Consider the following 72,089-nt stretch of genomic DNA (forward strand, 5'->3'; position numbering starts at 1 on the left):
TCAGTACTCAACAATGAGGCCACACAAATTGGTGGACCTGGCCAAATACAAGAAACTGGCATAAGAACGGTTACAAATCCCATGTTCGAAGCCATACCTGGTACTAGGGGGTATAATAATCCTTTATTCGAATTCATACCCGGGGGGTTGGAAGGTTTTCCCACAAATGGAAGGGATACAACATCTGTTCCAACACCTTTTGCAGGTCCTTTCACAGGACAGGCTCAAAGGGGTTACCCACACCCCCAACAGCAACCTGCACCACAGGGGCACCCAGTCCCAAATATGCAACCTTATGGACCAAGAGGACAACAGGCACAAGTTTGCCCACCAAACCCTGTGTTTGTCCCTCCAGTAGTGGTTCAGCAAGCACAAAATTTGGTTCCTAGAGACCAGATTGCTGATATTGTTAGGGAGATATGTGGACCAATGGCTCAGGGGGTCCAGACTCCTATATACAGAAAACCATACCCAGAATGGGTAGATAGGGTACATGAATACCCAAGAGGATTCAGAATACCAGATTTTACTCTATTTTATGGAACTGGAAATCAGTCAACTGTAGAGCATATTGCTAGATTTGCTGCTCAATGCGGTGAATTCACTAATCATGATTATATGAAACTGAGATTATTTCCAAATTCTCTGACTGGAGGAGCATTCGTATGGTACATCAACCTTACACCTGGGTCCATTCAAAATTGGCAACAGATGGAAGAGGCATTCCATGCCCAATTCTTCCAATCGGAGCCAGAAGTTTCCATGGCAGACTTGGCTAGATTGAGTCAAAGGCCTGAGGAAAAGGCTACTCAGTTTATTGCCAGATTTAAAAGGGCTCGGAATAAATGTAGAGTCATTCTCCCAGAGCCAGAGTTTGTAAGATTGGCTCAAAACGGTTTAGAGTTCAGGCTTCGAAAGAAGTTTGATTCAACTGAGTTCAGGGATTTGGTCGAATTAACCTATAAGGTGTCTAGATATGAAGCATTATTAGAAGAAGAACAAGATCGAAATAATGCCTCGTATAAGACATATTATAGAGATCCCAATTATGAAATCGATGCAGCAGAGATTGTGGGCAAAGAACCTGTAATTTGTGAAGCATTGATTCATAAAGACACCACCATCGACCAGCAGTTTAAAAAGAAAGATTTCCACAGAAAGTATTCTTTCGATCTGGCAAAAGCAGATGACATTTTTGACCATCTGCTTGCAGCCAATTTCCTTAAGTTACCAAAGGGAGTAAAATTGCCATCTCCAGATGAATTTAAAGGAAAAATATATTGTAAATGGCATAACTCTTGGTCTCACTCGACTAAAAACTGCATTGTTTTTCGAGACAGGATCCAGGAGCAGATTCGGAAAGGAAGTCTGAAATTCCCAACCAAAACAGAAAAGATCATGGGGATTGATAGTAACCCGTTTCCAGAAGTTGGAGAAGGCACAGTTAATGTGGTTGTACCAAACTTCCAGAATCTATCTCTGCAGGAGTTGGAAGAGGTCAACGTGCAAATGCATACTGCCAACCAGACAACTGCTAAGAAGGAGACTAGAAACCCACCAGCTATTGGACAAGGTTTCTCACATCAGAAGGAGCAATCTGACGAAGAAGCACTAGATGACAATTCCTTGGAAGCAGCTGTAATGCAGAGGATGTGTCCCAGGTGCAGACTGAGTCATAAATGGTTGAGGGGACTTCCAATTGATGGAAAGCAATACTACAGAGATGTTCAAAGACATTCTAAGCCAACCAATGCTTACAACAAAAGGCCGTATCCGGGTAGTGATAGGCAGCGACCATCAATGGTTGAACCTACAGTGGACAGAATGCATGCTAAAGGCAAGAGGTCCTTGTATGAGTCTAGACCACCTAACTACTACAGAGTAGAAAGCAACCATTCTGAGAGAAGATTGGGGAAGAGTTCAGGTTACGGGATTAAAGCCAGGGATTGGCCTCCTAGACTAACCTCACGCAGAACTGAAAGTGGCCACTTTCATCAAAGGCCAGAAACAGACTCGAGACATGAAGTCAGGAACAAGCATCTACCTTCACAGCCAGTTTCGAAGGCGGTTTCGAAGGTAGAAAGAAACAGTTCCACATCTGGCTCAGTAGGTTCGTGGGTGCCTGGAGTCCCAGACTGGTTTGTAATGCAAAACAAACCTAGGGAAGTGCTTGCTTATGGAGATGTTGTAAACCAAGGCATGATGATCAAGCCTCCTATGGTGGCTCCGAATAACTGGGTGCTGCTTAAAAACCCAAAGACGAGGGAACCAGACATGGTCCCAGTCATCTCAAGATCACAGAGGAGAAAAATTCAGCGCAGGTACACCCAGTACCAGAAAGATCTGAAGGAAAGTGGAGAAAATTCTTCACCAGTCAAAACGGAAGGAAGGAAGAACCCAAAGTCAGACCATGCTCCAAAGCCGGTTCCACAGAGCAAAGTGGTTTGCAGCCGAGAACAATTGGCTAAGGTTCATGCCGAACTAACAGCCAGAGAGAAGGCTAGTTTAGCTGGATTGGAGAAGGCTCTGATGGAGAGTGATAGTGAGACAGAAGAAGAGATTGGCACAAGCCAAAAGAAAGAAGTGATGGAAGAAGAGATGTTCGAAGCCTTCATGGCTGAACAAACGTTTCTGACTAAAGAGCCAGTTGAGAAAGATCCTTCGAAGGGATCAGTTAGCAATGAAATACCAGAATGCATCATGCAGGATGTTTCCGAGGAAGTCGATCAAAGTGACCAAGAGGGGAAACAGGTACAGCCAGCCATCCAGTTTGGCTCGTTTCCCCCAGTATCAGTGAACATGGTAAACATACTACCACAGGAATTCCAAGCTGGAGATGAGAATCAAGAGGGGCAGGAAGCTGATCCAGTTCAGATCTCTAGTGAAGACTCACAAGCAAGTATGGTGCAAGATAATTTCGAAATGGTTACCCCGATGGAAGATGAATATGAGAGCGAGGAAGTGGTAAGCATCAACCTATCGTATCCATTCGAGTATCCCTCGAATTCCATGACACAACATGTTAAGCCTTTGTACATCAAGGCTTTCTTCGATGGGATACAACTGAATCGAGTCCTAATAGACAATGGGGCAGCAGTAAACTTGTTGCCAAAATCTTCTTTGAAGAAACTAGGGAAAAGGAATCCCAGGTTGATCCCAACCAGCACAACCATCGCTGGTTTTGCTGGAGATAAGGAAATGGCTCAGGGGATTCTACCCATTAATTTAAGTGTGGGAACCAGGGATTGCATGACAGTATTCTTCGTAATCGACAGTAATGCTAAATATAATGCTTTACTTGGAAGGGATTGGATCCACACTAACAAATGTGTGCCTTCTTCTCTGCATCAGAAAATCATGATGGCTTTAGGCAATGGAGAGACAGAGGAAATCGATGCAGATCCTCAACCCTTCATAGCCTGTGCAGACTTTGCGGAGGCTAAATTGTATATTGAGGGAGTGACACCGCTCAGTATACTGATGAAAGATGATGGTTCAGCCGAAGTGACGGCTGATGAGGAAGTGACACACTTGAAGCACTTAGTCCAAGAAAGTGCTGGTGAAGAGGTCGTTCTAAAGGATGACAATGATGCCTGGTTATAGGCAAAGAAGTGAAAAGCAAGAAGCCACATCCTTGGCTCTGATTAAATTCTCAACATTGGATGTAGAAGCTATAGTCCAGAGAGTACAGGAGCAAGAAAGGGAGGCCATGATACTCGGCTGCAAGCAGAAACAATAACAGGTCAGAATTTTGACCCTTGAGAAATATTGTGCATTGGACATTGAGACAAAAGTCCAGGAGATACAGGAGGAGGATGCCTTATGGACAGATTTTGTCTATGAGGAGGAGGGCAAGGATGTTGAACTAAAGAACCTAGGAGCAGAACAAAGCAAGAAGGCTACTTCGAAGGTTGAAGAAATCAAGGAAGAAGATTTGGTAAGTCCTCAGGCACAAGACCCTTTAGAAGAAGTAAATCTAGGGGAAGGTTCTGTACAACAGCCCACTTATATAAGTGCTTGTTTGAATGCTCTGGACAGAAACCAGCTATTGGTTGTTCTGAAGAAATACAAAGATTGCTTTGCATGGTCTTATAATGAACTACCAGGATTGGATAGGTCATTAGTGGAACATAGGCTCCCCATAAAGCCTAATTTCAAGCCTTACAAGCAGAAACCAAGGAGGATGAGTCCAGAAGTAATTTAGAAGGTCAAGGAAGAGATCCTTAGACTCCTCAAGGCAGGTTTTATTAGAACAGCCAGGTATGTCGAGTGGCTATCTAATATTGTGCCTGTAGTCAAGAAGAATGGCAAAATGAGGGTATGTATCGATTTCAGAAACTTAAATCTGGCAACTCCCAAAGATGAGTACCCCTATGCCTATAGTGGACTTGCTGGTAGACAGTTCAGCAGGTCACCAAGTCTTGTCAATGATGGATGGGCATTCCGGCTATAACCAAATCTGCATTACAGAGGAAGATATCCACAAGACAGCATTCAGATGTCCTGGGAATATTGGCACCTTTGAATGGGTTAAAATGCCATTTGGTCTAAAGAATGCTGGAGCTACATATCAAAGAGCCATGAACACTATCTTTCATGACCTCATTAGAGGGTATTTAGAATGTTATATTGATGACATTGTGGTTAAATCCCAATCCATGGAAGAGCACCTGTTTCACTTAGAAGCAGCCTTTGAAAGAATGAGAAGGTTCAAATTAAAGCTCAACCCTCTTAAATGTGCCTTTGGCGTATCATCTGGAAACTTCTTGGGTTATGTGGTACACAAGAAAGGAATACAGATTGACCAGAACAAAGCCAAAGCCATCATTGCAGCCAAGCCTCCATCAAGTAAGAAAGAATTGCAGAAGTTCCTTGGACAGGTTAACTTTCTTCGAAGGTTTATTTCTAACACTGCAGGGAAAACTAAAGTATTTTCTTCCTTGTTAAGGCTGAAAGCTGAAGAAGAATTCGTGTGGTCAGCAGAGCATCAAATTGTTTTTGAAGGTATCAAAGCCTACTTGGCTAACCCTCCGGTGCTGATGCCACCAAAGGGGAACAAGCCCTTGAAGTTGTACATAGCTGCAGCAGAGGATTCATTGGGAGCTTTCTTGGCCCAAGACAACGAAGAAGGCAAGGAGCAAGCTATTTATTACCTTAGTAGGTTTTTAAATTCTTGTGAATGTAAATATTCAGCTGTTGAAAAGCTATGTCTTGCTTTGTATTTTGCTGCAATAAAATTAAGATATTATCTTTTGCCTACAACTGTTTTGGTAATTGCAACCACAGATTTTGTTAAATACATGTTATCTAGACCAATGTTGAGGGGAAGAATTGGCAAGTGGATACTTGCCTTATCAGAATTTCATCTAGAATATGTCCCTCAAAGGGCAGTAAAAGGGCAGGTTTTAGCCAATTTCTTGGCAGATCATCCATCTCAAACAGAGAACCAGGAGATAATGGAGCTTGGTATGGCTAATGTTGAGCCATGGCAGATGTGGTTTGATGGGTCGAAAGCCAATGGTTTAATTGGAATTGGTGTTGTAATAAGATCTCCACAAGGGGTAGAAACCACACATGGTTTCAGAGTAGATGAAGCCACTTGTTCTAATAATCAGGCTGAGTATGAAGCCTTAATAGTAGGATTAGAAATCCTTATTGGGCTACAAGTACATGCAGTTGACATATTTGGAGACTCTCAATTGGTGGTTAATCAAGTGAAAGGGATTTTCAAGTGTCAAAGCATAAGTATTTTGCCATATTATGTTGCTGCATTACATTTGCTTTCTCAGTTTCAAATAGCAAATGTAACCCATGTTCCAAGATTCTTGAACATTAGAGCTAATGATGTGGCTCAAAAGGCTTCGAACTTCAAGAGAAAGGATAATTCTCAAAGGGACATAAGTCAGACAACATACCAGAAATTGATACAACCTTTGAATAAAAGGAATATGGTCTTGGAAGCCAACCATAATGACTTACAAGAACAAGATTGGAGGCATCCAATAATGCAATATTTAGCTGGTCCATCTTCGAAGGCCAGCAGGAAGGTCAAATTGCAGTCCATGCAATATATGATATATGGTAATGCTCTTTACAAAAGAGGGGGAGATGGCTTATTGCTGGAGTGTTTGGGCCCAAAAGAAGCATTAACAGCCATGGCTGAGGTTCATGAAGGCATCTGTGGCGCTCATCAGCCTGGTGTAAAGATGAGATGGTTGCTTCGAAGGCATTCCTATTATTGGCCAACCATTCTTAAGGACTGCATCGAATATGCAAGAGGTTGCCAGGCATGCCAAAAACATGGCGCAATAAGGCATGTGCCCATAACTGACTTACATGCAGTAGTGAAGCCTTGGCCATTCAGAGGATGGGCCGTGGATATGATTGGCAAAATACACCCACCTTCTTCGAAACATCATTGTTTCATTTTGGTGGCCACTGATTACTTCACTAAGTGGGTTGAAGCCAAGCCATATAAGGCTGTAGATCAAACAGAGGTCATTGGATTCATTAAAGACTTGATCCATAGATTTGGCATCCCACAAACCATAACTATAGACAATGGGACTGTGTTTGATGGGAAGATGGTGAGATCTTTTGTGGCAGAATTTGGAATTAGTCTTATTAATTCCACACCTTATTATGCACAAGCCAATGGTCAAGCTGAATCATCCAATAAATCCTTAAAAAAAGGTATACAAAAGGTTGTGGAAGATAATCCTAGGGATTGGCACAACCTTCTGTTGGATGTTTTGTGGGCTTACAGAACTTCTCCAAGATCAAGCACAGGAATTACTCCTTATGCCTTAGTATATGGGCATGATGCAGTGTTACCTGTGGAAATTAATATTAAATCTTTGAGGGTAAAATGCCAAGATCAGTTAGATCCCGAGCAATACCATCAAAGCATGTGCCTGGAGTTAGAAGGCATAGATGAAGCCAGAATCCTGGCTTTGAATAGCATTCTTTTACAAAAGAAGAAAGCAGCCAAGAATTACAACAAGAAAGTTAAACACATTGGCTTTGATGAAGGTGATTTCGTATGGAAAACAATACTCCCAATAGGAATTAAAAGTCATAAGTTTGGCAAATGGTCACCTAACTGGGAAGGGCCATATCAAATTCATAGAGTTTTGCCTTTTGGAGCATATCATTTAAGGAATTTAAATGGTTATGTACATCCCAAAAAGATTAATGGCAGGTATCTGAAACCTTATTTTCCAACCATTTGGGAAACACAAGGAATAGGATAATACAAAAACACAAGGCTATTCGAATGATGCACAAGATTTGTTCTTTTATAAAGAATTAAATACGTTGTGCCATAGATTGGCCCAAAAATCATTACAATGTCTTAATTGTTTTTGTACAGTAGACTTTCTATTGCTAAGTAACGGAAATAATTGGATAGCTGCAGCCATGTCTCCTTTTCGATCAGTCAACTCTTGATTGGTGATGTGCAATTTGGTATCGGTTCGAACCAAGGCCCGGTTTACTGCAGCTAGCTCCTCTTCAAGCTGGGCTTTCTTCTCCAGCAGCTGAATTCGAAATTGAGAAGCAGAAGAGTGCTGTTCCTTGAGATCTGATAGTTCAGTATGCACTCGAGAAACAAAACTCTGATCCTTAGCCAGTTTCTCGTCTGCAGCCTTAGCAGCATGACAAATGTTGAGGTAGAAGTCAACAGTAGCTGCTGCCTGAGATAGATAACTTGAAACTTTCATACCGGACTGCTCAGTGATTTTGCAACATTGAAGGAACCCATCTCTGATTATTGGCCTTTGCAGAGCCTTGAAGGGAATTCTTGAGAAAGAAATTAGCAGTTCTAGGCATGTGCCCATATCTATCAAAGGTGCAGAAGGCTTGCTGCTAGAGGAAGAACTCTCAAAAATTTCCAGCAAGGAGTCAGCCAAGACTAATGGCTCAGCTTCGGCATTAAATGATGGAGAGGTAGAGGGTGTGTCGGAGAAACTAGCCAGTTTGGCTTCGAAAATGTCTACCTCATCCATAGACATGAGGGGTGTAGAAAGTGTTGTGGTGAAAAGCACAGAGGACTGCATGGGAACAGGAGAAATAAGTGGAGCATTTCTGGCAGCCTCTATGGTCTTAACCACCAATGAATCAAGTGAAGAGGGGCTAGAAGGGGGTAAAGATGATGAACCAAGAGTTGGCGAACTATCAGCACCCTCTGAAGGAGAATCAACTGCCATGTGAGATGAAGTAGCAGTAGGAGGAAGGGCGAGGATCGAAGAAGCAAACTGAGGCAGATCAAGAGTCAAGAAAGGGAGGTATGGTTCTAAGCCAAGGAAAAGAGATGCAGGGATACTTGGACTCTGAAAATATGTATTGAATACAGGCTTAGGAAGTGGGAGCATGATTTGAATGGTTTTCACGCGTTGCATCTGGTCAACTTCAACTGAAATTGGGGAAGGTCTCGCTGGAAAGATGAATGCAGTGGTTGTTGCTGCAAAAAGAAGAAAATGTGAGGTAATGTCAAGTCTCAGTCTTGAAGATTCGACAAGAAAGAATAAAGGCATGAAGAAAATTACTTGTTCCAGTGTATAGTTCAATAGTCTGTTGTTCTATTGCCATTTCCTTTGGTAATGCATCAACGGCAACGACCTTCTCTCTTAGGAATTGTTGCTGCTGCCTCCCCTCAGCCCTTTCAAGGACAACTATGGCTTTGGAATATTCTTGTTCTACAGCCTTATGGTTGGGGTCTTCAAACGAGCCGGTAGTTAAAGCAGTAATCTTCCTCCTCTTTTCTATGACTTGGGCAATTGTCTCGGAATCAGAATCTTCAGTAAAGTCGGAAGGAGAAACAGTAATTTTTCTTCTCCTTTTCCTTTGAATTGATATCATTCGCTCCTCCATTGTCTTCTCGACCTCTTTAGATTGGGATCCAGACTCTTCAAAAATGAGCTCCTCCTCTACCTTCTTAGCGGCCGTCTCCTCTTGAGCCAATTGGGGTATTCTTTTGCTTCTTTTCAAGGGAGACTCCTGTTCTTGATCTTCTTCTTCTTCTTCTGTCTCTGGAAGCTCAGTTTTTTCCTTTTCTAGCTCAAGGAGTCTCTTCTTCTTTTGTTGTTGACCACCTTCATAGAAGAAGGATTAGAGATAAGATAGCAAGCATTATGTGGGGAGGTTAGAGAAAAGGAAAAAGGGGTACATACTTCGGGTGACTCTGGGAGGAATTGAAGCAGCCGAAGTAAACTGAGTTGTAGCAGGTATTGTAATTGAAACAGTGGAAGAAATGACAGTCTCAGCTCCCTTGGGCTTGGGCACATCCAGCACCTCCAATAGGTTCTGAGGGGGTATAGCCAAATAAACCTCCATGTTGCTCACCCACCAATTTTGATATCTCTTCAATTCAGAACCTTGAGGAGAGAAAGGGGTGAACTCAAAACTGGCCAAATCATCCATAAACTTGAAGGTTGCCTCTTCTAACCTTGATTTTCGAACCTTCAAATCCCTCTTAGTAAGGCTCAGATTGGTGTTGCTACAGAGAGGGATTGGAACCCCTTGTGTGAGACCAAATTGTCTAGCAAATTGGGCAGGACAATAGGGCTCAGCTATACATTTATAAGCTCTAGGATTGGTGGTCCCGATGAATATCTCTCGAGGAATTAGAAGAGAAGCCCATATCTCCTTATGAACAGGTAAGGTGCAGAGCCTGTCACTTAGGAAATTATTCAACCAAGTTGGGCCAATATTGGATTCGAAGGGACGGAAGTAATGAAGAGGAGGGGTGGCTGGTAGCTGATGAAAGAAAGAAAAATAAAAGGAAAAAGTAGAGGGATAGAGTGAAGCATTGGCCAATCTTATGCCATGAGTAAAAGAAAACGGCCCAGAAAATTTGAGGCATTTGGATTGCAAGTCGGTGAAGTAGGCGAAAAGCCAAAGCTGAAGGATCCAGAATGGCCCCCCTTGGTTAGCATCTAAGGGTTTTTCACATAAGAGAGAGCAAGCCCTATATGTATGGCCTAAGATATATGGGGCCAAGGCTACTCGTTTCCGCAAGACGAAGGCTTTGGCAAGAGGAGCAAATTCTGACATTATTCTTTGGGAAGAAGTACAGAAGAGAAATTTGCAAAGCCAGTATAACAAGAAGGAAAAGAATTCCCTATCAGTTACCGGGCCCTCTTTTTTATTCTCAGCTCTAACAAAATCACTATAAGAGGAAGTAAAAGAAGGGAGAAGGAAAGGGACCGTTAAATCAGGGAAATCTGGGGTAATGGGAGTACCAATAGGGGATACTCCTAAAAGATGGCAAATGTCAAGGACAGTGGGAGCCATCATCCCACACCTAAACTGAAAGAAGTTGAAAATAGGGTTCCAAAAACATAAAGCAGCAGGAATTAGAAAAGGGTCTTCTGAGATAGTTACTCTAGATAGTCAAAGAGCATCGAGAAGGCAGAGTTCTTGAAGGTCCAGTGTCCTAGCAGGGACAACCCGGTCGTACCATTCTTGCCACTCTGGTCTCATCGTGGGCCAGCATCGGTGAGGACGATTGACTTTCCAGCCTTTCCAGTCGAAACCACCCTCATACAGAAGACATTGATTCTCCAAACGAGGATACAGGGCAGGAAGCTCAGAAGGGATCTCCTTGAAAATGGGCCCAAGCACGTACTCTTGCTGCACATGGCGACGAGGGATAAAGATACGCCCATCGATGACACTTTTCTCATCACGCTTGTATTTCTCACATTCAGCATCAATAAGCCATTTCAAAGCCACAGATGAGCTTACGCGCTCTATGGTCGGAACTTTTGATGAGGAAGAAGCCATTGATAGTGAGTTTTTTCGGAAAATATAGAAGGGAGTAGAGAGAAATGGAAATCTAAAGGGGGTTTGAATGCGTAAGCAATTCCGGAGCACAGAGTAAAAAGGTTTTAAATAACTTTTGTGTTCGGGAATATATCTCGTAAGTCGTTAAGTACTAAAACGTGCGAATACAAGGAATCTCTTTCAACATCGATAATTTCTGGAGGGAAAAGCACATTGATGCCAGCTTCGAAGCCAAATTTTGGCGCTAAAATTTCAAACAACAACGGCTTCGAAATGCAGAAGCCGACTTCGAAGCATACTACATGCTTAAAAATGCTTGAATGCTCAAAGTATTGGTCTACTTCAAAAAGTCCAAAAACCTGTTTGAAGGTTATCAGTCAAAGTGACAACATTCTAAGCAAACCCTAGGACTCTTTAAAGAAGAGGGGCACTGTTCGAAACATCTAAAACCAATCATTGGTTTCTATATGTACAAGAAGGAATTGCCATAGGTTGCCCTTCGAAGCCAAAGAAATCAGCTTAAAATTGATTGGCTATATCAACCATGACCATATATTGGTTACAGTTAGTGTTGAAGAGTAAAATTGTTGAAAACGAAGCACTAAGATAATATCTGCCAGAATTGTCAATTTTACTCCATGAATTGGAAAAAGTCATGATTGGTTCCTTCTAGTGTTTCATTATTAAAAGAAAATGATTGAATATATAATTCGAAGGATGATGTTATCCAATTCGAAGCTCTAAATTAGCTATAAAATATAAAAGGAAGCAGAGTCGAGCAATGACGAGTGCAAAAGAACTTTGTTTGTATTAAAGATAAAGAGATTACATTGAATAACCCCATTTGGGTACAAACTCAAGTTCATAAAAATAAGGAATAGAATAGATAACAAGATCATGAAATTTAGTCCAACAATGGTCAATGAATTTCTGCTCTTTCTTTATTATATCTTTTATTTCTTCAAGAGTTGGCTGCATGAGCTGATATGCTCTCACTTCATAATAGAGCTCTTCAGCATTTATTTCAAAAGCCTCTTCCCTCAATCTTTGTTCCAATTCATCTACGATCAAATCATCCCAATATGCAGAATCTTTATTCTTGAAGTCGTCGAATTCTTCGGTGAAGTTTTCTGCTTCATACTGGGCCTGAATTCACAGAGACGAAAGTTGGTCTAAAGATTGCATAGTGACCATGGAATTCCGATGCCAATAAAGGAGCACTGGAAGTTGGTCCAAAAACAAATGAAGCTCTGCTTGGGCAAGAGGGTTGAGGACATAACCCCTAGTCAGGACATCACAAGCCCATCGAAAGTTTTCAAGAGGAATGTCATCCTCAAGAACATTGAAGGGCAGGTGGGAGAAAGCCGCGAGCAAAAGTTGAGCTTGCTTTCGCTCGGCTGGAGAAGGGGGTGACGGAGGTTGGTAAGGTGGAAAAACTTTGTCCATTGGAAGGGCAAGCCTTAGTTTCTCCATCCAGGACAAAGTAGGAGGAGGAGACGGAGTGGATGGTTCTGCTTCAAACAGTGAAGAAGAAGATGTAGATGCTTCAGCTTCAAAGGATGGAGAAGAAGGTGTGGATGCTTCCATTATAGGAGATGGCGCGGGAGCGGAAGGAACAAAGGCATTAATATAAGCAAGCCAGTCCGAAGAGCAGATCTTCGCCTTCTTGGCTAAGAATGATGGGGTGTACCCTTGTGCTTCTTCTGAGCGCCGAATAGCAGGCATTATCTTCGTAGGTATAGAAGATGTATACCAAGCCACAAGCAAGTTCTCCTCCAAGCTACGTCGTTGGTCAATGGGCACATAAGGATAGACCACTGAGCTTCGAGCGTAGGAAGGAAATTCCAAAGGGTTAGTGAATTCAACGAAATGGTGATTGATTCGCTCCCTCAAATCACAAGTCTCAGGTGTTGACCAGTTGGTCCAGCCAGAGACCCCAGGAGATGAAGAAGTTGTAGCCTCTCAAGGAGAAACATAAGGCACCAAAGGGGAAAGGATTAGAAGGCAATAACATAGTCAATATCAAAGGTTTTATTGACAATCAGACGCTTCCGTTTAACCGTTCATCGATGGATTCGGGTAAGTTTTAGTTTTGTTTTCTTGATGATATACATGGTAGATGATCCGAAACATGAAGTTTCATGTTCTGAAATTTATGTTTACATATACAACCTACAATTTCAGGCCGATGAATAAAAAAATAATAAGCATAAAGAGGATTTCTTACAAATTATGCCAATGATAAGTTTTTGGAAAATTATGTATATGCCAATGGCCCCAGGTCAGACGCTTGTAGCAACAGGGCCCCACGCATTTACCTTTGCCAAGTTTTCACATCTATTTGTTTTAGGTTGCAAGCAGCAATGTCCAGTCATACAAAGCATTAGTATTATTACGTATGTATCTATTGTGTACCACAAATACACAGACAATGATCCAAGCGTGAACCCAGGAACAAATAATAATAAATATCTATATAAATAAGCAACCTACAAATCCAAAGCCTTTAGTTCCATGAAAAAATAAAATTCAATATTTGCTCAAAACCCTAAACTAGCTCCAGAAATAAAGGTCGGGAACAGATCTGAAGAAAAACAAAACCAAACAAAACAAAACAAAAAACTCTACATTGAGGCTTGAGATTAAAATGATTACAAAAAGTAAGTAGAAAAAAATATAAGAGAAGAAAATAAATGAAAGAAGGAGAGAAAATGAGTAAAGATAATAGAGTAGAACCACAAAACCATATCAATAATCCTTGTTAATTCCCGTCATAGCATAGAGCCAAAGTAGACTGGCTTGAGGTAGATTTGGAATCTGATACAGCAATATAGTATATATACTATAGTTAGAACATCTCCAACGGTTACTCAAATTTTTCATCAAATTTGAGTAAAAAATGGCTCATTTTCCCAATTTGATATCAGCTGCTCCAACGGTGAACTTTCATCAAATCTGCGCCGGGACAACCGGTTGGTCGACTGGCCGGTCGACCGGCTGGTCGACCAGTAAGGGCAAATTTTTTTTTTTTTTTGAATTGTTTGAACTTTTTTTTTTGAACTGTTTGAACTTTTTAGTGGTCGACCGGTTACCGGTAAGGCAAATTTTTTTTTTAATTGTTTGAACCTATAAATTTTGAACTGTTTGAACGTTTTAGTTGTCGACCGGATGGTCTCCCCCAACGGTAACAAACAGTGATTTACTGAAATCAGTATTCTGTCCTCACTTTGATTAATTGTTTGGTGAATTCTCAATTTGATATCGATTTGGTGCAACCGTTGGAGCACCAAAGAATAACTTTTTCACTAAAATTTAAATTTGATGTCAGGTTTGGTGAAGCGTTGAAGAAGGTCTTAGTAACAAATAAAATTAGGGAAAATTACAACAACAATAACCAAAAAAATAAAAAATAAAAAAAACCGAAGTTTGATCCTAGTAGTAACAAATCAAACCCTGAGGTTTTAATTTGTTAAATTTGAACCATACATTTTTTATTGGATCACAATTCAGATCATCTGTCAATCTCAGTTATATTGCCTAACGAAAAAAAAGAACAAAAATAACACATGGCACTACTTTATTTGTTCCCTAACTTGGAATAAACTTCAACTTTGAACTCAATCACACTAAATCTAAAACTCATCTGATCAATGATTCATATAACACCAAAACCACACATCATAAAACTTACCATACCCCTTATCACATATGAATATGCCCCTTTTGCTTTCCATCTGCTTCTCTCTCTGCTGGAGAAGATGGATCTACGCAGAGCAAGGGGGCCACCAAAAATGATGGGTCTAGGGGGAGGAGGTTTCGCTGGAAAATATGGATATGGGAAACGGGGTGATGGAGGAGGATAGTGATGGCGCGGTGGGGATATTGCTTTACCAGTTAGGTTTCCAATTCCACAAACATCGCTTATACATATATGTGGACATATCACATTGCCATCTTCATCTTATTAACAATCTGCTTGAAAGACTCATTGGTTCGGTCAGTTGTGTAATTTTTTTTTTCTAGCGAGTCAATTGTGTGCTCGATACAGCTCAATTTCTGCTTGGGCTTGGTGTTAGTTGAGAACATGGCATATGATGGTAGCTGTTAGCTATATATTTTGTAAAAGCCAGTTACAGTCTGACACGTGGCAGAATAAGGGTATTATTGGAAAATAATTTAAGTCTCCAATCCTGATCGTACACGTGGTGATGATAATTGGTTCTCACATGGTCTGAGCAACATTGGATCAGTAAAGAAATGCAAGGTGACGTGGCTTCAACGGTTACTCATATTCAAATTCAAATACAGGAGGGAAGCCTAACTGCAAATGGTGGCATAATGGAGCTACTTCTAAGGCAACATGATCAGCGATCATGGAGGGGCAGTTCGACGGTTCGAAGAGCAGTTCGAAGGTCATCTTTGACAAGTATAAATAGCAGAGAGACCCCCAGGAAAAGGGACGGAACTCAGATCATAGATACCAGTCTTTATTTCATATTTTTACTTTCCAGTTTTACATTCCTGTACTTTCAATACCTGCACTTTACATATCTGCACTGCACTTCAATTCATAGGAGTAGTCTCAAGTAGATTCAAGTGGACTGTTGCTGTAAACCTCTTCGAGGCTGAGTTTGGACTATTGTAAGTTTTTCATTTTTATGAAATACTTCCATTGTTCTTCATATTAATTGTTATTTCTCTTAATTTCTCCTAAGTCGAGCCACCAGTAAAAGTCCTCTTCATTGAGGCTGAAAGAACTAAAACACAATCGTCTGGTAATTGGTTGGCAATCACAATTTCTGTAAGGACTGATTGATCCTTGCTGGCACGCTCACATTCACAAAAATACCCTTCGAAAAGCCAAAAAGCCAACAGTAGCAATGTTGGAGATGAAAGAGTTGCAGAGTGGGCTGCCGCTGGCAACCGATGACTAGTGATGAGTGGTGGTGCCCAACAGTAGGAGGTTGTAGCTAGGTTTGTTTTTGAAATATTAAAGTTTCAAAGAAATGTTAATTTTGTTAAAATTGTAATAATTATCTTCATAAAATGTTGGGTATAATGACAAAAAATGTCCATTTTCCGTCAGTTAAGTTTAACAGAAATAGTCGTGTGGTTGAGATTGTGATCAAATAAAAACTTCAAGGATCAAATTGAACAAATTAAAACCTCAAGGTTTGATTTGTTATTAAGATCAAACTACGGGGGTTTTTTTTTTTTTTTGTAATTTTCCCATAAAATTGTAGAAAATAGTCACAATGACAAAATATCTAACCTTCAGGTTCATTCCGCATCCAGTCTTGTGCACACATTAGGGCTTGCACAGTATCTGATCTCAGTGAACTCCGGTAATGATTTTTGCATTCGATCTCCAGTGCTGAATGCAAACTCCGATGAAACTTTTGACATGGGAATTCCCGAAATGTTGCGGGCCATCATAGATAGAATGGGATACCTTGGTGTGTGAACTTTCCACCAATTTAAATTGTTGAAATCCATATTGCGAGGAAAAAGTGGTTCCTCCAAGTATTTGTCCAAATCTGATTTTGTGTTTTGGCTCTGTGAAGTTTCATGGGGGAACCTGTCAAAGCCCGTCAGTCTATCCCTAGATTCATTACCACCCCCACCACCACCGCCTACTTGACAAGACAAGCCTTGACCATGAGAATCTAATGGGGAGCAAATGGCATGCCCATTGTAAAGTGTTTTCATACAATTAGAAACAATATTGATACAATCAGAAGCACTCGTGCCATAAATTTGAGGATAATAATACTCTACCAACTTCATCTTGAACCGAGGATCTAATATTGCTGCAACTGCAAAACCCAAGCTGCACTTCTTCCAATATTCATCGAATTTGCTTTTCATCTTCAAGGCTAAAGAACTAAGATAAGTATCCGAGTTCTGGCACCATTCAATCAACTGCAAATGCCCATCACAAATCTCGTGAAAATATATATTTGCTGTTGGATACTTGGTCCCTGTGAAAACATTACAAACCTCAACAAACAGCTTCAAATAGCCGGTAATGGCACTTGCTCTGCTCCACTCTATATCAGATGGATACATTGTGTAAATGGGATCATGTTCTTGCAGAACAGAAAACGCATCTTTATACACTAAAGCAGCTTCAAGCATGAAATATGTTGATTTCCATCGTGTTGAATTATCAACACACAAGCACTTCTGACTATCAATGCTCACAAGATGAACCATCCCGTTGAACTTTTCCTGCATTGCTTGTGAACTTCTAACATACCTAAAGCTATCTCGAATCTTATGGGTTACCTTTGACAGTGCTTCCAAGGCATCTTGAACCATCAATTTAATAATATTTGGTGCACAGCACACATCAAATAATTGACCATTACACAAAAGAAACCTGTTATGGGAGAGTCGGTCTCTAATTCTACAGACGATATTGTCGTTGGTAGAACTACTGTCAAATGTCATTGAAAATAATTTTCGATTGATATCCCAATCGATTAGACTTGCCATGATAACTTCTGAAAGCATGTATTCTGTATGAGAAGGGTCAACCATTACAAAATACAAAACTTTCTTCTTTAATTGCCAATCATCATCAATAAAGTGTGTTGTCAAAGATAAGTGTGGGTGTTGATTTCCGACCACACAACCAAAGGGGAAATTCAGCTAGAGGGCATTGGCATAATAGATTAAGCCCGAACAACCTGCCACAAAAAGATAAGAATCCGGTGGTGGTTCGTCCACCCGGGGGCACTCCGACGATCAAGTCAGTAATCAATGCCTCTCAAAGATAACAAATAGTGCTTAACTCACTACACAGAACATAAAAAGAATACCTTAGACCCATGGGGGTGCCTCACTTTTATAGTGGTCAGTGTCCAACTTCCCCTAGAAGTCTTACTTCATGGGACTCTATCCTTTACAAGGATAACATCTATCACAACTCACACTATTCAGATTAAGATGAACTTTCTCAAGAGTCTCATCTCTATCCAAATAGGTAGTTTGATGTCATCTAGGACTCTAGTTCTCTATCCAAATATCTCAAATTACGGTATTGTTGCACCATATCTCGGCATCATGGTCCGCCTACGTGGTACCTCGGCTAACAACCTCGGCCACGTGGACTACCCAAAAATATGTCCCTACAACTGCCCCCTAGGTTCTATTACCTTGATGTGATGGAGCATATACATGTACTCCTCCGACCGAGATCGTAACTTGTCGGCGCCAAGAAATAAGGACTCATATGTCCACTCGTCAAGAATCAAGAATCAAGAACTGTCACGACCCAAACCCGGCCCTATGGGTTTAGCACCGGTACCGGCCAGTAATCCGAGATTACCGAAGGCCTGCTTAACAGTAATACAGTAAAACAGAGTACAGGGCCTGGCGGAAGCCAAAACAGTAATTAAACAATGTCCAATGAGCTGTGACAATCTGTATGCAAAAAGACTTTTTATACATATATACATAAACAGTACAGAACAGTATGAACAATATTTACATTCATTTCGATCGGGGACTCAATCCCTATTTACAGTACAGTATAGTGCAGTACAGTGCTATTAGTCTATACAGTTTACAAAACAGGTACAGAGACAGAAGGGGGAATAAAAGACCCCTAAGCCATAGCATGGCAGGCTCGGAACCTCGCAGTGAGGCACATAGGTTGGCTTGACAAAACTGGAGCTTACCCTGACGCTTCTAGCCACGGTCTGGTGCCTGTACACCTACATATATATATGAGCAGTGAGCTAAAGCCCAGTGAATAACACAATGCGTAAAGGGGTTAAGAATGAATGTCCTTACAGTAATGAAAACAGTTCATTGTTTCAATATATCAGTCATTCAGTCATATGTGGTACATCCCTTAGCATAGCAGTACAGTAAACAGTAGGTCTTAAAAAGACCGAACAGTAAATGATGGCCATCAGTCAGTAAACAGTAGTGGTTCCAACGAGGGAACCGACAGAGATCTCTGTAACAGTAACAGTAAACAGTAGGTGCTAAGGATGCCACAATACAGTTCAGAATATAGGACATACATTCAATCAGTTAACAGTAATCAGTTCAGAAAGCAGTACAGTTCAATTGTTCAAAAGATAATCATTTTTGAACATATCTTTACACAGATGTTACTCACAGAGTTCTAGGCTACAGTAAGCTAGAGCATCTCCTCGGAAAGCCAACCCTACACAGTTAACAGATTGAACACACACTAAGTTACACAGTTGGGAAAGATAATAACTTAATCCCTAATTTGTCTCGGTGTGTTCTACATCTATATCCTCAATAAGATGTCTTAAACTAGGCCTAAGAATGCCTAGAATGGGATGAGGATGCAAAGATGTGATCAGAAAATAGTTTTAGAATTTTCAGAAAAACAGAGTCCCGCTCGAGCTCAGGTTTCCCCGCTCGAGCGGACATGCAACAAAGGTACACGCTCGAGCATAAAATCCACCACTCGAGCGTACTGTAAAAGTACTGGATGGGTGAAATCTCCGCTCGACGGACGCTCGACGCCCGCTCGAGCGTGAGACACATGCCTCCGCTCGAGCGTCCAATCCTCCGCTCGAGCAGACTGTAAAGCAGTGCAAAGATACAGGATGCTCGGATTCCCCGCTCGAGCGCCACTTTCCCCGCTCGAGCGAGAGTGCAAAATCTGGAAAACCCAGATTGCACCTTCAAGCCAAAAACCAAGTTTAAATACGTCAAAACCGATCCTCTTGGGCTGAATTTCCAGAAAATGCTTGTAAACATGTAGAATGACATGATTCAAAACTCAATTTGAGAAATCAAAGCCCAAGGGTGTTTAATTCAAACTCACTTTCAAACCAATTTTCATGAACATGGAGAACATGCAAACATGCATGAATTCAAACCAATTTCAAAGCTTCAAAACATGCTCTAGAGAGCTCATTCTTTTCAAAACAAGATGAAAACATGGTCTACTCTCAAAACATGGACATGCATGTGACAATTTGCCATGAAAACAACTTAAAATCCAACAATACCAACATGCATGCATGAATTAAGCTATAATTCAACATTTTTGGACCAAATCATGACTTAGTTCTACAATGAAGCATGAATCATGCAAGAACCAACTTAAATACAACAATGAGAAGATGAGTTTCCTACCTTAGTCTTGTATTCAAGGTTTAGGAGCTCAATTATGAAATCAATCTTCAATTCTTCAAGCAATTCTACAAGTGAACTCAATTCTCTCACTTCCCCTCTCTCTATGGCCGGTTGTGTGCAAGAAATGGGAGAAGAAATGTTTTGTTTCAATGTGTACACAAGGTCAAGCCTAAAACAAGGTTTGGTGTAGTGGCCCACTCAAGGACAAAGTTGTAGTTAAGTCAAACTATGCAATTAACCCAATATTTAATCTAATATAATCATACCTAATCAGTTTTCAGATAAATATACCATAAAATCACATAAATTACGATGATCATAAAACACTAATCGGTTTCCGGTTCGGCCGCCGATAAGGCCTTCAATTTGCAATTTCACCATAAAAAATGAACAGATAATCAAACAGTCAAACAGATAAAATTATAATTAAACAGATATACTCAGTCAATTCGGTTTCAATTTTAGTCAGTCAGTTCAGTAGTTTATTCAATTCAATTATCAGTCATAATCAGTTTCAGTTTAACGGTAATAAGTGGTCAATCGGTAAACAGTGACGAGGGTTATTACAAGAACCAACATGTTCTATCTCATCCAAGTCCAACATCTCAACAAAGATCACATTACTAGCAGAGATCATGACTTGCTAGTTCAAGAACATCAAGATCCTAGTATCATCTCATCAGAAACCAAAAATAAACAAGTTCTGCCCCCATCCAATTTCAACATCTCAACCGAGATCAATATCTCAACTAAGATCGCACTTCTCAATCAAGATCATTATCAGATTGGAGCATACCAATCACGTCCCATTGTGTTGCGTCAGTTCTACCCCCCGCTGCTTGATGTCAGTGCGGGCACGTCGGGAATCGAAATCATAACTTTTTGCCATCTTTTTCCAATTCTAGCAAAACCTTTTCATTTTCTCATTTTGTGTCTACTTGTGCCTTTAGACTTTCTTTCTCTTGGCCTCTGCAAACCATCATCGCTGTTCTTGAAGCATTCATTCCTATTACAACTCTGGTCATCACTTCTGGCGTGCACTCAGCAGTTCTGTTCCAATCATAACGCTGTTTGACTCCGGCGAATCCCTTTCCGGCATTTACTTCCTCGGCTTCACTTTGTAAGTCCTTAATTTCTTTTATTTTAACTTCAGTTCTCCACTATTTTCAAATATATTCCTTCTGTGGATTGTTACACATCACACACGGTATCTGTATCTGCATCTACATTGCCATCTTGTATTCATATTCGAATCTCATTGTTCTACATGCCTTCGCTTGCTTTGACTCATATTTTGTCCTTCATGTTCTTGAGCCCATCTTCACATTTTTTCTATATTTGACACATATCTTCTAGCACACTGTCATCGAATTTTATCAATTTTGTTCATTTCCTGAATCTATCAATGCTCTATTTTTCTCGTGTTCTTGAGTCTTTGATCACTGTTTCACGTTTTTTAGACCTGTTTCTTCTGTCTGTTCTTGCTTGTTAGTAGATTATTGCCTCTGAATCCAGTACATTTGCATAGACGTAGGTTTGGGATTTGCTAAAATCCACACTTAGGAAAACTAAAACAAATTTTGCCCCCAAACCTTCCTCAAAACCTTAAAACTGATAACCCAACAGTCCTTAGGGTTTTGCTGAGGTCTTTAACCCACATAGTCCAACTTTCCTTGCCAAATTCACCCTAGCCGAGGTCATGGGGATGTTCAAATGGAGGGTAAACTTCTCCAATAAACTAGAACACTTCCGTCAGGAATTCTTCATTCCAGCCGACGTTCATCTAAGGTTGGCTGGGGAGGAGGATTCCATGATGCCTGGAGAGACATATATGCCCTTTCCCTATAGTATCTATCATTTGAGGGTGGAGTCAGATTCCATCTTGATATCTTGTTTTGCTTTGGGCCGAGGTGCCTTCTTTTGTATCTGAACAAGTTGTCTTTTTTAATGTAAGTCCTCTTTTTGACTAAGTGTTCAATCTCTGTTTTTACTGTCTTGTATGATTCCATACTTTGAATATTTTTGTACTTCTCCCTAGTATACTTTAACTGTGTAATCACTTCGGGTTAGAACACATCTGACACGTACCACCTCGGATCCACTTTATCTTGGGTACACCCTTAGTTGGCCACCTCGGACCAACTTACCTCGGAGTTCACCTTTTACTGTGATCTCGGCCAACGTACATTTTATAAAAATTCTTTAAACAACATTCAACAAGTATTGTTTCCTTACTTGTACTTACTACCTTTCAATATTTCCAAGTTTGACGAACTGGTTGGTGATCTCAGATAACCAACAACTCGAGTGTCCCCTCATTTGGATACCTCGGCTGACTCCAACTTGTAAAAAATTTCAACAAGTGTTAAACCTATTCTTTATTCCTGCTTCCTGCCCCTAATGTGAACCCAAGTGTCACTTATGTTCACGTTAAGCATGCATCTTCAATTTCGCCGCAGTCTGATTTAAACAAAGACTAGCCGAGGTGTTCAACCTTGGCTTCTCTAAAGCAAACTTAGTTCCATTTTGAGTTTAACTCTGCCGACATGGCAAGTCTAGGTGAATTCAACATAGTTCAACTCTATTATATGCAAGTATAATTCAACTGCCATATAAAAAGTCTAAGTTACTTGTCATGTTTCATTCAGAAATATTGTCAACTTGGTTCAACTCTATTATATAGAAGTATAATTCAACTCTATTATATAATAAGTCTAAGTTTCTCGTCATGTTTCATTCAGAAATATCGCCAACTTAGTTCAACTATATTATATGCAAGTATAATTCAACTCTGTCATATAATAAGTCTAAGTTTCTCGTCATGTTTCATTTAGAAAAATCGCCAACTTAGTTCAACTCTATTATATGCAAGTATAATTCAACTCTATTATATAATAAGTCTAAGTTTTTCGGCATGTTTCATTCAGAAACATCGCTAACTTAGTTCAACTATATTATGGCCCCATTTGGTGTAGCTGTTAAAACAACTTATAGGTTATAGCTTAACAGATTATAGATTATGACTTTAATCAGAAGTTGTTAATCTGTTTGGTGTAGCTGTTGGATTATAGATTTAAGTTGTTGAATAGTATTTGTTAAATAAGCCGTGAAATATCTTTTTCAATTAATTTTTATTTTTTGTTATTTACTACTTGTCTACATTTCTCATAAAAAAAAATAATAATCTATAGTCCATTTGGGTCTTTTTTTATTTTTTAAAAAATAAAAAATAGAAAAATCTAAGAGTATAACCATAAATTAACATGTCCACAGCAGAAGCTGATAATCAGAAGTAAGGGGTGAGCAATTTCTCAGAATCAGCTTTTTTGAGTTAAAATAAGCTGTTAGAATCAGAAGCTATTTGAAATAAGTTTAACCAAACAGTTTAAAATAACTTTTTCAAAGCTAAAAGCTATAAGTTAGCTTTGAAAAGCTGAAACAAACACCCCCTATATGCAAGTATAATTCAACTCTGCCATATAATAAGTCTAAGTTTCTCGTCATGTTTCATTTAGAAACATCGCCAACTTAGTTCAACTCTATTATATGCAAGTATAATTCAACTCTGCCATATAATAAGTCTAAGTTTCTCGTCATGTTTAATTCAAAAACATCGCCAACTTAGTTTAACTCTATTATATGCAAGTATAATTCAACTCTGCCATATAATAAGTCTAAGTTTCTCGTCATGTTTCATTTTGAAACATCGCCAACTTAGTTCAACTCTATTATATGCAAGTATAATTCAACTCTACCATATAATAAGTCTAAGTTTTCTCGTCATGTTTCATTTAGAAACATCGGCAACTTAGTTCGACTCTATTATATGCAATTATAATTCAACTCTATTATATAATAAGTCTAAGTTTCTCGTCATATTTCATTCAGAAACATCGCCAACTTAGTTCAACTATATTATATGCAAATATAATTCAACTTTGCCATATTATAAGTCTAAGTTTCTTGTCATGTTTCATTTAGAAACATCGCTAACTTAGTTCAACTTTATTATATGCAAGTATAATTCAACTCTGCCATACAATAAGTCTAAGTTTTCTCGTTATGTTTCATTCAGAAACATCGCCAACTTAGTTCAACTCTATTATATGCAAGTATAATTCAACTCTTCCATATAATAAATCTAAGTTACTCGTCATGTTTCATTTAGAAACATCGCCAACTTAGTTCAACTCTATTATATGCAAGTATAATTCAACTCTGTCATATAATAAGTCTAAATTATTCGTCATGTTTCATTCAGACACATTGTCATGGGACTGGTCGGTCCTATCGCACAAATTTCAAATTCACAAAAATCAAACTAGCACTTTATTTTTACTTCACCCGATATGCCCCATTGCCAGCAACCGAGATGATTTTATTCGGGCCAAGTTTAGCCTCCCTATGATCCTTCTTATTGCCGACAACCTTTCTCAGGATGAGGTCCCTAACCTTGAACTCTCTTGGGCTGACCTTCTTATTGTAAGTCCTAGCAAGTTGTTACTGGTATGCCCCCAGCTGAATTTTTGTTCTCTCGCACGTTACAGGTGAATTTCAATAACATTTTCACATTTTTTTTACATAGGCTTCAACTTCTTTTTGCATGTAAGGACAAAATAATCCCTGCGATATTGCTCTATAGGCAAGGGTTCTGCCCCCTGCATGGCTTCCAAATACTCCTTTATGGATTTTATAGAAAAAGTCTTTAACCTGGGAAGGATGTACATATTGTAATAGAGGTCTAGTTAAAACCCTTCTGTATAGATGGCCTTCTGCCGACAAGCAAAACCTGGATGACTTCAGTCTGAACTTGTGTGCTTTCTTTTTATCTTCAAGGATCTGAGATCTGCTTACTTAGGCTGAGCTCTTCTCTTCTCGGACTTAATCATCTAGTCCGAGATCTTGTTTTTTGGAATCTGGGATCTGCTCACTTTAGGCTGAGCTCTTCTCTTCTCGGACCTAATCATCTAGGCTGAGATCTTGTCTTCTGGAATCTTGGATCTACTCACTCAGGCTGAGTTTTTCTTTTCTCGGACCTAATCATCTAAACCGAGATCTTGTCTTCTAAGATCTGGGATCTGGGATCTGGGATCTGGAATCCGGGATCTGCTCACTTGAGCTGAGCTCTTGTCTTATCGAACCTAATCATCTAGGCCGAGATCATGTCTTCTAGGATCTGGGATCCGGGATCTGAGCTCTTGTCTTCTCGGACCTAATCATCTAGGTCGAGATCGTGTTTTCTAGGATCTGGGATTTGGCATCTGAAATCTGGGATCTGAGCTCTTGTCTTCTCAGACCTAATCATCTAGGCCGAGATCTTGTCTTCTAGGATCTGGGATTCGGGATCTGCTCACTTCGACTGAGCTTTTGTCTTCTCGGACCTAATCATCTAGGCCGAGATCGTGTCTTTTAGGATCTGGGATCTGGGATCTGGAATCTGGGATCTGAGCTCTTGTCTTCTCGGACCTAATCATCTAGGCCGAGATCATGTCTTCTAGGATCTGGGATCTGGAATCCGGGATCTGAGCTCTTGTCTTCTCGGACCTAATCATCTAGGCCGAGATCATGTCTTCTAGGATCTGGGATCCGGGATCTGGAATCTGGGATCTGAGCTCTTGTCTTCTTGGACCTAATCATCTAGGTCGAGATCATGTCTTCTAGGATCTGGGATCCAGGATCTGAGCTCTTGTCTTCTCGGACCTAATCATCTAGGTCGAGATCTTGTCTTCTAGGCTCTGGGATCCGGGATTTGGAATCCGAGATCCACTCACTTAGGTTGAGCTCTTGTCTTCTGGGCACCAGTTTTGGCTATTGGTGTCGGCGTGTCCTGTAATGAGGATGCTGGCCGCATCACTTTGTTTTACATCATGAAGTTGATCACTGTCTATAAATCTGTCAACTTATTCGCCATGTCTTTTAGTTCTTCGTCTCTTCTCTGGCATCTGTCCCTCCGTGCCTCAAGGTCGCTTTCATGGTAGTACTCATCTCGGCTACCCTTTTTGTTCCCTTCTCGGCCTTTGGCGACGTTATTTGCCTCAAGATTCACTTATTATATTCTTCCGTTGCGGTCCCCTCATTCAATGTTAGGATCCACATGCTCCTCCTCCTCGCTATGGATGTCGTCCCTAATTCTCACTTCATGTTTGTTGTTGGCCATCTGTCCTTACTAAGTTCCCACAGGCGGCGCCAAATTGTGGGTGTTGATTTCCAACCACACACAATCAAAGGCGGAACTCAGCTAGAGAGCACCAGCATAATAGATTAAGCCCGAACAACCTGTCACAGAAAGATAGGAATCCGGCAGTGGTTCATCCACCCAGGGGCACTCCGACGATCAAGTCAGTAATCAATATCTCTCAAAGATAACAAATAGTGTTTAACTCACTAGACAGAACATAAAAAGAATACCTTAGACCCATGGGGGTGCCTTACTTTCATAGTGGTCAGTGTCCAACTTCCCCTAAAAGTCTTACTTCATGGGACTCTATCCTTTACAAGGATAACATCTATTACAACTCACACTATTTAGATTAAGATGAACTTTCTCAAGAGTCTCATCTCTATCCAAATAGGTAGTTTGATGTCATCTAGGACTCTAGGACTCTAGTCCTCTATCCAAATATCTCAGATTACGATATTATTGCACCATATCTCGGTGTCATGGTCTGCCCACGTGGTACCTCGGCTAACAACCTCGGCCACGTGGACTATCCAAAAATATGTCCCCACGATATCCCAATCCATTAGACTTGCCATGATGACTTCTGAAAGCATGTCTTCTGTATGAGAAGGATCGACCATTATAAAAATCAAAACTTTCTTCTTTAATTGCCAATCATCATCAATAAAGTGTGCAGTTAAAGATAAGTAATCAACATCTTCCTTAGCAGCCCACATATCAGCAGTAATGCTGATTTTACCAGGTAACTTATCTAGCACCTCATACACCTTCTGTTTCTCTTTATGATAAATTTCAATACAGTCGGTCTCAACCCTATTAAATGTCACTAACTCAAACAAAGGCTGAAGATTTCTAACAAATAGTTGGAATCCAACATGCTCAACCATAGACAAAGGATAACCATGCAAAATAATCATGCAAGCGAGATCGAATCGGCTACGCTTATTATCGAAGTTACTATGTCCAACATTAATGGAGGTCAATGTATATTCAATTGTATCATTGTCAAAGATTTCATGAATGAAGGATAGAGGGTAGAGGCTGGTTCTACGCAAGCGTAGTGGTAAAGGAGGCAGAAATTCAACCCCGGATAATGAGATACATACAATCTTTATGGATAACCTACTAGAATCTATGGATCCAAAAGGGCTGTACAAAGTATTTACCAACTATTGGATTGTAAAGGATGTGTTCATTCCGAATAAAAGAATAAAGTTGACTAGATCAAGGTTTGGCTTTGTACGATATGCTTGTCCAGTGGCAGCGAATATGGCGGTCCAAAAAGCTCATGGAATCTGGTGTGACAACAGAGCTTTGAAAGTAAAAAGAGCATATTTTGTTCAAGGAAATGAGGAAAATCAGAGACCACTAATCGCATTAGTTGGAAGAAGGGCATTGTCAGAACCAGCAGAACCCCAAATATGATACAAAAGGGAAAGTCTTATGCCCAAGCATTGAGTGGACAAGGGCTGGCATCAACTGCGAACATAAATATACATGCTTTCGAGGAAGGTAATGGCTGGCTTTATGACAGTGTGATTGTTCGATTGAAACCTCAACACCTTGCAACAGAGTTTAAAGAGGAACTGAAGAACAGAGGAATGGGAGATGTCCAGATTAGAGATGGTGGTGGCAGAGATATTATGTTAACCTTTGTGTCATGCCCCAAGCCTCGTGACAACGCCACACACTCATCTAAGTGAGCATGCAAGGCTAAGAGTCCAATCAAATAAACCAACAATATAAAATACACAAATTAAATCTTAAATTATGATAATACCAAAATCCATAAATAATAAACCATCCTTGTCATATGAAATTATTCACCAAGTCCATTACTATAATCCACTAACAAATTAGTAACCCAAAGTAAATTAAAATCATAGTCCTACTCTCGGCACTCCCACAAGTAAAAAACCCTGCGCAGCTCTACTCCGAATCTGAAAAAAAATAAAATAAGGGTAAGTTAGGCAGCCGAGCAAATAACCAACCATCACTACTCGCTAGATCAAGTATACAAAAAAAATAAATAGACAATAACCAATAAATATATTTTTACTACAATTCAATAAATAAACAATCATTTTGTAAGATGGTTTCATAGTTGAAAATAAACAGAGTAGCAATACATTCTAGTTGAAAAGACAATGAGATAATTTGTAACAACCCTCATACTATTTACTGATTAAGGACTGATCGATTACCGATAATCAACGATTACTGCTAAACGGAACTGATAACTGACTGATAATCGAACTGAATGAAATACTGAACTGACTGACTGAAATGGAAACCGAATTGATTGAGTATATGTTAGTTAAATTGCATTCTATCTGTTTGCCTGTATGATTATCTGTTCATGCTTATATGTTTAAACTGCTAATTGAAGGCCTTATCGGCGGCCGAATTAGAAACCGATTGATGTTCCGTGACCCTCATAATTAATGTGATTTTATGGTATATTTATCTGAAAACTGATTAGGTATGATTAAATTAGATTAAATTAAGCTAATTAAAGAGTTTGCCATATTTACCATTTTGCCACATGAGTGGCCCACTCAATACACTACTTGAGTCATCTTTGATTCTCATTACACTCACATAACACATTTTCATCAGTCCTTGTGTTGCCTCTAACCGACCTAGAAGAGAGTTAGAGAGAGAGAGAATTGTTCTTGTTGTTTTAGCTTGAGAATCTTGAAGAATTGAAGGAGTTTTTGTACATTTGAGCTTCCCTATCCTAAATACAAGACTAAAGGTAGCTCCATTGTCTTCTTGTTCATGTTTTGAGTTGATTCTTGCATGGTTCATGTTAATTTGTAGAGCTAAGTCCTGATTTGGTTCATTAATGGTGGATTGAAGCTCAATCTTTGCATGCATGTTAGTATTGTTGGATTTTGAGTTGAGTTCATGGCAAAATGTTACATGCATGTTCATGTCTTGAGTGTAGTCCATGATTTCATCATGTTTTGAAAAGAATTGGCTCTTTAGAGCATCAAATCGAAGCTTTGAAATGGTTTGAATTCATGCATGTTTGCATGTTCATCGTGTGCTTGGAAAAAAAATGGTTTAAATTGAGTTTGAATTAAACGCCCTTGGGCTTTGATTTCTTAAAATTGAGCTTTGAAACATGATATTCTATGTGTTTATAAATGTTTTCCAGAAAATGGGCCCAAGAGGATTGGTTTTGATGCTTTTGAGCTTGGTTTTGAACCTGGAGCTCGAATCTGAGATTTCCAGATTTCAGTAGTCCGCTCGAGCGGGGGAAGTGCCGCTCGAGCGGGAAAATCGAGCTTCCAGCATCTTGCACTGTTTTACAGTCCGCTCGAGCGGAGGATTGGGCGCTCGAGCGGAGTCATGTCCCAAGCTCGAGCGGGCGTCGAGCGGGGATTTCACCCATCCAGTACTTTTACAGTACGCTCGAGCGAGAAAGTTTACGCTCGAGCGTGTACCTTTGTTTGCCTGTACGCTCGAGCGGGGAAACCTGCGCTCGAGGGGGACTCTATTTCTCTGAAAATCTTGAAAATGTTTTCTAAGTGTATTTTTGCATCCTCATCCCATCCTAGGCATTCTTAGGCCTAGTTTAAGACATTTAGATGAGGATATCGTTGTAGAACACACCAAGGTAAATTAGGGATTAAGTTATGATATTTCCCAACTGTGTAGCTTAGTGTGTTCAACCTGTGAACTGTGTAGGGTTGGCAACTGGGGAGACACGCTCTAGCATACTGTGGCCCAGAACTCTGTGAGTAACAATTGTGTAAAGATATGTTCAACTGATTATCTTTTGAATACTGAACTGAACTGTTTACTGAACTGGTATTATTTACTGAATGAATGTATGTCCTTTATTTCTGAACTGTACTGTGGCATCCTTAGTACCTACGGTTTACTGTTACTGTTACTGTTACAGAGATCTCTGTCAGTTCCCTCGTGGAACCACTACTGTTTACTGACTGATGGCCATCATTACTGTTCGGTCTTTCAAGACCTACTGTTACTGTTATGCTAATGGATGTACCACATATGACTGTTTACTGTACTGAACGACTGAAATACTGATTGAATTGAACTGTTTTCATTACTGTAAGGACATTCATTCTAAACCCCTTTACGCTTTATGTTATTCACTGGGCTTTAGCTCACTGCTCATATATATATGTAGGTGTACAGGCACCAGATCGGAGCTAGGAGCGTCAGGGTTACTCCAGTTTTGTCAAGCCAGCCATTGCGCCTCACTGCGAGGTTCCGAGTTGCCATGCTATGGCTTGGGGGTGTTTTGGTTGTTTCCCCCACCTGTCTTCTGTACTGTTTTACTGTTCTGTATAGACCGAGTGTTACTGTACTGTTATACAGGGATTAGGTCCCTGTACTGTGTGACTGTAAATTTTGTATAGACCGTACTGTTTTGTACAGACGGAATGTTTTCTGTACTGTTATGTAGGGTTGAGTCCCTAGTTTGAATGGATGTGAATATTGTTCATACTGTTCTGTGCCATTTATGTATGAATGCATGGAAAATCTTTTGCATGCAGACTGTCACAGCTCATTGGACATTGTTTAATTACTGTATTGGCTTCCGCCAGGCCCTGTACTCTGTTTTACTGTATTTCTGTTAAGCAGGCCTTCGGAAATCTCGGATTACTGGCCGGTTACGGTGCTAAACCCATAGGGCCGGGTTTGGGTCGTGACAGAGTGGTATCAGAGCGATACTTACCACGAGTTATACCGCACACACGTGTCCAAATAAGCTATAGGGTGTCCTAGAAAAGTGATTAGGGCATCTCATGAGCATGATAAGTGTGTGGGTACGTTATGACTGAATATCTGCTAATGTGTTAAACTGGTAAACAAATGACTGCTTATGTTTAAAACTGTTATAACTGCTTATAGTGAAATGGACAATGCAAATGAACCTGAATCCTCGTCTACCGAGGCAAGAATGGAAAGAATGGAAAGAATGATAGAACTGATAACCGCTAGACTGGAACAACAACAGAACCAACCGCCCCCACCTCCTCCTCCTCAGGTACAGCCGGAACCTAATGTGAATGTGGATGATGGGGATATTATTGCTCTCACCCATAAATTCAGCAAGATGAAACCGCCATCCTTTCAGGGAGGCCTCGAACCGTTAAAGGCTGAAGCTTGGGTGCTTGAAACAGAAAAATTATTCGAAGTGTTTCCGTGCTCAGAAGCGAACAAAGTACTGTTAGCTACCTTCACCCTACAAGAAGAGGCTAGAAGGTGGTGGATGTTAATCCGTGATACAAATACTGTTACGACTTGGGCTCAGTTCAAGGAGTCCTTCTTTGAAAAGTATTTCCCTCAGTGTGTTAGGGATAGGAAAGTGACTGAATTCGAACAACTGAAACAGGGCACCACGTCTGTTGCCGAATATGAAACCAAATTTACTGAACTTGCTAGATATGCACCACACATGGTGGATACTGAGTATAAGAAGGCCAGAAAATTTGAAGGTGGCCTTAATGTTGCAATTCTTGACCGAATAAATGTCTTGAAACTGCCGACTTTTGTGGGTGTTCTCGACCGGGCATTGATGGCCGAGTCGAACATTGCAGCAGTGAAACAATCTGAAACACCAACCACCGAATGGCATGGAAAAAGGCAGGGTTTTAAATTTAAGAAAGGCAAACACAACCCGTTGAACAAAAATCAAAACACAGGGTCAATGACTACTTCTAGTCAAGGAAATCGTACAATACCGCCCTGTTTTGAATGTGGTAAAAATCATAAGGGAGTTTGTTACAGAATATCTGGAGCCTGTTACAGGTGTGGCAAGGTGGGCCACATGGTTAAAGACTGCCCCTCTGCTCCACAAGCCAGTGGTAAAGTTACACCAAGCGCAGCAACATCAAATGCTCCACCAAAGCCTAACCTTAAAGCTACCGGGAAAGAGCCTGTGAGGCAAGGCCGAGTGTTCGCACTAGTACCGGGAGATGTGCAGAATACCGAGACCGTTGTGTCAGGTATTCTCTCTATTTGTACACAAAATGCATATGTATTAATTGATTCGGGGTCTACGCATTCTTATGTATCGCATGCTTTCTCACGGAAATTGAATAGACCCTTAGAACCTATGAACTATCTGCTAGCCATATCATCACCCATAGGGGGATCTATGATATGTGCTTATATGTACCCCGCATGTGAAATCATTGTTGGGGATATGCATCTGTTTATTAATTTACTGCCATTGAACATTGATCATTTTGACGTAATATTGGGGATGGATTGGTTACAAAAATATCATGCCACTATTGACTGTGTGACCAAGCAAGTTGTTTTCCGTCCACCTGGTTTGCCTGAATTTGTGTTTAATGGGAGTGGAGTAGTACCTCCTCCGTATTTGATTTCGTCAGTGAAAGCTGTTAAATTAATTAGAAAGGGGTGTAAAGGATATCTGTGTTCTGTACTGACTGTGTCTACTGATGATAGTGTTAAAACTGATGTGAATTGCATTCCTATAGTCAGAGAATTTCCAGATGTTTTTCCAGATAATCTTCCAGGAGATTTGACTGACAGGGAGATTGAATTTACTGTTGATGTGATTCCCGGAACACAACCAGTTTCTAAAGCTCCATACCGAATGGCTCCAACTGAATTGAAAGAACTAAAAGTGCAACTGCAAGAACTGCTAGACAAAAAGTTCATCAGACCGAGTACCTCACCATGGGGTGCACCAGTTTTGTTTGTAAAGAAAAAAGATGGCTCACTGAGACTATGCATTGACTACCGTGAACTGAATAAGGTAACTGTAAAGAACAAATACCCATTACCGCGTATTGATGACCTGTTTGATCAGTTACAGGGTGCTAAAGTATTTTCCAAGATTGATCTCAGATCCGGATACCATCAGTTGAAGGTTAAACCGGAAGACATTGATAAAACTGCTTTTAGAACAAGGTATGGACACTATGAATTTTTGGTTATGCCATTCGGAGTCACGAATGCCCCTGCTGCTTTTATGGACCTCATGAAGAGAATTTTTAAACCGTACCTTGATGACTTTATTGTTGTATTTATTGATGACATATTGATTTACTCCAAAAGTATAGAAGAACATGAACATCATCTGAGACTTGCCCTGCAAACCTTAAGAGAACAGAAACTGTATGCTAAACTGTCTAAATGTGAATTTTGGCTTGACCATGTTATGTTTTTGGGGCATGTTGTTAGCAAAAATGGAATTTCTGTTGATTCGCAGAAAATTGAAGCTGTAGTGAACTGGCCTAGACCAACAAATGTGACTGAAGTCCGAAGCTTTTTGGGATTGGCTGGATATTACAGAAGATTTGTCAAGGATTTCTCCAAAATTGCCCTACCACTGACGCAGCTAACACAAAAGGGGACATCATTTGACTGGACTGACCAAAGGGAATCTGCCTTCCAGGAGTTGAAAACTCGATTAGTGACTGCACCAGTTCTTACCTTACCTTCAGGTACGGATGGTTATACTGTATTTAGTGATGCTTCTCATATGGGTCTGGGGTGTGTTTTAATGCAGAATGGGAGAGTTATTGCTTATGCTTCCCGACAGTTGAGGCCACATGAAAAGAACTACCCGACCCATGATCTGGAACTTGCTGCAGTAGTATTTGCACTGAAAATCTGGCGTCACTACCTGTATGGGGTAACATGTGAAGTATATACCGACCACAAGAGTTTGAAATATTTCTTCACACAGAAAGAACTGAACATGAGACAGCGGAGATGGCTAGAACTGATTAAAGATTATGACCTACAGATACTGTACCATCCGGGAAAAGCCAATACCGTTGCCGATGCATTGAGCCGGAAGTCGATTGGAAACTTAGCCTATCTGCTTACAGGACAGAAAGAGTTGCTTTGTGACCTTGAAAAATCTGAAATTGAAATTGTTTTGAGAGAACAAGGTGGAATCTTAGCTGCTATTTCTGCTCAACCGGCGCTGATTGAAGAGATTAAAGAAAAACAGCAACTGGATGATTTCTTGAAGAAGATCATCGAGGGAAGAGAATCCAAACCGAGACCGGGATTCAAATTTGAGAATAATGTACTGAAATTTCAAGAAAGACTGTGTGTACCAAATGATACTGAACTGAAAAGAAGAGTTCTGCAAGAAGGCCACAATTCGAAATTGTCTATCCATCCGGGGAATACGAAAATGTACCAAGATCTGAAACAGAATTTCTGGTGGCCGGGAATGAAGAAAGAAATTGCCGATTTTGTATCCAAATGTCTCCATTGCCAACAGGTCAAAGCTGAACATCAACGACCTGCCGGACTATTGCAACCCTTACCCATACCAGAGTGGAAATGGGAGCATATCACCATGGATTTTATCGTTGGGTTACCTCGCTCCAGAAAAGGTATGGATTCAATTTGGGTTATTGTTGATAGACTGACTAAATCTGCTCACTTCTTACCTGTCAAGACGATTTATAATGCGGACAAATTGGCTGTTATCTATATTGATGAAATTGTTAGACTGCATGGAGTGCCTGTGTCTATTGTTTCTGACAGGGATTCGAAGTTTACATCGAGGTTTTGGCAAAGCCTACAGACTGCATTGGGTACTGAATTGAGGCTGAGTAGTGCCTATCATCCTCAGACAGATGGCCAATCGGAAAGGACCATCCAAACTCTGGAGGATTTACTGAGAATGTGTGTCCTTGATTTTCAGGGAGACTGGGAAAGTCATCTGCCATTAGTTGAATTCGCCTACAACAACAGCTACCATTCGAGTATTGGTATAGCGCCTTTTGAGGCATTGTATGGCAGAAAATGTAGATCTCCGATTTGCTGGGCAGAAGTTGGAGATGGGCCTTTGCTTGGGCCCGAGATTGTGTATGAAACAACTGAGAAAGTGAAACTGATACAGCAAAGACTGAAAACTGCACAGAGTAGACAGAAAAGTTATGCAGATGTCAGAAGACGGGACAGAGAGTATGAAGTGGGTGATCACGTTTTTGTGAAAGTGACACCAATGAAAGGCCAGACTCGTTTTGGAGTCAAAGGCAAGTTAGCACCGAGATACGTCGGACCATATGAGATCATTGAGAAAATCAATCCGGTGGCGTATCAAGTTGCGCTTCCTCCTGAAATGGAGCATATGCATAACGTCTTCCACATTTCTATGTTAAGAGACTATCTCCGGGATCCCTTCCATGTGATTGAGCCTACTCGGATAGTGTTGAGTGATGACTACACTTACGAGGAACGGCCTATACAGATTGTAAACCGACGAATCAAGAAACTGAGGAACAAAGAGATCCCGTTAGTGAAAGTTGACTGGCAAAACCACGGTGGCGTGTATGCCACTTGGGAAAGGGAAGATGACATGGCCAAAAGATATCCTGAACTGTTTCCACTGAATCCTGTTTTCTTCCAGAATGAAGGTAACTCGAGTTTAGAGGACTAAACTCTTTATAAGGAGGGGAGACTGTAACAACCCTCATACTATTTACTGATTAAGGACTGATCGATTACCGATAATCATCGATTACTGCTAAACGGAACTGATAACTGACTGATAATCGAACTGAATGAAATACTGAACTGACTGACTGAAATGGAAACCGAATTGATTGAGTATATGTTAGTTAAATTGCATTCTATCTGTTTGCCTGTATGATTATCTGTTCATGCTTATATGTTTAAACTGCTAATTGAAGGCCTTATCGGCGGCCGAATTAGAAACCGATTGATGTTCCGTGACCCTCATAATTAATGTGATTTTATGGTATATTTATCTGAAAACTGATTAGGTATGATTAAATTAGATTAAATTAAGCTAATTAAAGAGTTTGCCATATTTACCATTTTGCCACATGAGTGGCCCACTCAATACACTACTTGAGTCATCTTTGATTCTCATTACACTCACATAACACATTTTCATCAGTCCTTGTGTTGCCTCTAACCGACCTAGAAGAGAGTTAGAGAGAGAGAGAATTGTTCTTGTTGTTTTAGCTTGAGAATCTTGAAGAATTGAAGGAGTTTTTGTACATTTGAGCTTCCCTATCCTAAATACAAGACTAAAGGTAGCTCCATTGTCTTCTTGTTCATGTTTTGAGTTGATTCTTGCATGGTTCATGTTAATTTGTAGAGCTAAGTCCTGATTTGGTTCATTAATGGTGGATTGAAGCTCAATCTTTGCATGCATGTTAGTATTGTTGGATTTTGAGTTGAGTTCATGGCAAAATGTTACATGCATGTTCATGTCTTGAGTGTAGTCCATGATTTCATCATGTTTTGAAAAGAATTGGCTCTTTAGAGCATCAAATCGAAGCTTTGAAATGGTTTGAATTCATGCATGTTTGCATGTTCATCGTGTGCTTGGAAAAAAAATGGTTTAAATTGAGTTTGAATTAAACGCCCTTGGGCTTTGATTTCTTAAAATTGAGCTTTGAAACATGATATTCTATGTGTTTATAAATGTTTTCCAGAAAATGGGCCCAAGAGGATTGGTTTTGATGCTTTTGAGCTTGGTTTTGAACCTGGAGCTCGAATCTGAGATTTCCAGATTTCAGTAGTCCGCTCGAGCGGGGGAAGTGCCGCTCGAGCGGGAAAATCGAGCTTCCAGCATCTTGCACTGTTTTACAGTCCGCTCGAGCGGAGGATTGGGCGCTCGAGCGGAGTCATGTCCCAAGCTCGAGCGGGCGTCGAGCGGGGATTTCACCCATCCAGTACTTTTACAGTACGCTCGAGCGGGAAAGTTTACGCTCGAGCGTGTACCTTTGTTTGCCTGTACGCTCGAGCGGGGAAACCTGCGCTCGAGCGGGACTCTGTTTCTCTGAAAATCCTGAAAATGTTTTCTAAGTGTATTTTTGCATCCTCATCCCATCCTAGGCATTCTTAGGCCTAGTTTAAGACATTTAGATGAGGATATCGTTGTAGAACACACCAAGGCAAATTAGGGATTAAGTTATGATATTTCCCAACTGTGTAGCTTAGTGTGTTCAACCTGTGAACTGTGTAGGGTTGGCAACTGGGGAGACACGCTCTAGCATACTGTGGCCCAGAACTCTGTGAGTAACAATTGTGTAAAGATATGTTCAACTGATTATCTTTTGAATACTGAACTGAACTGTTTACTGAACTGGTATTATTTACTGAATGAATGTATGTCCTTTATTTCTGAACTGTACTGTGGCATCCTTAGTACCTACGGTTTACTGTTACTGTTACTGTTACAGAGATCTCTGTCGGTTCCCTCGTGGAACCACTACTGTTTACTGACTGATGGCCATCATTACTGTTCGGTCTTTCAAGACCTACTGTTACTGTTATGCTAATGGATGTACCACATATGACTGTTTACTGTACTGAACGACTGAAATACTGATTGAATTGAACTGTTTTCATTACTGTAAGGACATTCATTCTAAACCCCTTTACGCTTTATGTTATTCACTGGGCTTTAGCTCACTGCTCATATATATATGTAGGTGTACAGGCACCAGATCAGAGCTAGGAGCGTCAGGGTTACTCCAGTTTTGTCAAGCCAGCCTTTGCGCCTCACTGCGAGGTTCCGAGCTGCCATGCTATGGCTTGGGGGTGTTTTGGTTGTTTCCCCCACCTGTCTTCTGTACTGTTTTACTGTTCTGTATAGACCGAGTGTTACTGTACTGTTATACAGGGATTAGGTCCCTGTACTGTGTGACTGTAAATTTTGTATAGACCGTACTATTTTGTACAGACGGAATGTTTTCTGTACTGTTATGTAGGGTTGAGTCCCTAGTTTGAATGGATGTGAATATTGTTCATACTGTTCTGTGCCATTTATGTATGAATGCATGGAAAATCTTTTGCATGCAGATTGTCACAGCTCATTGGACATTGTTTAATTACTGTATTGGCTTCCGTCAGGCCCTGTACTCTGTTTTACTGTATTTCTGTTAAGCAGGCCTTCGGTAATCTCGGATTACTGGCCGGTTACGGTGCTAAACCCATAGGGCCGGGTTTGGGTCGTGACATAATTCGAAGAATTTCGTTGTTCAAATCGATGGTTCAATATTCAGATAGTTTAATGATGCGATTCACAAAACTCAAGTCTTGGTGACTACGGTCACTTAGCCCGTGACAAGGCCCAAAACCACACATAGGCCGGTGGTAAAGCCCCAAAAGAAACTAGTTTCTGTGCCAATAAATAACCCCCATTGGCTAGGGTCCAAATCATAGTCAGACTAGAGTGATGTTCAAAATTCAAACAATACACAACTTTTAAATAAAATATTCGATATTTTTAGAATAAACATTTGGTAGAATTTTCAGAATAGTTTCACAAAATATTTAAATAATTTTCATAATAATATTCGATGTTGTTTAATACTTGACCCATATTTTATTTTAAGAGAACATGAAGGCTATAAATAAATATTTATAATTTTAAATGATTCAATAGGAATAAAAATGAACTAACAGTGATAGAGGGTTACTTACCTCAAATGCTTAAAAATAATATTCCAACACCAACTCCAAACACCCAGCTTCACCACTTCAATCACACAAACCTAATGAATAAAACCTCAAATAAATTAATATTTTTACGTGTTACATACACCCACAAAAGCCCCACCATATTAGATTAACGTATTACTTTAATATCCAAGTGACCAAACCATTCAACCCAACTTTATAGCCAAACACACCCTTACCCATGATACAAAACTCCACTGTTTCTATTACCCACCCAAAGTTATAGTTGCACGTTGCTAGGGCCGGCCCTAGGCATAGGCTCACCAGGCCATGGCCTAGGGCTCCTCAAAATAGACCCAAAAAATGGGCCCCTCTTATTAAAATTTAGTATAATATATTAAGTATGTTTTACGTCCAAAAAAATTTGAAGAAGGCCCAAATCAACTTAAAATAAATTGACCCATTCAAAAATTAAAAGGCCCATTCAAAAAAATTAGCATTGTTATCTATGGACAATAGACCCAAAAAGGGCCCCCTCCTATTATAGTTTAGTGTAATATATTAGGTATGTTTTAAGCCCAAAAAAATTAAGGAATGCCCAAACTAATTTAAAATAAATTGACTCATTAAAAAAATTGAAAATCCCATTTAAAATAATTAGCATTGTTATCCATTGAAAATGATTTTGCAAAAAAACTAGATTATGCAAGTACAGTGGCAAAGCCAGGAAATTAAATTAGAAGGGGCACTTCTTGATTACAACTTTAAATTTTTTTTTTTCCATAACCAACAATAAGAAGATAATAATAATTTTTGAATTAATATTAAGTATAAAAACTTAAATAAATTATTACAAAAGTATTTCACATAAAATTTTACAATTAACTTCGAGTAAAATTGAAAAAAAAAAATATTGTGTGTAACTAGTATATTATGGACAATGTAAAAACGGTCATATATTTAATTCTTAAAATAAATTATATAATGGTAAGATAAATCAACTTTTTACAAAATTTAAGTAAAAATTTCATATAATAGTGATATCACGTCATTATTAACATATAATATCACCAACTACTAGTAAAGCAACATATGAAGGGTGAACTTCACATGCAAATATAACTAACACTCTAGTAATTTTTACATATATATAGTGAAATTAATTATATTTGCATATCAATAATGATGAATATTACTTTTACATTGAGATTTTTTCATAAAACTTTCATACAAAAAAATATAATTTGTTGTAGTCACTTCATTTTCAATAAAATAATCACTATTGTTTTCATAAATTTAAAAATGCCCTTGACATTTTATTCTAAATATTATTTTTGTTTAAAATTTTATTTATATACATATGTTAAAAAAAAAAAAAGCAAACAAACAAACAAAAACAAAAATCCAGGGGGGCACGTGACCCCCTAGGCCCCATGTGGCTCCACCACTATGCAAGTATAATTGATTTATTTGCTTTTAAAAATGTAAGAAGAGCGAGAATCAAGTGATACTTATCAGTTGTTGTAATGTAATGTTAAGTAATTTTTGTGATTTTGACACAAATCTTTTGTCCTTTACCTTCATTTTTTTTTTCATTCAATGAAAAAAAAAATATGATGGGCCCCAGAAATTTATTAGTTAATTATCGGCTTTGGGCCCCGAAAATCTCAAGGTCGGGCCTGCACGTTGCACCCAATTCTCAAAACCTAAGTAGGCACCTATAGATCTTCCAAATCCCCATAATGGATTGATTGTTTAATTCCTCAAAATAAACTTAATAATCAATAGTACAGGAAGATTTTTACCTCAACCAATGGGTCCCAATATCACCCAACGTGCTGTCTCCAATTCCTAGTACAGCCTCACTTGAACCTCTCTTTTCTTTTCTTTTTTGCCGCCTCCAAAACCCTCCATAGCAATTCACCAGCCTCAGTTTTGTTTGTTTCTCTCTCTTCTTTTTTTTCCTTTTTTTTTTTTAGGCCTTAAAGCCACAACATGTGGGCTTATTACCCTAGTTTCTCAAAATTACAAAATTATCCATCTAAGTAATAGAAATTATAATGTCATCTCATAACTAATTCTATTAACCTAGTCATTGGCATTGACGAGGACACAACCAGAATGAATTCTTTTCACAGTGGGAAGGTGAGGATTTCTACAAAATGTATGGAGTCCATAAACACAACAATCACCTTGAGTTGCAAGGGGATAACCTACCAAGTCAAAGTCTGTGAAGACCAGGTGGTGATTTCGGAGGTGATATACAAGCAATGTAAATGTTATAGTGAGCAGCACAAAGGGAAAAATTCAACTTCACATGGTGAGGAACAAGAATAGAGATCTGTTGTGGGAAGCAAAAAGGGTGAAGACCAAGCTGATGTGAAGGGCCAAGTTAGAGATGTGCTGGACATAAGCGATGCTAAGGAGGTAGGGGGCCGGGGGTAAGACATGATGAACATACAGCCATTGATGGACAAGATAGGGGTGTAAGCATGTCTAGGGTTGAGGAGACTATCATGACTATAAGCCAGACGGATTGTCTGCAGAAGCAAGCTGGAGGTAGAGGGGGAGCATGCGGGACTTAGTCAGTCAAATCATTGCTAAACCCTATACAGATTCAAACAGAAGGTAACCAGATAGTTGAAGATGGAGTTGTTACTCCAGGTTTTATGAAGAGTCTCAATGGGCCTGAGAAAAATGGTCATGGGCTTAATATTGAAGTGCTATTAAGTAAGGCCCATGTCATAGAGTGTGGGAACATATTGGGCCATAGATCATCTGTGGTAAGTGACCCAAAGGATCAACCAACACAGGAGGGTGAAGATCATACCAGTAAGGGGAAAGTAGCCCATGACAGAGTTGAAAAGGTGCCTCACTGTGTAGTAAACTGTAAGACTACAGTGGTAGCTCAAAAAGGGAAAGTTAACACAAAAGAGAAACAAAGTGGTAGCAAGAAAATGGCTATATTTAGGTCGGCAGCTGCAGTAATCTCCCTATCCATGGCAAGCAAATCTGGTTGTGGTCAGCTACTACTTAATGAGGTAGAAGCATCTCTACAAATTGGAAAGATACTTGGGATGAACTGTAAAGGTAATGAGGAGGAAGTGCTTAGTAAATTGATGGAGTTGGAAGAAAAAGACAAGGAGGTACTAGGTCAAAGGGGTAGCAAGGAAGATTAATTGTATCTGCCCTGGTATCTTGGAGTGTAAATTTGTTTTAATGAAGATCTTATCCTGGAACATTAGAGGGTTAGGCAAGCCTACTAAAAGAAGAAAAATAAAAAAACTTCAATCTGAGAGGAAGGTGGATATGACACTATTTCAAGAAATAAAGAGACCAGCTATCACTGAGGATTTTGTCAGATCTTGTTGGCCTGGAGATCAGATGGCATATATGGCTGTGGACTAAGAGGGTGCAGCTGGTGGACTACTCTGCATCTGGAATCCACAAGTGTTTCAACTACTAGACTATTGCAGCAACAAAAATTTTACCATTCTATCAGGTACTCTCTATACAAGTCTAGCCTGTGTTATTGTAAATGTATACGGTCTAACATATGGTGCCAGTAGGAAAGGGGTATGAGAAACTTTGAAGAATTTAAAGAAAAGTTTTGTCAACCCTTGGTGTTTGGGGGATGATTTCAATGAGGTAAGGAAATTATTTGAGTGGGTGGGTTGTTCTCAAAGGAGTAGAGGTATGAATGATTTTAATGAGCTAATTGATAATGTAGAAGTGTGTGACATACCAATGTTGGGGAGAAAGTTCACTTGGTGTAACTCTCAGGAAGGTGTCAAATGGAGTAGGTTAGACAGGTTCTTACTCAGTCTAGATTGGTTGCAGAAATTTAACTTTAAACTACGGGGCTTACCAAGAAGGCTTTCAGATCATTGTCCTATTTTATTGATGGAAGATGAGAGAGATTGTGGCCCAAAGCCATTTCGGTTTCTAAATGCCTGGACCCTCCATCCGAATTTTAAAACTTTTGTGCAAAAAATGTGGGCTGAATCTCATATAGATGGCTGGGCTGGATTCAAATGTTTAAGGAAACTGAGAGCACTTAAAGTAGCATTGAAAAGATGGAACCTTAAAATTTTTGGTAAAGTGGACTTTAAACTTAAGCAACTGGAGGAGGAATTACATGACTTGGATTTGGCAACTAAACAAAGGTTACTCACTGATACAGAGAAAAGTAGACGAAATGAGGTAAAAGGAGAAGCCTGGAAATTGAGTAAAATGGTGGAATGGCTATGGTTGCAAAAGTCTAGAGTTAACTGGGTATTAAAAGGGTATAGAAATAAAAAAATTCTTCCATGTTATGGCTTTCTTAAGAAGGAATAGGAATGCATTGTGCTCAATTGAGGTTAATGGGGTTTTGAAAGAAGATCCGGATGAAATAAGAATTGAAGTCTTGAATCACTTCCAGAGGCAGTTTGCAGAATCATGGTTCAACAGGCCAAGCTTATCTGGTCCATTTAAATCAATTGGGGGTGAAGAGGTGTGAGTTGCTATGGAAGCTGAGTTCACAAAATCAAAAGTAGTGGCAGCAATTAAAAACTGTGATGGCAACAAGGTTCCAGGGCCTGATGGCTTTAATCTTATGATGATCCATAAGTGTTGGCAAATAATCAAAGGGGGTGTGATGCAGTTCATGAGAGAGTTCCATACCAATTCAAAGTTGGTTTTTGGTATTAATAGCTCATTTGTAGCTTTGATTCCAAAGAATGACAACCCTTCTAGTCTCAGTGAATTCAGGCCTATTAGTCTCATTGGTTCATTGTACAAAGTGCTCTCCAAAGTTTTATCTAGTAGGATTAAAGTAGAATTACCTAAGATCATTAGTGAGTCTCAATTAGCTTTCATAGGGGGTAGAAACATTTTAGATGGTATCCTGGTTGCTAATGAAATAGTTGATGGTTGGAAGAAGAAGTAGAAGCAAGGCCTTGTCTTAAAACTTGATATTGAGAAAGCATACAATTCAATTAATTGGGAGTTCCTCTTCTCCATGTTATCAAACTTTGGGTTTGGCTCAAAATGGATCAACTGGATGAAGGAGTGTGTTTCAACAGCCAAAGTTTCTATCTTGGTGAATGGATCACCTACAACTGAGTTTAGTCCCCAAAGGGGTCTAAGACAAGGTGACCCATTATCCCCTTTTCTCTTTAATATAGTGGCTGAGGGTCTCAACATACTGCTACATAGAGCTGTCCAGTCTGGTTTGATTAAGGGTGCAACAGTTGGTTCAAGTGATCTTATTATTACTAATTTACAGTTCGTTGATAACACAATTCTGTTTTGTGAGGCAAAAAGGGAGGAGGTGCTTAATAACAAAAGAATATTGAGGTGTTTTGAATATTTTATGGGTTGAAGATCAACTATCATAAGAGTGTAGTGTGTGGAGTTGGAATAAATGAAGAGCTTACTAAAGACTTTGCTGCCATCTTAAACTTTTTCCATCATAGGCTACCGTTGAAATATTTGGGGATGCCATTGGGTGCTAATCCAAGGAGAAAAAGGACTTGGCAACTTGTCCTTGAAAATTTCAAATCAAAGTTAGCTTCTTGGAAGAGAAGGCTCTTATCTTTCACTGGTAGGTTGACAATGATCAAGTCTGTGCTATCATCATTACCAGTTTTCTACTTATCTATGTTTAAAATGCCTGCAGGGATAGCCAAAGAGATTGATAAAATACAGTCTAGATTTCTTTGGGGGGTGATGAACTTAGAAGGAAAATTCATTTGGTAAAATGGAGGGAAATCACTCAAAGCAAAAGCAATGGGGGTCTAGGCATTAGAAAGGTGAGAATCGTGAATGACTGTCTTCTTTTGAAATGGTAGTGGAGATTTGGGTGTGAAACTGGCTCTCTCTGGAAACAAGTGATCTGTAGCAAGTATCCACAGACTGGAGGGGGTTGGTGGCCAGACCATGATGCAAGTTCTAGGTTGTCTATGGTGTGGAGGGATATATTGGGGGTTGCTGATAAGTGCCCTTAGCTGCTGGAGTTCTTTAAGGCCAACTCAAAGATCATTATTGGGGATGAGAGGTTCATAAAATTGTAGTTGGATCTGTGGGTTGGTAATGAGTATTTAAAAAATACATTTCCTAGACTATTCTCTGTGTCCCTTGATAAAGGTGAATTAGTGGCAGTGGTAAATAACATGAGTAATGGAAATGAGGAGTGAGAGTTGGCCATCAGAAGAGCTTTGTTTTAGTGGGAACTTGATGAGTTAAGGAGGTTGAAGGAGTTGTTACAAACTGCTCCAGCTCTCAGGAATGGAGTGCTAAATAGTTTGAATTGGGCTGCAGAAAAGTCTGGTGTGTATATTGTTGCTTCTACATACAAGTGGAATGAATTACCTTCTACTCTGCCTACAAACTTAGGGGGCTTCATCTAGAAGAATGTGGCCCCACCGAAAGTGTAATTTTTTGGATGGTTAGCACGGAAAGGGAGGATCAAGACATCTTTCTATTTGCAAAGAATTGAAGTCCTCAGTGCTAATTCAGATGTTAACTGTATCTTCTGCAAGAATGAAGTGGAAACTATCACTCATGTGTTGCTGTGTTGGCCTTTTAGTTGGAGAGTTTGGTAAAATGGTATCAGGTAGTGGGGAGTATCTTGGGTGCAGCCGGGGTTAGTGTCTGGCCTTTTTCAATGGTAGACTGGTTATAGATGCAACAAAAGGCTGAAGGTGATTTGGAAGATCATTTCATTGGCGGTGCTATGGTCTATATGGAAGCAAAGGAATGAAAATCTTTTTAAGGGCACGCGGGTGGATTTGGAAAAGTTGTGTGAACTTATGGATTGCATTGTGGTTCAGAGCTTCTAACCTTCTTTTTGCTACTCAGTCAATGATATTGTGTTCAATTTGCAAAATGTGAAATTCTGCATTATGCACTGATGGGGTTAGCATGAGAGCTAGTATTTGTTGGTTTTGCTGGGGTTTTGATGTTGTGTTGGGTTTAGCTGAGTTTAATCTCATTGAACCTCAACCATACTTTTGGTTTTTTGTCTACTTGCTGATGTCTTGCTCTGGCTAGTTGCTGCTCCAGAGTTGCTGTTGTTCTGCTCTGGTTTCTTGCTCTTACTGTTGTCTTCACTGCTTCCTGGTTTTCTTTGGTTTTCTTTGTTGGTCTCTCACCAACTAGGAGGTTGGAGCTTAATCTAGCTCCAAGCTCCTCTTTATTGATGTAATTTATCATACTTTGTATGTGTTTATCATCAATAAAATCTTTTCTTGGCCGATCAAAAAAAATGTCCAACATTAATGGTACCATCATTTGTCTGTTCTTGGTCATACCTAGTATGTACGAGGTTAAGCATTTCACCCTTCCTCTGCTCTTGATCAAAACTAAAATTTGCAATCGCAAGAGTTGCTTCCTTTTTCTTTCCCTTTGTTGAAAGCAGTTGAACAATGTCATGGTTTGATCTTCTCCGACATCTGATTAAATGATTCCTCAAATGTGATGTCCTATTGGTACTAGAACCACTGAGTCTCTTTCTGCAATGCCTACAAACAACCACATAGGTGTCACCTTTTTTAACCCTATCAAAATCATTCCATACAACAGATTTCAATTTACTAGTATTGACAATCACTCTCTCATCTGATAACTCCATTGCTTATCTGCACATGATAGATATAAAATGAAAATATTTTAGTTCTAACAAAACAAAATCGTCATTGCAATAAAATCAAATTAAAATTTGTCTATCACCACAAACAAGAGTAACATATAAAATGGCAACCATAATCCAAAACCCAGCACTAGGCAAAATCATAATGAAGCACATAACTTTAAGCCATAGAATTCCTAAAGAACCTAAACCAATGCAAACCCATATCTAACGTATGGATTGTTTTATTTTTTTATTAAAAAAATATATATCAGTTTCATTTTATTTCTATCAAATGCCATTGAGAAAGCAAAAAATCGATAAGTTAAAATAAACCAAACAAAACAAAACAAAAACAAAAGGAGAAAATATATTTGTTTAAATCCCTAGGACTGAAACATGAGCACCAAATTAGCAATGTGAATGAAGATAACAAAAAAGATAACAGACAACATGTTCTGAAGGCAACTACAGATTACTTCATAAAAACATAAATCTTGGGAAAACGAAAAGATCATTCAAACTCATTTTCTAGAACCGCCATAGCAATAATTGATTAATATCATCTTCAAAATATAGGAAGCACAGTTCACTAATAATTCAAGGCTTAATGGTTCAAGAATCTGCACTTTGTAATAGTTACATCAAGGCGACCTCAGCACCATCATCAGCTTATGCAATGCACATGATATATTCCAGGAGAACTCCTTGTATCAAATTTGTAAAGTTGAATATTGTTGCATTCCTTAGGGGGTGGGGGTGCCCATTGTACCTTCACTACAATCTACATAATATGTTCCACAAGTACTGTCTCGTTGTACCTTCACTACATAATATATTCTCGGAATGTGTTGTCCATTCTATGATATACTTTCATATAGCTCTTGGCAGTTTATAGAACTACATGTATGCTTGGTGGGATGGATAATAAGTTTCATAAAATGAACAATTTTTTTTGATCGGCAATGATAAGGACCAATGCAGAACCAAGATTTATGTTCATATAGGTTAAATACAGTAAAGGTCAGCTTTCAATATGATTTATAATATTCTTGGACATCAACTATAGTCGTGGTCCATGGATAGTATGGATGAATAATTATTATTGGGCATTAAAGTGGAGAGGTTGTTTCCGTGACTCGATCCCCTCACCTCCAGGTCACCAAGAGGGGCAAGACTGCGTACATCAATCCTTCCCCATAACCCGCTTAAGCAGGAGTTTCCTGCAGTGCGTATGCCCTAGTATGGATGAATAAATGTTAGGTCAGTATTTAATGTAGGTTTTACTAGTCAAAGTACAAGTCCTATTAGTGTTAATCTACATGTAGTAATGTGAAGTTTTCAAATGCAATAAAGATTGGTCTGGAGAAATTTTCAAAGCTTTTGAAGACTTTTCAAGTAGTGTGTTGCAACTAACCATACCAAAGGTAACCTATGTGTAGCGTTTGTCTTCCTCTAATTCTTTATTTTCTTTTCTTCTCAGCGTTCTAGTTACATAAAAAACCTTAGAGCTAGATGAATTCACCCATTTTACTACTTCTAAAATCCCATTAGACAAACCCCACCCCACCGTCTTTATTCACTCAAACCCAGATAGAACATAATCCACCACTAAGCACAATCAATTAGTACTACTAATCATGGTCCCTCGCAGCACCCCAAGATTTGCCTTCCTTCGCTTCACTCTACTAAACCCAACAATTAGGCCATCCCACACTAATAAAAACCCTAACCTAGAACAGAACTGGCCTTCCAAAATTTCCCATCTTTTCAAGTCAACAATGCTCAGCCTTCCAAATAACCACCAACTACATTCATGTCTTCAACTCAACTGTATTCGTAGGCTTCCACACAATCTTTTTTCTTTTAAATTATTAAGTACACAGGCATTCCCTAAATGATGAGCATAGAGATCAAATTATTTCTTCATCTTAATTATATTTATAGGCTTCCAAATAGCATTTAACAATGGAAGATGACAACAACTGTCAACAATAATAATAATAAGCCCCTAACAAGGTCCGATCACCATTAATGAATAATTGAACGCATAAATAAAAACCAGTGTTCTTATTTTTTTTTTATAGCAATTTCTAGAATATTTCTAATTACCAATCATTCTTACTTCACATGGCTCCCGTCATTGTGGCCTTTGAGGTGGGTTAGACGTATGCAACCTTACTCATCAATCTTAACGATTGCTAATTGCCAATCATTTAAAACAAGTAAAAACAAAACCCTAGGATTTTGCTAATGATTATATGATATGCTGAGAGTTATATCTTAATCATTCTCTCTTACAGGACTCCCTTTAGTTCTTGCTTTTCTCCTATCAAAAAATTTATAATTAGCTTATTAAATTATGCTTAATTTGCGGCTTGAAATAATGCTCATTATCATTTTCATATATAAAAAAACATTTCAAGAAAGAACAGAACTGGGTCCATATAAGTTAATTGTTTTACTCCTACCTTGCACATAAAACATATCCAACACATCAAGATCATTTTCTATTAATCTCCTATTCTCTGTACCAGGCATATCACAATGCAATGTGAGAGAGAACTGTTGTAGTCACATCCTTCAAGGCATCAATGTAGTAATACATATTTGGGTCCATATCATATACTCTGCCCACTTTGCCTTTATAGTTGGTGATTAGATCAAAATAAGGGAATGTAGCCATATTGTGATCACAATGAGTAACAATTAATTATAAAAAACAACTCTATTCAACAATTACTCACCCAAATGTAACAAAATTCATAAGCAGAAGACATAAAAAAAAATAATAATAATAAAAGCTCATATAATCATAATTGCACGACAAAAAGAATATAAAAAAATCCTTAAATCATTATTCTAAGAAAATTAAGAAGAAAACAGTTTTTTTACAGTAAATTAACAAAACCAAATCCCCATTTTCATAATAAATATAAATAAAAGTTCATACATGTAACGACCCAAAAAATAATACAAATAATCATATCCATAAGATCTATGAACATAATAGAAATGATATACTTTCATTCATCAGAGTTTGTATTACAAAAGGTATTACATGCATTACACATTCATAAATGTTCATTCTAAATTCCATCCATCTCCTCTGCCTTAAATTCAAGTCTTTCTATGTAAACAGATACTTCAGACTCTTTGTGATCGAAAAATACTTCAAATTTCTCACCATACAGATAGTGCTTCCAAATCTTCAAGACAAATATCACCGCTGCCAACTCTAAGTCATAAGTAGTGTAGTTCCTCTCGTGGGTTTTCAACTGCCGCGAACCATAGGCCACTACATTCTTTTCTTGCATCAAAACACAACCCAAACCTTCCCGTGAAGCATCACAGTATACTGAATAGCCCAAACCCCTCTCCGGAATAATCAAGATTGGAGCGGTGGTAAGTCTAACTTTAAGCTCTTGAAAGGACTTTTGACAAGTCTCATTCCACACAAACTTAACTCCCTTCCTCGTCAGCCTAGTCAAAGGTGAGGCTAGTCTAGAGAAATCCTTCACAAACCGACGGTAATATCCGGCTAACCCTAAGAAACTACGGATCTCGAAAGCATTCTTAGATTGTGCCCAATCTTGCACTGCCTCTATCTTGGATGAATCTACAGTCACCCCTTTCCCGGATACCACATGGCCTAAGAACTTAATCTCTTTCAACCATAATTCACACTTCCCAAACTTAGCATGCAACTTGTGGGCTCTAAGTAACTCCAGTACCACTCGTAAATGTTCCTCGTGTTCCCCTTTAGAAAGTGAGTAAATCAAAATGTCATTCACAAAGACGACCACAAAGCGATCTAGAAACTCACGGAAGATTCGATTCATCAAATCCATAAACACAGTCGGTGCATCGGTTAGCCCAAAAGGCATCACTAAGAACTCGTAATGGCCACACCGCATACAGAATGCCGTCTTCGAGATATCTTCCTCTCTTACTCTCAACTGATGGTAACCCGATCTCAGGTCTATCTTAGAGAAACAACAAGACCCTTTCAACTGATTAAACAGATTATCTATACGAGGCATTGGGTACCTGTTCTTAATATTAACCCGGTTCAACTTCCAGTAATCGATACAAAGTCGCAAGGCTCCATCTTTCTTTTTAGCAAAAAGGGTTGGCATGCCCCAAGGTGAAGTACTAAGGCAAATGAAACCCTTATCTAGCAATTCCTGGAGTTGAATCTTCAACTCACTCAACTCGGCAGGTGCAAACCGATGCGGTGCCATAGAAATCGGTGTCGTACCAGGCACTAAATCAATAGAGAACTTGATCTCTCGGTGAGGTGGTAAACTAGTAAGATCCTCGGGAAAGACTTCCGATTACTCACAAACCACTCTTGGCAACTCAACTCTGTCTTCAACACACTCACCACTCCGAAAGCTAGCGAGAAGACAACCAAGTTCACTACGCCCACGTGGATCATATACCAGTGATAAAACTCTATCCACCCGGTCTCCCAAAAAATAAAAACAATCACCGCTCAAAGTATATACAGTAACCCTCTGACGGTAGTAATCTATAACAGCCCGGTATGACGATAACCAGTCCATACCTAAGATAATATCAAAACTAGTCATATTAAGCAAAACGAATGCAAATGGAAGTCGACGACCGGCGACTTCTATGTCACAACCTCGGCACCCTTGTTTCAGAATAACTTCACCACCAATAGGTGACTCTACACAAATAGGAGATGCTAACTGTGCCAACTCCAAACCCAAAACTGTTGCAAATGCAGACGAAATAAAAGAATAGGATGCACCCGTATCAATCAACACATTAGCAACTGAATTGTAAAACAAAAAGGTACCTCTCACTACTGAAGGAGCATTTACAAGATCCGGCGCTGTAACAGCATACACGTGCCCCGTAGGTCTTTGCTCAACCTGCTTACCCCTCGGAGCATAAATCTGATGCACGGACTGAGCCGAAGAGGCTCCTTGAGTGGCCCTTGAGGCCTGTGCTGACTGTGCAGGCTGGTGACTTTGTGTCTGCCTCAAACCAGACACACCAGATGTGCCACCCAATTGTGGGCAAAACCTCTTCAAGTGCCCCGCCTGCCCACACTGATAACAACTGAGTGGTTAGCCTCTCCCTTGACTCTTTCCCTAAGAACGAGCTGAAGATAAAGCTGCTCGCTGCCTTCCTCCCCTTTATGGGCAAACTGGAGACTTGTGGCCCAACTGACCACATTTGAAACAAGTCACATCACCCTGACCACCTCTCCCAGAACCTGAACTCAGTACAGGAAAAGTGGACCTCGACTAAGCTCCTTGGGACGACTGGGGGTTAGAACCCCTCTGTCTCTTACTGTCTCCTTGATTCTCCTGACTCCTCCTAGAGCCTCTCATTCTCTCCTCATCTGCATGCATGATAGTCTCAAGATGGGCTGCAGCCTTTACAAGGTGCCCATAGTCCCTGATCATGGATCCGGCCACTCTAAACATGAGCCTGATCCTCAACCGCTTCTCGAACTCCAAACAACGACGTTCTTTGATCGCCACTAACTCCAGTGCAAACCTCAATAAACTAGTGAATATGGCCTCAAACTCGGCCATCGGTGTGTTTAATTGCACCAACTTGGAGAATTGATCCCTCAACTTCTCTCTCACTGTAGCAGGTAGATACTTGTCCTGGAAGACATTGACAAAAGCCTTCCAAGTTCCTCCATTGCGCCCTCGCACATACTTCCACCACTGATCCGCGTCTCCCTTTAGCTGGAAGGGCGCCAAGGTCACTCTCAAAGCCCCGTCTTTGATTCCGAGCATCTCAAACGTCTTCACTATTTATTCTAACCACTCGTCAGCCTTCAGTGGCTCCTTAGGATCCCCCAAAAACTCGTCCGGATTCGACCGGAAGAACTCCCTCTTCAAAAAAAAAAAACAGCCATGCTTCAGCTACCTAGGCCTAGACTTAATTCTCAGCTCTGAGAATGTCCATGGATTCCCTTAACACTCTGGCCATCTCGGGGGCTAAAGCTCCCATGGCTTGCTGACCAACCGGTTCGGCCACATTAGCCTGACCAACTCCCTCCTCCTGTGTTGAAATCTCATCCGGTATAAGGCATCTCGTGCCTCCTAGGCCTACCACACCGACCACCGCGACCACATCCTGACATCCTAATGTCGGTAACAAAAGAGATTAGCACATTCACAAATGTGCCGAAACCATCTCACTCGCGGCCTAATACGGTGGACAACAGTTGCTCACTCCACATAATCACATAAACACATACGAATTTCCTTCCTAGATAGTGACTGTCCCACGGCGTTGCTAGAGTTCTAATTAGAAATAGCAATGATCTAGTGCTCTTCTAATAGGACTTCCAGAAACCCGTAGACCCAACCAACATCTTAGGAACCAAATTCCATACCCATATAATCACATAAGCATGTTATCATATAAGCACATATCATCCATACTTAAGTCTCTAACAAGCGAAACAAACCCAATGTGGTACTAATCACTCCCTAAGCACCCAAAGTATTCTAACCCGGTACGCTCTGATACCAAGTTGTAATGCCCCAAAAAATAATACAAATAATCCAATCCATAAGATCTATGAACATAATAGAAATGATACACTTTCATTCATCAGAGTTTGTATTACAAAAGGTATTACATGCATTATACATTCATAAATGTTCATCCTGAATCTATAGCATGTAACATTAGTTAATAACAACAAAATGAATGCCCTATAGGCTTACATCTTCCTATGACATTCCTTGGTTACAACAAAAGAGTCGCAAGCTCAATACATGTAAAGCCCTTGTCTTGAATAAACATCTAAACATTTAAACAACAAAATGGAGCCTCCAGCTACTAAGTCCTCCCAAGCTATGCCCTTGGAGGAAGCATGTCACCGGTACTTAAAAAGTGGTTTCCCAAGTAGGGTGAGCCAAAGCCCATTAGAGATAATCTAACACAATATATGAGATTTAACTAAGATATAAGTGTCAGATAAACATTCAACATTTATTACCAACTTACTTTATTCCCATGACCATACAGTGTTGATACTCACATCTAAATCCATTTCCATTTATTCATTTCAAGTTATTTCATTTCATTCAAATCATATGCCAAGTGTGTAATTTTCCAAATAACCCAACCAGGACTACAACTCAGTGGTTCTCAATCAACATAATCATCATTCAAGCATTTCAACCTTGCCATTTTACGAAAATTTCGTCCGCGGAATCGGAACCCATGTATACATAAGGTTTCGGGACTTTCACCCTGGACACTCCGGCCAACTTAATTTTTAATGAAGTCCATCCCCTATCTCCTCCCAAACAATGGAGTACATCCCTTTTCTTCTCCCAAAATGCCATACATATACAATGTATTTAAAAGTATCGTCACATTCAATGGCTATTAATCATGCACATTCAATGCCTTAACACATCGTCATATTCAATGACCCAATTAAATGATTAGTTTCAATTTATCTAATCCTCATGCAACTTCTACAACAATCATAGTTATCCTCCACCGATAGCCTAATACAAATATTTCTAGACAGATATTCAATCTTCATAATAGGTAATTCATCACATTTTCGTAGGTGAGTGATTAAACAAATCCAACTACACCATTCATCTATACTTTCCCTCAATTTCACAATTTCCATACCAATTTCATTATTTATAAATAATAATTATTCCAACATATTTAGGGCAAAATCCCCATTTTCCCAAAGGTTGCCCAAAGGCCAAAACCAACAATTTTTTAACATAATATAACCTCATACCCAAACCCCATGATCAATTATATAACACTACATAGGAATCCTCTCTTAAGCTTGAACTCAAACCCTAGGTTTTCTCAAAACACCCCCAAATCCCACCATTTATACAGAACAACAAATAACTAGGTTAAAACCCATATTAAGATGTAGAATATCCCTGCCTCAAGTGTAGAAGCTCAAAGGAAAAGTAGAGAAACTTCAAAGACGCCCAAACTTGACTTTACTCGGATCAAAAGGAAGCCCACGGGATGCTCTACCTTTTTCTCAAAGGGAATAGGGTGAAGAAAACACTAGATCTAGGTCAAAATGTAGATAGAGAGTGTATTTTTGAGAGATAGTGTGTGGATTTAGATTTTTGGAAAGTTTTAGGGAGAGAGAAGATCGAAAAAAGTGATATAAAATGTCACTTTCGCAATCTAATATACACACAGTCCGCTCAAGTAGAAGAGTCTACGCTCGAGCATCTGACACAAAGTTTTGTTCCGCTCGAGTGCAAGAAGAGACCCGCTCGAGCGCAGAATACACACCTCCAGTACTTTTACAGACAACAGACAAACCGCTCGAGCGCAAGAATGGACGCTCGAGCGGCCACCCGCTTGAGCGTAAAAAACGCTGCTTGAGCGTAGAAAACACTCCTCTAGTATTTTTGCAGACGTGCAAAGTACTGAGTGACTGCAAACCCCGCTCGAGCGGAAGACCAAAATTCTAGGCAACAACATCCTAGATTAACTGGCAACCAACCTGTTCCAAACACGCCCGAGACATTCCAAAACTCAAATTCAATGAGGAAAAGGAGGAAAAGACATAAATAACAACATTAAACCACAAGATCTGAGTCTGGAATACAATAAAGGTCAGGTCAAAACCGGAATCGCTATAATATAATACAATCATAATTGCATAAAATCAAAAATCATAACAAAAGGAAGACAAAACAAAATGCCCAAAAAAAAGAGAGGCTTGGCCGGTTGATTGGCCGGATGTCCGGCTGGACGTCCCCACGGATGACCAGTCACCCTACATCTCCCAGCCAAACTGTTGATCCGTTCGTAAAGGGGAAAATCCGAAAGAGACTATAAATCCAAAGTTCCAAAATCAAAACAAACATGAGCTAGATGGACTGCTACTTCAAAAAACAAACAGGGATGAAATATGAAAGAACTGGACTGCTATTCTAGAAAACAAACGGGGGCGAAGTATAAAAGGTTTGAAATCTTACCTGGAAGTTCTAAAATCAACTTCTCACCGATCAACCTCTTTCACATTTTGCACTGGTAACAATGATCTCACCAAAATCTCAAGCTTCTTCGTCGTTTGTTCACACCGATTGGTCTTCTTCAAAGATTTTGTCTCTCTTTCTCTCTTCTTTCTCTCACAAATTTGATCGAACTTAGAATAGATAGTGAATTAGGGATTTAGGGTACAAAGGTTATTATCATCTTTTCGTGCTCCAAAGCAAGGGTAATAAGGTCATTTACTATATGTAAGTAACGTCGTTTGTACCAATTTGACGGAATTGGGGAATCTTGACAATGTCAGGTAAAGCATGGGAAGTTTGTGTAATTATTCAAACCACATGGGAGGTCTCTGTATTTGTCAGAAACCTCAGGGGAGGTGAGTGTAATTTACCCTATAAAAAATATATAAATAGTTAAGTAGATCTTAACTGCACAACACTAATTTATTTATTTTTTTTTTTTTTATCAACAAAAGAGAATTTTATTAATAACATGAAACTTCTGAACTGTTTATAGTTAGAACTTAAATGAACTTATCTTGGGTTGTTTGGTAGAACTTATATGAACAGTTTATAGTTGCTTCTTTGTTTTTAAAGATTATATTAAACTGTTTAGTGCAATTTTTGTTAATTATTTAAAAGTTAGAAAATGGATGATTTTGGCTTTATTTTTTTTTATAAGCTTTCAACTTACAATAAATTATAGCAAAAAAGTCTTTATCTATTACTAAAATTAATTGTACTTACCACAAAATATACCATATTTGTCAATTTTATTTTAATTTTCATATGTAACGGTTTTTAATTTTTTGGACACATGATAGAATGTTGGTAGGTTAATAAATTAGATAATGAAATGACCATGGTCACTCTATCAACTTAAAACACTAATTTTGTAATAGTTGGACCTAGTAAAAACTTATACTTTCCACCACTCTCCTATCTGTTTCTTTGTCTTTTTTTTTTCTTTTTTTCTTTTTATTTTGGATCAATCAAAAAAAAACTTTTATTGATAAAAGAAACCATAAAAGTTATAGATCAATAAAAGCAAGAATGAGTGGTCAAAGCATCACAGCAAGACAAATTAATTCCAACTAGGTTAGCATCAAAAGGCTCACCAAATCATCTATTGAGCACCACACGAAAGTTGGTGAGGAGCCAACAAGCCAACACACACACACACACAAAAAAAAAAGAGCAATCAAAATAGCACTCCCAACAACACTAACCTGATCTAGTGCCAAGTCACGATTACAACATTACAACCAAAATCTAACCTTCTTAATACTTGAGATAATTTCATTGACTGTGTAATGGATTCCTTTCAAATTAGATCTTGTCCACAGAGCCACCCTCACCTTGACAAGTTCCCCAATCTCAGCATAATTTGGTTGACCTCCATTAAACACACAAGCATTTCTTACTTTCCAAACAGACCATAACAAGGCAATGGGTACTACCTCCCAAAACATCACCTCCTTTTTCTTGAACTAAACTCCCAACCACCAATGCAACAACCCCTCTACATTTGCCGGTGTTGCCCAACTAATCCCCACTAATTCAACAAGTCAAACCAAACTCTCCACACCCCTGGGCACAGTAGCAGCATATGGTTGATTGTTTCGGCTTCTGATTTACAAAAACTGTTTCTGATCACACCAATCTTTTTTAAGAAATCTGTTGTCTTTACCCTTCCTTTCCATGCTAACCACCCAAAAAATTAAGCTTTTGGTGGTGCAGTATTATGCCACAGCAACTTTGTGAGCTAGTTGTTAGCCAATTACAACAGTGCCAATCCACCTGGCTTGTTCGCTATGAGGTATATATGAGAGAGCATTTCTATTTTTGCAAAAAAAACATGTAATGTGTTGAGTTGACAAAAAAAACTCGGTTTACCTTAATAACTTCTTGTAGACGCGCCCGAACGTCCTGGGAGAATCCCGTTTTGTTCATTGGGCTCACTACAGTTCGGACTCAATGTCACAGTTCTTAATCTGATCTTGCAAAGTGTAATGCGAGATTGATAAATCACCAAAGAGTCCAAATCCGGCAAATCGTTTTGAAAAATTAATTTTTAGAAAGAAGTGCCAAACATGGACTGGTTTTCCAGATATAGAATCGCCACCTAAATATTTTATTTTTGGGAAATTTAGGAAACCTTGACTTGTGCCTAAGGCCACGTGTCCGTCATCACCAAAGTTGCCTCGGCTCGAGAACTTGGGTACGAGAGGGGAAGGTCATGCAATGAGCACCCCCGCTCGCCCGATCAAAGATCGGCCTTTACTAACATGATATCTTGTTTTTGAAAACACATGTGCTCTTATTCCGGATATTAACCTAGAATTACTATGTGATGCACACAGCATACAAGTATAGACTAGATCGCCTAAGTTGGAACAAAACATCTCATGTTTGTTTTTTAAAGCAGTTTGCTGCTCGCAAGTAGGCTACAATGCGGATTTTGCCACCCTCAAGTGGGCTTAGAAAAAAACATGGTGATTTGCCACTCTCAAATGGGCTTAAAACTCGCAATCAATGAATTGTTCCAATTCAAGTAATACAACCTTCACCCACAGGCATTCAAGCAGTTATATCACATAAGCAGTTAGCCTTATGGCAAGCATGCTATCATGGCAGTCACTCACACACATGCAAGGATGCTAAAGCATAAACACTCACCGAGTACTCCAAGCCAAAACAGAAACTAGTTAGTAATCAATGCATGATCCTAGTTCATGTTAAGATGGCAAACGCAACACGTGCAAAATGCAACTAAGATAGACTCGGCTATTCTAAGATGGCATATGAGATGCTACATATAACATGTATTCAACTCGGAATTGAAATACAATGCAGTTAGTATGATGCGCCGAGCCCGGTGCATGCAAGATAGATGAATGAATGCAAACATGCGAAGCATAAGGATGCTAATTGAAACATGCCCTAAAACTAACCATCGTAAGCTGGTAAATAAAGGGGAGAAAGACGTGAGGTTGGAAGACATGCAGCGCACACACGCACACTTATTACAAAATTCGCCCTCTCGACAGAGGATCCGAATAAATAATACAAAACCAACTAGCTAACCTAAGCTAATCTAATTAAACTAGTTATTACACAACGAAATGAATAATAAGCTACAACTAATTATTACACAACATTAACTAAGTAAGCAATCTAAATGAGCATACAAACTAAATGAATGTGGGCTGCCTTAGCTCTGCTTTGAATGACAAAGGACGCATGCATGCTTGAATTGCCTTGTTTGGAAATCCCTCGCGACGCCCCAACTCGCCTTTGTTTGCAATTGATCTCAGAAACTTCCACAAAGCTCCAGAGAGATTAAACTCCACCCTGGGAATCTGTGGGAAGGCTGCCAGCCAGCTTATAGGCATGGGAGACCAACTACCGACCACCTTTTGTGGTGGAAACCAAAAAAAGTGGTCGGCCTACCAGTAAATCTGGTCGGCCGACCAGTTCCCTCTCCTGGTTTCTGGTTTTCTGCAACAAAGGGAAAGAGCGACGCACGACAAAGTATTTGCAACACATGTGTGCACGACCACTCTCCCCGTCATTGCATAAGCTCAAGAGAGTGTAGTCCTCGACCCTCGGGCCACCAATCACGCATTTTGATGCATGATGGCCGAGGAGCTGAATTGCACGACTCAATGTGAAATGAATGCACAGACAAGCACCTAAAGCCAACAACTCTATCATGGGTAGTCAAGAATGTCGGTGACCGGAAATCGAGGCACGTTTCGTCACTTTGAGTACGAGACGTCCCTCATTTCCCGTGTTCGGACTAACTCCTATCCCAAACACAATGTAACAAACATGGCATGCACAAATGCAACTCTAGCATGCAATCCTAATGCAATGCAACTAAGTGATGCAAACATGCAAGGGATAACATGCAAACATGCAACTAGCATACACAATGCTATAAGCTACATGGCATGCACAATGCTCATGACACTAGCATACACAATGCACATGGAACTAATATACACAATGAGATGAACAAGGCATGCACAATGCAATGATCAATCATGCGACAACGTGGCATACTCAATGCTATGAACTACAGTAGCATACTTGGTCCAAAATGGACTTAAACCAAAATGGATGGGCCTCAACCACACCCAAATCAGTGGCCAAAGATGATGAAAACAAGGCTCCAAAACTCATGCAAACATGCCCAATGCAATGGCTCCAAGCCTAAGGCATAAAACACAACTTTCCAAACGCATTGAAAAGGATGAAATATGGAGTGCAAGGACACATGTTCCAACTCTGAAATGACATACAAAATGACTCCAAATGATGTAAACAACTGACACAATGCATGTTGAATGGCTCAAGCACCGAAACTAGTGAAGTGTATTACACTATAGGCATGCAAGGCAATGCTCAAATGGCCAAACCAACTCCAAACAGACCCTATGCAGGCCAGAATAGGGGCAAAAGTGAACTAAGATGATGGCTTGAAAGGCACAAAAATGAAGCTCATGCAATGGCTCACAAATGGGGTATAATGATGCAACTCTCAAGCACATTGAAAGAGTGACAAACATGAGAATATGGCCAAGAAATAAGCTCTGAAATAACATTCCTCATAATGCCAAAACATGCAAATACCTCGAGTTAAGCATGCAAGGAACCTCAAAAACTCAAAGCTCGGCAAGGCTATTACACTACAAGCATGCATGGAAAGCATCATTCGACCAAGAGGCCTCAAAACAGAGCTAATGCAGCCCAAAATATGAACAAAATCAGTTTGGATCAAGGCCAAAATATGCTAGAATAAAGGGTCAAAACATCATGCATTTCAAGCTAGTAAACATGATTTACACTACAAGCATATGAAGCATATGATAGGCTACCAAACCAGCCAAAAACAGAATCATGGCATGCCAAATGATGGCCAAAAACCCACTGAGACATGACCAATACATGCAAGAATGAGGTGCTACTTTGATAAGCCATGAAAAGGATTATTCTACACATGCAAGAGGCAAATACAAGGTGACCAAACCAGCCATAGAAAGAGTCTAGGAAGGTCCCAAAAGTCACCAAAAATGGCCTGAACCAAGCCTTGGAAGTATGAAAGTATGTGCTCCTTTGAAAGGCCAAAAATGCAAACAAATAAGGCCAAAAGAGAGAGGGTCTCCCCTCTCTGATTTAGGCCCTCAAAACCACATGCCAACCACTAAAAATCCGCTGGATTTCAGTGGCTAAAAGGCCAAGCAAAGATCAACACAAAGGTCTCATGGCACGACACAAAACAAGGCTAAATAAAGCATGCAAGAGGGTAGATGACCCTCAACACCAAAAGAGCCTTAAACAAACATGAAAAACACTTAAATATGAAGCTTTTTTCAGTTGACAACAAAGCCTAAATATGCATGCAAGTATGGCTAAGAGAATGATCAAGATAGAGCTTAAAAAGAGGGAAAAGGAGTTACTCTTGAAGCTCAGCAAAACCAACAAGTTTTGGGACCAAAAAACCAACTCTTCAACCTCTAAAAATACCCTCCAAGAACCTCAGATCAATGGTGGAGGTGTATGGCTATGAGGTGTGGTGCAATTGGTCAAGAACAACACACACTTTGAGCCAAAATATAGAGATATAAAGAGAGATATGTATTTTGCCTTCAACAAAATTTTGAACCTGTGCAAAAGAGAGGGAAGGCCTCTCTTATAGAGGTTTGAAGCTAAAGCTTCCTCAAGAAGCTAAAAGCTTGGATGCAAATCCTCTATACACGTGTATGGAGGATACAGTTTGTGCCTTCCAGCTGGCACAGCTAGCATCCACACAATCTGACAAAACAGGAGGAAACCAGCCGACCAGAAAAGGTGGTCGGCCGACCACTTTCCCTAGTCGGCCGACCAGGGCAAGTGGTCTCCCAGATAAAAGGTGGTCGGCCAGGGTAATTGGTGGTCTCCACACCGAAAGCAAGCCAATGGTGGGGTGGGAAACCAGAAAATGTGGCCCAAAGACCAAGAAAACCATTTTCCCAACCAGAAAACCGATTGGTGGGGAGAAAAGTGGTTTCCAAGGAGAAAGCTGCTCTCCCACCCTTTTCCCACCTTCCAAACAAGGAAAACAAGGTTCGTGCCAAGAACGAACCAACACGGATGCAAAATGAGAATTCGGGAGGCAAAGCGCACGGCCGGGTGCCTCGAAAACTAGCTATTGAGCGCAAAAAGTGGCGTATGACCACAAAAGTGGTCTCTCAGACCAAAGTGCCCCTCTAGACAGAGGAAACAAGGTGTGTTCCAAAAACCGTGTCAAACGGAGAATGTTAAGCGGTCCCGAACCGAGGCGCACGGCCGATGGCTCCGAAAATCGGAAACTAGTCTCCAAACGGGAACAGTGGCCTACGACCACGAAAAGTAGTCTACGACCACTGAGAGATGGTCTACAAGACCTCTCCCTCCCTCTAGGAAGAGAAAAAAAAACTTAGTCCGCAGACCGAGTCAAAGTACAAAGAATTCCGAGGTCCGGAGGTGAGGCTCTCAGCCAAGAACCCCGAAACCTCGAAATGAGCACAACATGCGCAATCACCGAGCGCTCAATCGATGACGTCTGAGTCTTAAGGTTGGTCAAAAATGGGGTGTCTACACTTCCCATTCCAAAATAGAGCATTGGAAGCATTTGGGATGTCATTTTATTATCTTAATAACTTCCCATTGCAAAGATGATATATGAAACACATGATGTATTGTAGAGTGGTAAAGAATGGCTCAACAATTGGTTTGAGGAAGTTTGAGTCACATCTTTTAACAATTGGTTTGAGGAAGTTTGAGTCACATCTTTTAGAGTAATTTTGATTCGTATTTAAACACCACAAGGTCTAATAACCAAGATCAATGTGGTTGGTAACCAAACCAACAATATATATATAAATAATATATGACATAACCAATGTCACCTTCGTTCATTATCAATCATCACGTAGTCTTGTAATCAAATTCATAACCAGGCATTACAAATTGGGCAAATTTCAATTTATTTCGTTGTAGTTTGACTCATGTGTGCATAATCCCCTATCATATAGAAATAAACACAAGGCATTATGTGATTTATGAACTAAAGTGCACTATCGGCCCCCATTAACATATTAAATAAAATGACTAAAATACATTTTTAAGTAACTTTATTTTTTAAACCATAGACATTTTTGTAAGTTTTTTTAGAGACAAAATTCACTTTAACCTTTGTGTTTTTCTCCATGTGCAATTCATCTATCTGACATTTAAAAATGAACACATAATTTCTTTATATCCTAGCATTATAGCATCTATTCCACTCTTGTTATTAACTTAAATGAAATATTTAATAGTGTACATGAGTACATAAACCACACAAAAAAATTATGTACTTCTTTGGATTTAATATTGGTTTGGACTGGGCCTAGGCTTGTGCTTGTGCTTGTGCTTGTGCATGTGTTGGGTTTGGTCTTGAACTTGGACTTGGACTTGGACTTGGGCTTGGACTTAGGCCTCGTTTGAGAACAGACTATTTTAGTAACTTTTTGACTTTTTAGCTAAACTATGAGGTAAAAAAACTAGTATGTTTGGGGTGAATTTTTAGTTTTTTACGAAAATATGCGCAAAAAGTAGAGAGAAAATGAAATCTTTGACTTTTTGGTATAGGTTGTTGGCTTTTTGGTTTTTTTGGTGACTTTTTGGCTAAAATCACCACTTGCCAAATGAGGCCTTAGTCTTGAGCTTGGGCTGAGCTATGTTGTGTTGGGCTTAGCTTGTGCATGTGTTCGAGATTAGGCTTGGGTCGGATTATGACTCAACATCCGTATCTATTTTGCGATCTATCTGTTTGAATTATTCAAATATCATTATATACATATTTATTTGTAGATATTGTAACTCTCATCTTTTGATGATTGAGTTAATGACCATATTAGTGACCATGAGTTTTCAACCTTTGTAACTCTAGCCCTACTAGCTAGAGTTGATGTCTTTGGTTAATGGCATTTGATGGCCCTCATGATGATAGCCTTTATGGTTAGGGACTCCCCTATTTGTATAAATAGAGGCATTTACCCTCCAACTTAGTAGGTTGTTTTTAGAGAGGTTTTTTGAGATGGAAAATGGTGATTTTTGAGATAAAGTTGGAGATATTTCTTACATCAAAGAAAAAATTCAAAGAAACTTTTGTTATCTCCTTTTGTTAGACCTTTCTTTGATTCTTATTAATGAGAGAGTGTTGTCATTGTCAAGTTCGCCAAAACTATTTAGAAGGTGCTTCTGCATTAGCTGGTTTCAATTGTCGTACCTTGGGAAACAGACACTGGCGTTCCTCCAGCATTCATTAGCGAGACGGCAAAACTATTTTAAGAAAATTGTGTATACCACAGGCTTTGGTTTGTATTATTTATCTTTTGTTTTTCAAACTTTTAGATATAATCTATTCCTTGTATATTATTTTTGTATTTCCATATGAATCCCTCTTATAATATGTTTTAATGTTGTAATCCATTTTCCAGTCTTGTGTTTTCTTTAAAAATTAAAAATAAGATTGTTTTATCTTCACTATTTTATTTTATATAATTTTGTGTTCTATTATCGGGAAAAATACCAACAGCACAACCGCTCCATCCTCTTTATCTTTGAAGGCCAATACTACTCCTGACCTGACGAATCTGATTCACAAAATCATTTATAGAATAGAACCTCCCAATTGAATGTGATTTCAGCCAAAGGCCTACCCTGGTTAATATGAGTTCACAAAGTTCCTCATGGTCAGGTTGCATCCCATAAAATATGCAGTCATTTCTATACTTCCACAAAGACCATAGGGTAGGGATAGTTCTCCAAATCTGACTTTCTCCCATTCTAAATCTCCAGCCACTCCACCAAAAGTAGCAAACTAGTCACTGATCTAGGGCTTACCCACTGCATACCCCACCAATTCATAAGTTTTGACCAGATTCTCCATGCGAAGGGGCAAAGCACCATCATATGATCCACTGACCCAATCTCAGAGTGGCAGAAAACACATTCAAGATTCACTCCATCACTTAGAATACCAATCATATGCAAATGTTCAATTTTCTTTAACTTACCTTTCCATGCAAGCTAAGAAAAAAATTGTGCTTTAGGTGGAGAAGAGTTGTTTCAGATCCTGCCTAGTGTAATATCACCAGGGCACAAAGACTCCTCACACCATTTATAAGCAGAGCATACTTTGAAACCACCTGAAGAGTCAGCCACCCATCTGATGTAGTCCCTAGTACACATCCTTATAATAGGGCCCTCACGAAGTTTTATTATCATTTTGTGCTCTTCTTCTTCATCCCATGCCAACAATGCTCTTTTAAAATTAAATGACCAAGAATTCTAAGTTCTTTTTGTCAATTGCATACTCAAAGTAAAGTCTTTTTCCAATGATAAATAGAATAGTCTTGGGAATTAAGACTTTAACGCTGTATTTGGTTGGGGGATTTGGGGAGGGATTTGGAAAGGGAATGTGAAACCCCGTATTTTTATATAATAATAATAATAATATATATTTTTAATTTTCTTAAATAATTAGTCACAATATTTTGAATTTAATAGTCTGTATATTTTTATACTAAACATTTATTTAAAATAAAATAAAATAAAATATTTTTTTGACTTTATATTATCACTCAATATAAATTTCTGAACCTTATGATATTTTTATTATATTTTTCTCTATATTTTTTTTTGTAATCAAATTACACTGAAACCTAATATTTTATATACTAAAACCCAAATATATATATATATATATATATATATTTAATCAGACTCTAATGGAAGTCAATTAGACTAATTAAATTAGGTGGGATTTGAGATTAGATATAATTAACTAATTTTGTGTCAATCAAGACTTATTAAGAATATGTATTATTTAATTAAATCAATCTTAATCATAAATTAAACTATGGAAGGATAAAAAAATTATGGGTGTATATGAAGTGAGGGTGTGCTGAGAAACCCAAGTGTGTGTACAAAGAAATCTGTTTGTGTGTGCATGTGTAAGTGATGTGCTGGAAGCTTGACCAAGGTGCACATGTGCAATATGTGTCAACAAGAGGGATGTGCTTGTGTGTGTGTGTGCATGTAAGTCTTGAGGTGGACTTCAAAAAGTGTGTGCACGTGTGCTGTGTTGACGGCAAAGAAGAGAGGTGCATGTGTGTGTGTATAACTAAGGAGTTAAAGGTGTTTGGGTTAGCAATTGATGGGTATGTGCTGTGAGAGTCCTAGAGGGAGAGAGAGAGAGAGAGAGAGAGAGAGCCGAGAATGAGAGAGAGGGAGTGAAAAATAAGAGAGTATTGAAGCCTATTCAATTTTCTTTGCTAGAAGGAATTTCATGGGAAGCTAAAAAAATTAAAGAAAGGAAGATCTTGAAGGCTAATAGGTAAGAAAACCCTCTCAACCTTCTCATTTTTTTTATATAATTAAAATTTTCAGATTGTATACATATGATACATTGTCTAAACTGTTTTGAATCTGCCAGCATGTTTACCCGAATTTTTAGACAATTTTATACTCAAAATTTCAAGATGATTTCTTCTACAAAGTTGTAGATAACGATGTCTAGTTCAACCAGGAATTTTGGTAACAATTTTTGAGCTTTCTATGAATTTATACAAATTGTTTACTAAATCTGAAACTGTGACCTGTTTTGAATCTGCCAGCATGTTTACCCGACTTTTTAGACAATTTTATACTCACAATTTCGAGATCAATTCTTCTAAAAAGTTGTAGATAATGATGTCTAGTTCAACCAGAAATTTAGATAACAATTTTTGAGCTTTCTATGAATTTATACAAATTTTTAATTAAATCTGAAACTGTGTTGAGAATAATCTGTTTTGAATCTACCAGCATGTTTACCCGAATTTTTAGATAATTTTATACTCAAAATTTCGAGATGATTTCTTCTAAAACGTTGTTGATAATGATGTTTAGTTTATCCAAAAACTTTTGGTAACAATTTTTGAGCTTTCTACGAATTTATACAAATTTTTAACTAAATCTGAAACTTTGAGACAGATTTTAATATGTATTTGAAAATTTATTTAAAATTCTACACTAAGCCAAATCTGGTAATTTCTAACTAAAAGATGAAATTTGAGAAGTCTATTTCCATGATAAATTTTTAGATTATGGATTTGATCTATAAAATTAAGCATGTAATTAATGTAAGGAAATGTGACAAATCTGTGTCATAAAGATTGCTGGAAATTTTACAGGATTATTTACATCTTATTTTTTTGAAATTCTTTCTGAAAAGTGACCTAAACATCCACATTGAGTATTCTGTTCAATTGCACGAATTTTAGGATTGTGTAAATAATTTATTTATAATTTTAATATCTAAGTTATTATGTTCATACCATTGTTTAAATTAATTGTCTGTTAAATTTTGGACATTAAATTATTATTGTGTGACATGTATAATGTTTTATGTTTTAGTTGGTATAACATTATTGGTGATTGAGATTTGAATAATTTGTGTTCAATATATGAAGTTACTGATAAAGGATTAATACTAGTTGTTCAGGGTGAGTCTTGGTTTTAAAGAGTGTACGAAATTAAGGGTTGACGGTCAATACCGGTTGTTCAGGGTGAGCCCTGGTTTTGAGAATTCTCTCGTAAATTGTGTTGCGAAACTCTAAGATGGCACGAGACTTATTTGAACCCTTTTCGGTATTCGGTTTTGGAATAAGGGTGGATGTGCAGGGTGGCACACAGGGAGGTTACTTACCCCTGGCAGACCGTTTCATTGGGGCAGACCACGGATGTCACTACTTGGGTATATAACTCCGGACGTGGGCATCCCTGGTAGTTACGGTGGGTAACACTTAAATATTTGACCAAGGGAGGGTTTCAAATTAACCGTTGCCATGCTTAGTGGTTGGTAAGTTAAATCTCCTTGGTGAGATTTCGAGTGTCACCTAATTTATTAAAATTATTGAAATTATTCTAATTGTTGTAATTTATGTTTACAATTATATTGTTATCTCATGTTTAGAACCTCATTATTTTTCTCTTAAAAAGAATGGTAGGTTGGTTATGTTTTCTTACTGTGTTGCAAAACTCATGGCATATATTTTTGTTGCCCTGGCGTTTTATGCCAGGTTTTGGCGAGGAAATAATTGAAGCTGAAATGGAGTTGACGCTAACGTAGAGCCTTGGCTAACTTGAAATCATAGCTAAAGTCGAATAACTTTATTATCCTATATATTAGCTATTAAGGACCTTATAATTTCATTGATGTTGTATTTGGATAATGTTAAGTTTTTATTTAATATTATTTGAACCTTTGGTTATGTACGAGAGTTGGAATGCCCTATTAAGATGTCAACTTTTTAGTTTATTAAGTCATTTTGTTTATTTAACTTCCCTTGATGTTTCAAAAAAAAATTGGGGCGTCACAGGGAAAGAGAAAAGGTGTGAAACTAGGTGAAATATAGGTATGTTTTATTCACATTTCACCTACCTTTCTCATTTCCCTTTCCAAGCAATGTATATTGTATGTATTGTTCTTCTTGGGCCCAAACACTTTTTGATTATTATATATTTTTATTTTGATAAATATGGGCCAAACCACACTTATAAATAAATATAGGCTAAACCATATATGGGCTCAATAAAATATTTTGAGACCCTTTAAATTGATCCTAAAACAAACAAACCAAAAATAAAAAATAAATAAAAATTAAAAAAAAATTAAAAATTGGATCTATAACATTCTATTAAATTTGGAGGCCATATTTTTTAGCCAAAATTTTGGGGCCTTAGTGGCCTTAGGCCAAGGCCGGCCCTGCTTTTGTGGAAATTAATTATCAAACCTAATATTACTTCAAAACACCTTAGGATCCTCTTGACTATTACCACTTCAGCTCACTCAGCTTCATATGATAGTATCATCTGCAAACTGCAGATATGAGATATTAACTCCATTTGTGCCTACAGAGACTCCCTTAAGTGGGCCCAACTCCTTTGCTCTTACAACAACAAATTTAGTCGCTCAACTACAATATTGAAGAGGAAGGGTGATTGTGGATCCCCTTGCCTCAACCCTTTTTTGGACAAAATTCAGATGCAGGAGATCCATTAATAAGCACAGATACTCTAGCAAAATTAATGCAAGTTCTAATCCAGTTGACCCACATAGGACCAAAACCAACATTTGACAGCATATGTAACAAAAAATTCCAATTCACTTTGTTTCTGGATTTTCTCTACCAATCCACCACTTCATCGGCGATCAAGACCCCATCCATGATGCATCTCATCTCCAAAAAGACAAATTGTGTTTTATCAATCGTTGCTGGTAACACTTTTTTCAGCCTATTAGCAAAAACTTTAGAGAGTATCTTGTAAGTAGAATTTATGAGGCTGATTGGTCTATAGTCCTGTAGGCTTGGTCTGTAGTACTATTGTTGCTAGTTTTTTGAATTTTAAGTAAATTTGAGCACCGCTTGGCTTGCTAAAAGCACTTTTCAATAGTCTTTAATGCTGGGTTTTGTCTATATGTTTATTTTGCATTGAAATTTTAAAGGGAGATTTACCAATAAATCCCAAAATGTAAACTTATGAACCAATTGGTCCCATTTTTATTCTAGTAAACCGTTTAGTCCTGGAAAATTCTGAGAGACGTAATTACCCTCATTTAGACACCACTCATCTCTCTCAGCATTCTCTCTCTCTCACATGGAGACCCAGCCACACACATATCTCCTCTCTCTAGCAGACACAAGACACCATGCACACAAAACACCATTAACACACACACCCAGCAGCCACACTCATACACACACACACACACACACACACACACACACACAGAGCACACACCAAACCCAGCTCTCTCTTCTCTCTCTAAGACACACCCAGCGCATAACACACACACTGATACACGCACACACACACACACTGATGGCTTCAACACACATCCACATCCACACACACTGATACACACACACAACACACACACACAACACACACAACGCACACAGTACACACGGCACAGACTGGGACATCAACACACATGCATCTACACGCACACACCCACACTGATACACGTGCACACACACACACACTAATGGCTTCAACACGCACACACACACACACTGATGGCTTTAACACACACACACACACATACATTGATACACACACACAACGCACATAGTACACACGACACAGACTGGGACATCAACACACATGCATCAGACTCTTCTCAATTTCTCAATCCAATCACTCCTCACATCAGTTCATAAAGTAAATCATCAATCTAAAACTCAAAAAACAATTGCTACAGAAACAATTAATTACACACTGTACCTTGCCATTGGAGCAGCCAAATCCACCGAAATCAGACCGATCGTCATCGTAATGTCTGGCATCGTTCTCTGCATCTTCGAGTGGAAGCTGAACCTGAGCGAGCATGACGTAATTAGGCTCGTTCTCGGATGTGTGAGTCCCCAAAATCATCTTCTGGACCGAGTAGTCCTTCCTCGGCGGCTCTTCCCGATCGGGAAGCCACTCAACAGTGAGAGAAGGCCATTCAAGAGCACGAGTGATGACTAAATCGTACAAGAACGGTGTGTTCTTCTTCCAAATCTTGTACTCTTCGTTTACCAGTCTCTCCTCTATCTCTCCTCTCATCTCATTGTCGTCTTTCCCCATTGCTAGGTTTCAGAATCGATGAAGACGATGATAATGACGGTGCCCTAATTGAAACTCGATTTTCTCTCTCTATAATTCAATTTTCTAAGTGTTTACTCTTTTTTGTTGTGTGGAAGGGTTTGGAGGGAACGAAATTTTAGCGAGAGAAAGCGCGGGTGGGTTTGCAGACAGAATGGGGGGAAGATTTATAATGTGGGAGATGGTGAAGTGATGGTGAAATGAGGGATCACACTGATGGCCCCCAACAGAATATGGAAACATAACAATAATGGGTAAAATCGTCCACACAGTTACACTAAATATGGAAAATAGGATCAGCAAAAAACAAACTTCCCCACTGATAGGACTTATCCGAACAAAAGAATAAAGTTGGGACTAATTGGTTTAATAGTTTGTGAAATGGGATTTATTGGTAAATTTTCCATTTTTAAAATCTTATAACTTAAGTTTATATTTAGCTATTTCAAATAAGATTCATGTATGAAATTTTAAAATAACATATGCTTGATATAAGAGAGTTAAGCATGAATAGATAATTAAGCTTATCTAATTTTTTGCTTTTTTATTCTCAAATAAATTTGGCACTCACTACAAGAAATTAAGGTTTTAAAGACAAATTTTTAGGAACAAAAATAATTTGTTTATAAAAATTATACTTTTAAGGACAAAATGAAAGAATTTTTTTAAAAATATATTTAATCATGTTATTACATTTTCTAGACAAATTTATTTGGTTGTAAAACGATCAATCACTTTTCCCTACAATTTTAGTTGGTCCCTAATAAACCTAAATCATATCCCTACAATTTTAATTGGTCCCTAATAAACATAAATCATATATTATTATATTTTATATATTAATTTATGAACTCAATAATCGGGGACTCAAAAACAAAAACAAAAAAAAGTTTCATCTCTCACACACACTCTCTCTCTCTCTCTCTCTCCTTCTCTCTCAAATCCCTAATTTCTCTTCTCTACTGATTCATATATCTCTTCTCAACGAATTCGATGTCTGGATCGATCCGTTGCCGCCTCATCTCTCCTTGATTCTCCGATTTCCCGGCGAATCTCCTTGATTCTCCGATTTCTCAAAAATTAATTTTGTTACCCCATAATAATTAGACTTTTAGAGACAAATTTTGGTTGTCTCAAAATCAAAACTTTTTGCAACCACGTATTTTTGTCTCTAAAAGTCTATTTATAGTGACAAATGCAAAATTTTGTCTCTAAAAGTCATTTTTTGACTTTTCCGGACGGACTATTTGGGACAAACTTGGCGACGGAGGAAATTGGTTGGCTAAAGTTTTTCCCAACAAATATTACACTTTTAGGGATGGAATAAATTTGTCCCTAAAAAACTGATTTCATGTAGTGACTTCCAAATTAAAAAATAAAATAAAATAAAAAGAGAAAACGATATATTTGTCCACTTTCAAATTAAAAAATGGTTATATCCACTTTCAAATTGTAAACCTTAAAAAAAAAAAAAAAAAAACGTGACATTTTTTCAAAAATTTTACACTCAACATTGAATATTGTTTGAAAGACATCAAAAAGTTAAATAATTTTATTTTAATTTTATTAAAAATGAAATTTTAGAATTAAAGTTATAGTTTTTAAAAGATTCTAGCATAAAATATAGATAAAAGACAAAGATGCCATGAAGATCCCACAAAAATGTTAATTTAAAAATCAAACTACAACATGTGACCTACTTACTTCGTTGTTCAAACAAATAAGTCGGGAGTTATTGGTCAGGAGTAATTTTTAAAAATTATTACAACTTCATGAAATATTTATAATTTTAATATTAATATTTATAATGTTTACTATTTTTATAATTATTTTTCCTGAAAATCATGTTATGTTATTTGCCGTAAAATTGTTGGGGACCTTAAAATGGGAAAACACTACTGTGTCCTGCAACCACATTTGTTGTAAAGACCTTTCACTAATTTGTTAAGAAGCTTGCTCTGAAGACTGAAATCCTTACATTGCTGTATTTTCTTGAGGTTCCCTTTTCTTTTTTTTTTGGATTAATGTATTTTCTTGAGGTTGAGACACTTTATTAGGTGCTTGTCGGTTTTTATTATTCACTGCAATTGGATTTCCAAGTTTAGGAAAATGTCATCGTCAAGCATGGTAATTCTTGAAAGTCCCAAGGTCGTTTACACGGGGATTTATTGTGCAAGTCCAAAGAGCTTATGAAATGTTGATTCGAAATAGAGTTTGATTTTGGTCACAAATAGTTGTA

General features: G+C 38.9%; 1 pseudogene across 1 annotated transcript; it reads right to left on the reverse strand.

The window, feature by feature from the left end:
• Positions 1–13,242: 13,242 nt before the first annotated feature.
• LOC114287145 (zinc finger BED domain-containing protein RICESLEEPER 1-like) lies at positions 13,243–46,136 on the reverse strand (annotated as a pseudogene). The gene is made up of 5 exons (XR_014338228.1): positions 45,791–46,136; positions 44,443–44,464; positions 26,692–27,055; positions 16,058–17,301; positions 13,243–13,602 (listed from the first exon to the last, which is right to left on the reverse strand). The product of XR_014338228.1 is annotated as a zinc finger BED domain-containing protein RICESLEEPER 1-like (transcript).
• Between the last annotated feature and the right edge of the window lie 25,953 nt (positions 46,137–72,089).

The sequence above is a fragment of the Camellia sinensis genome, chromosome 8 (genome assembly GCF_055761805.1).
Source record: "Camellia sinensis isolate YWXY chromosome 8, ASM5576180v1, whole genome shotgun sequence".
In the NCBI taxonomy this organism is placed as follows: Eukaryota; Viridiplantae; Streptophyta; class Magnoliopsida; order Ericales; family Theaceae; genus Camellia; species Camellia sinensis.